General features: G+C 34.4%; 3 protein-coding genes and 1 non-coding gene across 4 annotated transcripts; 1 reads left to right on the top strand and 3 right to left on the bottom strand.

The window, feature by feature from the left end:
- Positions 1–15416: 15416 nt before the first annotated feature.
- On the bottom strand, positions 15417–15523 carry LOC127108688 (small nucleolar RNA R71). Its single transcript, XR_007796211.1, has one exon. It is a non-coding gene; the product is annotated as a small nucleolar RNA R71 (small nucleolar RNA).
- Positions 15524–38427: 22904 nt separating this feature from the next.
- LOC127104845 (uncharacterized) lies at positions 38428–39719 on the bottom strand. The gene is made up of 3 exons (XM_051041992.1): positions 39660–39719; positions 38854–39166; positions 38428–38672 (listed from the first exon to the last, which is right to left on the bottom strand). Exons 1-3 carry the CDS (start codon positions 39717–39719, stop codon positions 38428–38430), a joined length of 618 nt encoding a protein of 205 aa, XP_050897949.1.
- Positions 39720–45436: 5717 nt separating this feature from the next.
- Positions 45437–46603, bottom strand: LOC127104844 (protein FAR1-RELATED SEQUENCE 6-like). Its single transcript, XM_051041991.1, has one exon. It carries the CDS (start codon positions 46601–46603, stop codon positions 45437–45439), a length of 1167 nt encoding a protein of 388 aa, XP_050897948.1.
- An 11039-nt stretch (positions 46604–57642) lies between these two features.
- LOC127107762 (dirigent protein 22) lies at positions 57643–58491 on the top strand. The gene has a single exon (XM_051045085.1). The coding sequence runs from the start codon at positions 57765–57767 to the stop codon at positions 58359–58361; it is 597 nt and encodes a 198-aa protein (XP_050901042.1). The 5' UTR covers positions 57643–57764; the 3' UTR covers positions 58362–58491.
- The last annotated feature ends 1307 nt before the right edge of the window (positions 58492–59798 follow it).

Here is a 59798-nt window from a genome sequence, read left to right as displayed (position 1 = left end):
AAAAAATCTTACAAACAATTAAAACTGATGCAAAACCACTGTGAAGATAAAATGGTGGATAATTTATTTATACCTCTTCTTCACGCACGGTATAATTTCTCATATGTGGAGACTAATCTTCTCGAAATTATTTTGATTATGCGGTGACTTTGTAAAATTACGGTTATATATCCTTTAATATATTCTTTTTCAGATTAGCAACACAATCAATGTCATACTAATAGAATTATTGATTAAAAATTTATGTTGAAGCAAGGTCGTGAGTTTCGTATAAGTATCACATCATAGACCTCAACCAAATCAAACTCACGACTTATTTCATATTATGCTAAAAATCTACATATCCATGATAACAAACTATATGCTTGATTGGTCGAATATAGTTTTATAAAAAAACACTAATGTGGCTATGATAGAGTTTCCTTTTTCATAATAGACAACCATCCGTTCCAGAGAGCATTGAAGTTCCTGACTAGGGCATCATGTGTAAAAAATGTTGACTATAAAGAAAAATTCTATTTGGTTTTCTTTGAAACTCTTTGTTCATTATATCTTTTTGACTTACATGAGATGAATGTTAAAATTGTACTTCGTAATAAAAATATTAATGAAATTATATGGTATAACCACGAGAAACTTTATGCCAATAGAAAAAAAGTATATGGTTTGAAAATTAATAAAATTATTTTGAGTTAATAAAGCTATCTCTTTAGCGATACCACATTGTCATGCAACTTAATTGTCTCACTTGGTTTTGAGATGAATATTATAATATTAATTATCTTATTTATTTTTAAGATAAGTATTTTAAAGTTAGTTGTCTTATTCGATTTTGAGATGAATAAGAGGAAAAATTATGGGTATTATAAAGTATGCGGGAGTAAATTTATGTTTCTTATATAACCCATCGGTTTTATTTTATTAAGTGGAGTTTTTTTTTTCACGTGAAACCAAGAAGTCTCTAATTAAAATTTAGCGCGAAAGATCTTGGGGACACCTCCGTTATTTTGATATCTATTATAATATATTAAATCTAATGCAATAGATTATGTTATGACAAGTAATACGCCACATAAGTTATATTTGTCGCATCAATTAAAATCTGATGTGTCACCTAAGATTCAATCTTTCAACCAATTTACACAATTACACTAACTTCTATTCCAAAAATTATGTTACAAAAATCTTATTATTAAATGTCTCACAAAAGTTAATTACAATTAAACACAATTATCACTCTTTATATAGTTCAAACTTTTCAATTTACATCTAAAAAATAATAATAAATATACAATTTTGTTAATAACTACATTATTATTTGTTTATAGAGTCTAATATCAAAAAAATACAATAACTACACTATTTTGTTAAATTAAAAAACATCAATAAAAAAAATAAAAATACTGTTATAATATTTAAATAAATACAAAATTGATAAAAAGAACTGTTAAATCTTCCGCTCAACGCGCGGGTTACCATCTAGTTTAGTTTAAATATTCAAGAAGTAATCTTTTTCAATTTTTCGCTTCTATGTCATGGGTATCTCTTTGGCATTTCACATGTCACATCTAGTCTTGCTAGGTTGTTGTATCAACTAGATTGAGTAAGAAACTAAGTGTATCTTGGTTAGGTTCAATTTTGTTCTACGTTATTTTCTATCATTCTTTTTAAGAGATAGAGTTGTAATTTTCTTTCATAAAATTTATCACATCCTAATTGCTAAAGACTTACAAACACTTGGGAACTATTTGAATATAAGTTAGGGAATCTCAAATTTATGAGAAGTCCGTGTTGAAATTCACATGTAATATTAGAAAAAAGTTTTGAACCAGGAATAACAGTTATAGTACAAGAAATAAAAATTTATCAAATTAATAACCTCTGTAAATCCAAATCTAAGACAAAAGTTATAGTAAAAGCTAACACAAACACAAATCCTTAAATAAACCTAACATGAAAAACAACAACAATAATTAACAACCAGTAAGTGAAAAACAAAAACATATTCCATTCAACATTAGCATCTCCATATTTGAAATCAAACAAATGAGTTGAACATAGCCTCTGGCAAATCTGAAAAGTCCACTACCACCAACAACAGGTACTATATCTATAGCTTCTATCAAATCAAACTCATCTTTAGTGGCAGATGCATATAACCCTAGAGCTTTTCCAACATGTTTAAAGGGTTTGTTAAAGATGAGTTTTTTTCACCCACTATGTCATGCCAGTAGAATCTAAAATGACTTAACTTTAGCTTTTTGTTTAAGTTGCGGTTCATAGTACGAACAAAATCAAAAGTGTTGTCATCATTTTGTGAGAATGATATGATGATGTTGAAGTGTTGGTGTTGTACTGAGAGATGAAGAAAGTGAGGGAATGTTGGGAAAGCATTGTGGTGGGTGTTGTGACAGGAAATGATAAATATGTGTACTTTGATTTTAGTTTGTTTCTTTGCGTAAACTAAGATACAAAGGACAAAATTAATGGAGTGGGGGCTTATGCATTGTTTCTCTTCTTTAATTTAATATATTTAGCCTTTGAAAAAAATGTAGGAATGCACAAAATTATTGGCTTCAATTTGTCAATTTTATTTCAAATCACATGTAACATATTACAGAGATCCTCTTGTTGGAAATAGGACAAATTAATTAACATGAACCTACAAATGTTTTGGCTAAGTCAGATTTTTTTTAGGTAGAAAATACATAGATTTTTTAATATGTTTATTAAGTTAAAAAAGGCTAAGTGATCTCAGTTAGTCAGGCTATACAAAAAAATCTTTTATTCGTTTTAGATCGATCTATTTAATTAGATATAAATAATTTTTTTATTAACATTTTATTATGTTTTGGACTTTAAATTAAAATACATAAATAAAATTTGGTTATTTTGGAAACTTATGAAAATTTTCATAACATAAAAGCATCTTAAGAACAATATCTAAGTTGTTTTCATAAGTCCCTTTAAACAATAGTCTCACAAAACTTATGTTAATAACTAAGTGTTTCTTTCTTTTTCTCGATATTGATTTTCTCTATTAAAATTGTTTCATCATTCATATATATGTTTCGTCAATGAAGTTTTTCATATTTATCAACATTCTTTTTCCTCTTTATATAGATGATGAATAATATCGTTGGAGGATATAATTGGAAACTTCCTCAAATCAACAATTATAATAGAGGTACGAGGTTCAGCCAAAAATCGTGGATAATGTAGAGAAAATCTCTGATAACTGTTTGGTAGTACAATCCTTGGGAATATCAGTGAATCCGTCCTTTTGATAACTGTTTAGCGGCTGACTTGTTCAGAGTCTGCTTTATCCAACATCTGACTTGTTCGGACTCTACACACTCAACAAATTATTAAAATACAAAATTTCTCATTATACTTTATTATCAAAACTTAAGGATTGTAGATATAGAACCCAACTTGTTACAACAGGATGCTCACGACCAGACTTAGGTTATGTATTGTAATCGCGCGTGAGTTGTGAGCTAAAGCCACTCCAATGCTCACCAACATAAGAACTTCACTTTTTATTTAACCTATCATCATAAATAAACTCAAAAGTCGGCTACAATGACTTAATTAAATAAGTATTATTAATTATAAAAAATGCTACCAATGATGCGTGTAAATAAATACTATCGAATCATGTAAACAAATATACCTTAAAGTCTATCCATATGATTTCTTTGAATTTTAGTGATACCTGGGTCCAATCATCTATCAAAATACTCATTTCTTTGTCGTTAAATTCCTCATAATTGATGGATTCGCACCCTAATCAGTCCAAGTTTTATCATTAAACTCGATCAACAATATATTACTTGAGTTGTGGACTTGTGTTAATCTAGTCATCATTGTATCACCCCTTTGTTTTCTTTTCTTTTTCTTTTTTTCTTCTATAGTAGAACACTCATTTGTATGAGTTTCGCCACTAGATGAATGATCCATCTATGTTCAAAACAACAACAAAAGAAAAACAACACCATAACATTAAACCAATCACAAATAACAACAACAATAACAACAAAAACATAGGTATGCACTAAATATTCATTAACATGCTCACCACCACCAAAAATAAATAAGCCTTTATGGTTTAGAAACTAAGCACATCATCAACAACAACATAATCACAACATATCTCAACAAAACAAATAAATTAACATTCTCACCAATATCAACAAATAAATCTTTAGGGTTTAGGCAGTAAACAACAACAACAACAACATAGACACTAAATATTCAAGAAAACAACATAAATAAAACGGACATTAAACTTTCAACAACAAAAACAATATATATCTCAATACCAAAATATACAATAGCTCAATAACACAAAACCAGCAATACCAAAACCTACAATATATCATTAAGACGATAACAACAACAAGCATAGCTCAACAACAACAACAACAAGCATAGCTCAACAACAACAACAACAACAACAACAATATAAACAAACATATCTCAACAATAATATATATCTCAATATCGAAACCTGCAATATCTCAATAACACAACCACAACAACAACATAAACAAACATATCTCAACAACATTTTACTATTACATGCATGGTGAGATATTTTAGGTACAAGAAACATGATAAATAAGTATATTCATTTGAGTTAAATCGTGTGAGTTCCATCCTTCCTTCTTACAAGTCGTTCTTCTTGCATTTTTTCGTTGCTTTGTACGTTTAATCAAGAATGATAATAATGTCATTTGTCCACGTTTACGGAAGAACGATATTGATGGTAAAGAAATTATGTGGAACGAGTTAGAGATGAAATGATATGATGGTTCTTTTCGTTAATGGAAATAAATAAAAAATTGTTAAGGTTCAAATGGGTTCTCACGGTTGAATGTGTGCTTCGTTTTCGTAAGGCAGTGACAATAGAATAGACATGAGAAACTAAAATATGTTTTTTAAATAAGAATATAACATTTCACCACAGTTGGTTAAATCCATTATGGTGATATTTCATTTATTTAATTTAATTTCATAAAAAATGTCATTTTTTAATCATAAAAAAATTAAAACCCTCATCTAATATTTCAGTATTTCAGATTGTCGGTCTCACACAATGAATTAACATTGTATGTGACATATTATCTTGAATCAAACATAATTTTATTATAACATTTTACATGTCAATGGTTGTCATACATGATTAAGGAAATATTGAGAGATTTTCGAAATTCTAAGAGCAGAACCCAAAGATTACATATTTCCTATGCCGTTGACAAAATTAAGTTTGAGAATAACTAATGTTTTTAAAAAGGAGAAACATATGTGAGTTTGTTAGTATTTCTCTCTTTTTCGTTGTTATTTTTATCACTTGACTTACTAGCTGTTTTCAATTCAACTTAGTTTTGTTGAAAAAACCACATTACCGCAAATCCAAATATATCGATTAAATACAAGAACTACAAATTTATCAAATTAATAACCTCTGTAAATTCAAATCTAAGACCAAAGATATAGTAAAAGCTAACACAAACACAAATGCTTAAATAAACATAACATGAAAAACAACAACAGTAATTAACAATAATAATTAAAAAACATAAACATTGTATTCAACATTAGCATCTCCAAAATTTGAGATCAAACACATGAGTACTAGCTTGAACATAGCCTCTGGCAAATCTGAAAAGACCACTACCACCAACAACAGGAATCTCTCTAGGCTCTAGAGTCTACTATCATAATCAAACCCATCTTTAGTGGCAGATGCATATAACCATAGAGCTTTTGAAACATGCTTAAAGGGTTGTTAAAAATGGTTTTTTTTTCAGTCACTATGTCATGCCAGTAGAATCTAAAAATGACTTAACTTTAACTTTTTGTTAAAGTTGCGGTTCATAGTACGAACAGAATCAAAAGTGATATCATGATTTTGAAGTGATGATGTTGTACGAGAGAAGAAGAAAGTGAGGAATTGTTGGGAAAGCATTGTGGTGGGTTTTGTGACAGTAAAGGATATGTGAACTGTGATTGTAGTTTGTTTGTTTCCGGAAAGTGAGAGACAAAGGACAAAATTAATGGAGTGGGAATGTAGAAAATTATTGCCTTCAATTTGTGAATTTTATTTCAAATCACATATGACATATTACATACATTCTTAAATACAATTTCTGAGTTTCATATTTTTAAATATATATTATTTCACTATCCAGATGGTTTTGGATTGGTCATTTGTCCACATAGATCGATTCAATTCACATAGGTTCAATTTTCTTCTTGAACTCGCCACGATAATGCACAAGTAAACCTAGATCACGTAGTGAAAGCACATAAACATATCTTTCATTCTATTAGTATTATTATAAAAAAGGGTTTTCACGATGGTTGAAAAAGAGATATCATCATGATTGATCAACCCTGATAAGTTATGATTTTGTAGTAAGATGACGTTTGAAAGGGATATCACCACGGTTGAAGAACCGTGATAACGTATGCTATGGTAGTAAGTATGCTATTTTCCACCACATGCGTGTGACAGTGGTGGAAAACTAGGTAGCGCACCACATATCAGCACAATCATCTTAATCAATCTTTGTGAAATATAAAAATGGTCATGGATTCGATCCTCAATCATACCATGATATATAATATTTGACGTGCCACTTCACCATAATTCAATGTTGTAACCGTGGTTAAATACTTTGATTTTTTTAACTAGTCTATTTTAATATTCTATATATGCCCCATTTCTTTTACTACATGTATTATATAGACCACATTTTCTACCACTACAGAATAGGAATCAGCTAGCAAATACACAATTTTTTAAAATCAAATATGACTTAGAGCTTTTATATATATATATATATATATATATATATATATATATATATATATATATATATATATATATATTATATGTAAGCATCAAAATACATACGGCTTCAATATAATATCAAAATTTTAAACAAATTTAAATATATTAATTCAGAAAGAGGAATTTACATCTATTTTTTTATATATTTAACAATCAATGTTAGAGGGTGTAAATTCAAAGAGTGAGAAATGTCTGACGAATTTACACTTATTTTAAAACGGGTGTAAGTATATGGTATATTACACCCTATTTTATAGAAAACGGTTGTAAATATATGATATATTACTCATTATTTTATAAAAAATATGTGTAAATTATTACATATATACATTTAAATCAAACGAATTTATACCATATTTGATAAAAAAAATGAGTGTAAAATGTATAATGTTTACTCTGAATATTAATAAATTTATACCCTAATTTCTTTAAATAGGGTGTAAAAATATGGTATATTACACCCTATTTTAGTTATCACTGGTGTAAAATATTTTATAATTATATTAAATTTAATTTCATATACACCATATTTCATTTAACGAAATATTTTTGTATACTGCTGAACATTCAGTAAGCAAATACTTTATAACTTGTGTAAAAGAAATCGATTTATTTTCTAATGTTATTTTTAAAAAATCATAAAACCTTATTTTATATAACATTCATTCAGTAAACAAAAAACACAAGCAAAACAAACATATTATAACATCATCATATATAAGTCTTATATCAAAATCATATTATCTAATACTGAAAAGTCATATACATCAAAAGCATATTATCTCGTATTAAAAAATCCTAATATTTATTATGTAACGACAACAAAATATTCAATCAGAAGTCATAATATTTCTTCATGCAACAATAACAAAATATTCCATCACTTTCTTCATATAACAACTACAAAATATTAATGGAACAAAATTTATCTATATATACTTTTTCTTCCTTTGCTTTGGTTTTGGAAATGTTTATATGTCTCTTTGGTGCTCATGCTCTTCAACCATTTGCATTTGGTCTTGTTGTAGATTTTGCTCTTCAACCATTTGAAATAAACATTGAGTCAAACATTGTCAAATATGATCAATTGTCTCTTTTTCATACAATGAGGTGTCTGCGAATATCTACAAGTTCAATAGATAATAAATTCAAAAACTACATATTAAAACAATAATTGATATGTTTTTCAAAAAATACATGCAATACAAAAATATTTTAAATTATACTACCTCATTGAATCTTTAAACAATAGAAGGATCAATAATTTCAAACATATTCTTCATGACATCATATCCACATGCCCGTCTGTTATCTTAATGATGTGCCTACATATAAAATCTTAGTTACAATAAGATATCAAAAACAATATTATAATATTTCAAGAGAGAGAGAAAATTTGTATGATAATTGTTATGACAAGAATACACTACTACAAATAATACATTTCATGACAAAACTTTCACCTCACCCAACAAAAAACTGAGATATAATGCTCATGTGCGCAATATTTTATTTATTTTTGAATAAATACCGCATATTATCTCGATTTCTTATTATAATCGAGAAGAAAAATAATTCAGGATATGCTTTGAATCCCAACAACAACAATTTATATTTTTATTTCTTTAAAACTGGTGTCTTTCTTTTTATTTTATTTTTTATATTTAAAATAATAATCTATTCATTCAGTTATATTTAATAACTGAAGTATTAAATTATCAGATTTTACTATAAAAACACTCGTTCATCAGATTTTATCCTAAACATAACTTATATCTAGAAACTCCAAACTTGTACGCATCATATTTTGGGATGCATTGGAAGACATAAAAAATCTTCAATGTTCTTCTATCTTGAACAAAACATGTTTTTTTGCTCTTGCAATTCATTCCAACATAATGGTGTTGATGTTGTTGTTGTATTTTTGGAATAACCTTCTTATGTTGTCAATCGAAGGAAGAAAACATTTCTTTAATTTATTACTTTCCTCGATTGAAAATATTGAGATTTTTTATTCCTAAACATATTGTAAATTGCAAACACATGAACCACTAGAAAAACATTTATTAGTGTCAGCCAATTGAATACGCTAAAGATGAAAAAACTAACACTAATATGTCACTACTACGGAAAACACTTATCACAACTGTTGGAAAAGGGATACCACCATATTGGACCAACCGTTGTGAGGTAAGGTATAGTTGTATGTACGATGCTTTCCATATAATCTTTCAACCTGATCTAGAATATTATAATATGACAAATTAAGTTATATTAGAAGAACAAGTTCACGTTCAATGCTTGACAAGTGTTCTTCAACTCCTTAGCCGCATTTTGCTCATTAACAGTTAGAGCTTTCTTTAATGATCTTAGTTCTTCAACCACCCCTTCCTTCACCTCTAGTTCATTTTCAAAATGTTATTTACTTTGCAAACAAAATTAGAGGTGGAGAGAGGAGAAGTTGAAGACCTAAAATCACTAAAAAAAATTCTAACGGTTAAAGAACAATATGCAGATAACAGACTAAAGAATTCTTGTCAAGAATTGAACGTGTACTTGTTTTCAAATATAATTTTATCTATCATATCATGATTTTCTAATGCAATATGAAAAGTTATATATTCAGTAAGGGATTGGAAAAACACTCAAACCACGTAATATATGCTAAACTCATCTTTTAAACAAACATTAACAATAACATTCATCAATAACAAACAATAAACAACATACACGATATAACAAACATATCAACTCATTGAATATTTCAGAAACTTACGTGTCCCATAATGGCATAACCAATGAAATAAGGATGAAATTGAAGTTAGAGCTGCAAACTTGTGTCTATTTTGAATGGATGTCATTCTGGGTGTTTTACACAAGTTTGCAACGCTCACTTTATCTTCGTCCTCGTTATTGAAACAAGCATCCCTACCTACATAATGAAACAAGCAGAAAGTTCAAACATGATGAAACAAGTTATTGAAACATAAACAATAATAGATAAACAGATTTTGAAGTATAAATTATAGTGACGACGAATCAATAAAGTAGCCATTTGCTAAGATTTGATAAGAGAAAGGAAACCTTCAAAGAAGACGAGTTGGCTGGATAAGATTGGGGTTTCAATATGAGAGAGGAGTGATAGAGATGTTGAGGTTTAGTTTTGAGAGAGACAAGTGAAATAGATGTTAGGGTTTTGTTTTTAGAAAGACGACTGTAATGAATTAAAAAGAGACATAATTTCGCTTATATATAAATAAGTAACATATTTCACTATGATTGACAATACAAACCATGATGAAATTATTGCTACTTACACTATGTTTGATTATAAAAATTCTGGTGATATACAAGGTCAATCATATTATGTAACGATCAGTGGAAAATTGTTGGTGCTAGAATTTGAACTATTTCAATCCAGGTACTTTTCACTATAGTTGGTACCTATGACCATTGTGAAATGTCCTTTCTTAAATACCCAAAAAACATCCAAAAAGAACTATTACAACAGTTAACAGGAAGACCGTTATAAAATTGGTGTTGTGAAAGGTCTACTTTATAATAGTGTATGTTTAGCGTTGGTTTCGGGCCTTGGATAAAGCCTGTGAAGCTACTGGGTAGCATTGGCTATAGAGAAGCCAAAGCTGACTAACCTCGACTAAATCGATGCTAAGAGAATGCTAAATGCTCTGATGCTACTTTTTCCAAAAACATGGAAAATCAACAATTATGCTTAGTGTTGCTCAAGCCGACTCTAAAGTCAACATTTTCTCCTAGCAACGGTCGGCCGATGTTATGGTCAACTTATAAAAGTAAAAAAAAAAATAACTTTATCATCGGCTAGGCCAACCCTAAATTCAACATAGAAAAGTCAACAATTATGTTTAGCATTCCTTAGACCGATTCTAAAGTCAACAAAAAAAGTGAAAAAGTTCTCCTAGCGTCGGTTTGATCGATGTTAAAATTAACCTACAAAATTAATAAATATGTTTAGCATCAGATGGCCGACTCTATAGTCAACACATAAAAAGTCAATAATTACTCTTAGTGTCGGTCACCCCGACTCTATAGTCAACCAAGAAAAGTCAATGGAACCTATTAGCATCAGCGCAGCGCAGTTGATTCTATAATCAACCTAGGAAAGTCAATTATACTTTTTAGCATCGGTCTAACCGACCCTAAAGTCAAAGTCAATCAAGAAAATGCAAAGAAAGATAACATTAAGAACATATCTATATCACACAGCATAAACAATGCTATGATAGTAAACCAAAAATTACAACATATCAGTCACTAAAACATATGGACAATACTATTACTACAAACCACGCCAACACTGATACAAGGCAGCAACATCAACAAACTGAAAGAACATAAACAATACTCCACCAAATTCAACAACCAAGTGCACATAAACAACACCAAAGTTAACCTGCAAAAATACAACAAATTTAGCCAAAGTCCGTCTAGACAAACTTGACATTATGAGCATTGATCAAAACACTAAAAACCTGATTGGAATTGCGCACCAAACCGGTAGAAAAGCTGAAGAGAGAACAAAGTTCTATGCTCATCCCAAACCTGCCAAACCAATTCCTAATTCTATAAAAAGATAAAGCAATATACTCAAATGTTGTGCCACTATGCAATGAGGAAATTGCAATGTCGGTGTTGAGAAAATGGGAATGAAAGTATGAGAAAACTAAACATACTTATTTTACCTTCAACTTTGAAAATAGTAGCTGTGAAGCAATTCTAGAAGCTTCTTTTTATTTTGGCTGGTCACAAAAACTTTTTCACATACACCTTCCCCAATCACTTTTGCCTCAACTGAAAATGTTTTAGCATGTTTTGATGTCAGAAGCTGCAATTCCAAATTATGAGATTTGCAAAGTTCTTTCAAATCCCCAATAGGACTAAGTTGCAAACTTTATGAGAATTTCATGATTGGGCCCAAGAACGAAATCATAATCTTCCAAACATTGTTCAAATTAAATCCTGCATCAAAAAGAACGACACTAATACATGATTCAACCAAATCACCTAGGGCCTGAAACAATCCATAATGTCAATTTCGACGCCATATGATTTTTTTGCAAAATTACATAGCAATAAGATATGAATGATTTCAGCATTTGCAAGTTCCATTTTTCTGCTCAATAAAAAAACATGGTTAGTAAGCAAGCACACGTGCTACAGAAAACCTAAACCTTAATTGGCCTTAGTAATCATACCTTCGCTTGTAGAAGGGATCATTGTTATCAACCTCGTCATTTGTTATAGTCGATGCAAATCCAGCACCGTCTAGACTAAGATCATTTGTTGCCACAAGCGATTGCTCTAGACTATTGGATGCTTTGTCTACCCTATTATATCGGACCTTGTGTATATATAACAGAACCAACAGAGTATCGGTTGCTTGGTTGAGGTTTAGGATGATCATGTGTCCCCTTATAAATAATCTCGGTGATTTGACAATCATGAGAGTGTTCGAAAAGTTTTTTCACTTCACAGTTCGGATGTGTACATTTGTGAAACTGCATGGAAATTCACTCCCTTTAACATGTTTTTGTCCATACTTTCTCCAATTGTATCCATCGTTAGACGATTGAGGGCCATTAGTTGCGTTGCCTTTGAGGTTAAGTTCATTCGAATTGACATCAACGGAGCACACGTGCCGGAACTAACCTACTTCCATTGAATTCCTTGCAACAATTTTAACAAATGATTGTCAAGTATGCGAGATGTGTCAACAAATGTGAAGACCTCCATTCCTTATCTCATAGAAAATACTTTGTCGACTTCCCACTTGGTTGACCGCCCTTATGTAGGATGGACATTGTAGGTAGAATGTCATCATGTTCGAACGAGGATTGTTACTAAGATTTATGGTTGACAACAAATGGAAAGAGTTGAAATAATGAATATAATCAGTGCATATGGAACTTGTAACTCTAGTTTATGATAAACATGCAATCACTTAATAAAATCAACCACAAAAATTACCTTTCGAATAGATACATCCATCGGTGTTGTACTGGACCATCTAGAATTTCTTCTTTGGCAAGATGGATTGGAAAATTCTCCATTGAGTCAAAGAAATCTGGTGGAAAATCATTTCTAACTCGCATATTATAATTGGAATATTCTCATCCAACTTAATTAATTAAGTCGTCCATCTTTGATAACATGAAATAGTATCACATTCTAGGACTCAATTTAATTAAATTATATTATTATTTACTTCAATTTATTTCATTTTATTAGATATTACGCGGTATTTTCTTTCTATTTATCTCAGGTGGTTTATTTGAAGCACAAGTAAAAAAGGAAGAAAAGGAGGTGCAAAAAGGAATGAAAAGAAGCAAATATCAAAAGCCAAAGCCCAACCCAAAAAGCACAGGCGTTGTGCCTGTGACGAGCGTCACAAAGGCTGTGACGAGCGTCACGCTTTACACACTTGTGTGACGAGCGTCACACATGGTGTGACGGACGTCACACCATTCTCCTATATTTTTGGCTTCAGAGACGTTGAGTCCTATTTGCACGCCTGACCATTTGCCACGTGAAGACCTTTGACACGGAATACCATTGGAAACAGTTACAACAAGTGACCAATATAAATAGTAACCTTACGGAAAACCCTAGAGGTTCCACGCTTCTTCGTCGTTTTCTCTTTTTCGCATTTTTTCTCTTCCAGCAGTACAAGCACATTTTTACAGCATTACTTTTACGATTTTTATATTGTTTCCTTTGCAATTTCTATTTTTTTTCAGCAATTAATTAATTTTTCGCACAGTAGTTTCTACACCGGAAACTATTGTGTACCTTTCACCGGATCTAACCTTACGTTAGAATCTAGTTTTTTTATTCCTTCGCTTTTATTTTTCTGTTTGATTGAAGAATTCAAGAACAAATCCAACCGGCCTGTGGTGGAGTGTTCAAGACTGCTATTTAATTTCTCAGGTTCTTTAATTATTGTTTGAATTTATATATGCCCTGCTTTACTGTTTATTTATATTATTTGCCCGAGATGAATTTGTTTATGCATGATAATTATTTATGTCTGTTTAGCATGTCTGGCTAATTTATTTAGGTATCGGTATGTAAAGTAAGCGGAATGAAGGAATCAAAACCAAATTGGTTTAATTAAGTTTAAAATTAAAATCACTCTTTTTACGGTCTCAATTTACAGGTTTAATGACAAGGTTTTTGTACGAAAGTAAAAGACATAAAGAAGTTAAAAGCAATAGAACGAGAGTTTGAGTTTTTGACTGGACAGTGTAAATTGGACATTAATTCTAGATCAGGGCGAGAGCAATTTTTAGAGTTAATTAAATTCTAATCTTTTTCAAAAAGTATTTTTAAAGGTTGAATGTGAGGACGAGAGTTAAGCATTTGAATTTAATTATATAACCTAAGTCAACAGAGCGAGAGTTTGAGATAAGGGTGTTTAAACGATTAGTGTTTTCTTAAAAAGAGTTTCTACGGATTCTATTGTTTTCGAAAAGTGGTTTTTGACTTAACTAATAAGTGACAGCTACGTTAATATAAAATCATAGTTTATTCAACAGAGCGAGAGTTTGAGATAAGACTTTTAATCAATAGTGTCAACTGAAAGGATTTATTTTAAAACCAAGAAACCAACGAAGAATTGTTTCCCTAATTACGACGAACTACATACCGATATCCGCTTATTAGATATTTAATTTAGATCATATTTTTAGTTTTAGCTTTTCCCCCAAACAATCAAAGTATTACCTGCCTTAGCTTTACGAAGTAACCTTAGAAAACGGTATATCGATTCATTAAGTCCCTGTGGGATCGATATCTTTTAAAACTACGCGATAGAACTGTGCACTTGCAGTTTGTACCCCAAATTCGACTCATAAAGTCGCGATCAAGTTTTTGGCGCCGTTGCCGGGGACTTTATATTTAGTCGATATCGTAACTCTTCTGTTACGCTGTAGAGACTAAGGCTTTTCTTTTTCTTTTCTTTCTTTCGTTGATTTGTATGCCACACACTCGCTCACAAGGAGAGTCGTTCTACTTACGAATCAACGATATCGAGCTATATCTCCGAGTCTTACGACGAATTCGGGAATATCGTGCTGCAAACAATCTCCCTCCTGTTGAACTTCCTGATTTCAAAAATATTTTCCCTTCGATACCCGAGATGGCAGAACCAGCTCGTGCTCTTCGAGATTACGCCGCTCCATCGCAAGATGAGCCGCATTCGAGTATTGCTCCACCCGCAATCGAAGCAAACAACTTTAAACTTAAACCTTCACTGTTGCAGGCAGTGCAACAGAACCAATTCTCTGGAAATCCTACCGAGGATCCAAACCTTCATTTATCCGTATTTGTCCAATACGGTGATACTGTTAAGGCTAATGGTGTCACTTCAGAGGCAATTCGACTTCGTCTTTTTCCTTTCTCGTTAAGAGATAGCGCTAGAAGATGGCTTCAATCTCTTCCTTCCAACTCAGTCACCACATGGAACGAGTTGAAGAAAGTTTTTCTTGCCCGATATTTTCCGCCAAGCAAAACAGCTATGTTAAGAGCCCAGATAAATGGATTTAAACAGAAAGATAACGAGTCTCTCTTCGAAGCATGGGAAAGATATAAAGACATGATGAGACTTTGTCCACACCATGGTTTAGAGGACTGGTTAGTAATTCATACCTTCTATAATGGTCTCCTGTACAACACGAGGTTAACAATAGACGCCGCCGCAGGCGGTGCACTAATGAACAAACCTTATGCTGATGCTTACCAACTTATCGAAAGCATGGCTCAAAACCACTATCAGTGGGGAAGCGAACGAACAATGGTAGAAAAACCTCAAACGAAAACTGACATGTACGAGATAAGTAACCTTGATCATGTTAATGCAAAAGTGGATGCTCTGGTCCAGAAAATTGAAAGTTTAAACGTATCACCTCCAGCCACCGTGGTTGCCATAACTCAGAATTGCGAAGTCTGTGGAATCCAAAGTCACACTCCTGGAGATTGTCAACTCCTAACAGGAATCCAAGCGGAGCAAGTAAACTATGCTCAAGGAAGCCCCTACTCACATACCTATAACTCAAATTGGAAGAATCATCCCAATTTTTCATATAAGAGTAATAATGCTTTATACGCACCTGGACAATCTCCAAATCAAGCCCCAGCTATACCTCCGGGATATCAGAAGCCGATCCCATCTACACCTAACAATAACGCCCCTAGGAAATCCAACTTGGAAATCATGATGGAAAACTTTATAGCTTCTCAACAGCAAACCAATAAAGATTTCTTAAACCAGAATGTACACACTGGCGAACAAATTAAACAACTAGCAAGTAAAGTAGATGCCCTGGCTACCCATAACAAAATGCTGGAAACGCAAATTTCACAAGTAGCTCAACAACAAGCGCCTACTGCTGCCCCAACTGGTACATTTCCTGGCCAACCCCAACCTAACCCGAGAAGCCACGCTCATGCAATTATACTGAGAAGTGGAACGGAAGTGGAAGGACCGTCTGACCCAAGGATAGAAAACCATAACTCTAAAAAGTCAACTGAGGAAGAAAGTGAACCTAAGGAAAAGGAAGAGAGTAATAAGGAAACCGTAGAAAAGAAGGAACCTTATGTACCTCCACCACCTTATAAACCACCTATCCCTTACCCTCAAAGGCTTATTAAAACCAAAGATGCGGGCCAATTCAAAAAATTTGTTGACCTACTAAAACAATTAAACGTCACAATTCCGTTTACAGAAGCTATTACGCAGATGCCATCATATGCCAAGTTTTTAAAAGAAATTCTTTCTAATAAAAGGAAACTTGAAGATAGCGAAACCGTTACACTCACCGCTGAATGTAGCGCTATAATCCAGAATATGCCTCCTAAACTTAACGACCCAGGTAGTTTCTCTATACCCTGTCACATAGGAAAAAATTTCATTGACAAAGCCTTATGCGATTTAGGAGCCGATATTAGTGTTATGCCTTTATCCATATGCAAGAGACTTGAAATGGGAGAATTAAGACCAACTAAAATGTCGGTGCAACTAGCAGATCGTTCCGTTAAATATCCTGTAGGAATTCTTGAAAACGTTCCAGTGCGCATAGGTCAATTCTACATTCCAACTGATTTTATAATTATGGATATTAGAGAAGATGAAGTTACACCCATTATACTGGGAAGACCGTTCTTAGCAACTGCCGGTGCAATCATAGGCGTAAAACGAGGACGACTCACTTTCGAAGTAGGAGAAGAGAAAATTGAGTTCATTCTTTCCCAATTTTTGAAAGCACCTGCAATAGAAGATACATGTTACTTCATGGATATCATCGATGAATGCATAAAAGAAACGGAGTTAGAAAAAGACAAATGATCTGACTATCTTGTAGAAGACAAACTTAACCAATGTTTAGCAATAACACCGGACCCTACGCAATGCCTTAAGAAACCAACCCTAGACCTGAAAACACTTCCCAAAAATCTGAGATATGAATTCCTAGACTTAGAACTTGAACGACCAGTGATAGTTAATGCTGACCTAGGAAGACTCGAAACAGAAAAACTCCTACATATCTTAAGAAAATATCCAACCGCACTAGGATACAACATCACCGATCTTAAAGGAATAAGTCCTTCTATTTGTATGCACCGCATCATGCTAGAAGAAGACTGTAAAACTTCTAGGGAACACCAGAGGAGACTAAACCCAATCCTGAGTGAGGTAGTAAAGAAGGAAATAACCAAGTTATTAGAGGCAGGTATCATATATCCTATATCTGATAGCAAATGGGTTAGTCCTGTACACATAGTACCAAAGAAAGGAGGTGTAACAGTCATTGAAAATGAAAAAGGAGAAACTATAACCAAACGAATCGAATCGGGATGGAGAATATGCATTGACTATAGGAAACTAAACAAAGCAACCCGAAAAGATCATTTCCCTTTACCATTCATTGACCAGATGTTAGAACGATTAGCAAAACATTCTCATTTCTGCTATCTAGACGGTTACTCAGGTTTCTTTCAAATACCGATTCACCCTGATGACCAAGAAAAGACAACGTTCACGTGTCCTTTTGGTACCTTCGCTTATAGACGAATGCCGTTTGGCTTGTGTAATGCTCCTGCAACCTTCCAAAGGTGCATGATGGCAATATTCGCCGATTTTCTAGAAAACATCATGGAAGTATTTATGGATGACTTTTCCGTATGCGGACAAAGCTTTGAAGAATGCCTTGAAAACCTAGAAAGAGTTCTAGAGCGATGTATAAAAGTAAACCTAGTACTTAATTGGGAAAAATGTCACTTTATGGTACAAGAAGGAATTTTTTAGGACACATCATCTCGAACAGAGGAATTGAAGTAAACAAAGCCAAAATAGAGGTAATCGAAAATCTTCAACCCCCGAAAACTGTGAGAGAAGTACGAAGCTTCTTAGGACATGCCGGTTTTTACCGACGATTCATTAAAGACTTCTCTAAAATAACTAAACCTTTAACCGGGCTATTAATGAAAGATGCTGAATTCATATTCGATAATAGATGTTTAGAAGCATTTCAAACGCTTAAACAAACACTGATCTCCGCGCCCATAATGCAGACACCAGATTGGAATGAACCATTCGAAATAATGTGTGATGCCAGTGATTACGCTGTAGGTGCTGTTTTAGGACAACGAAAGGATAAAAAGCTTCATGTTATATATTATGCAAGTAGAACTCTAGATGAAGCACAAATGAATTACGCCACAACCGAGAAAGAACTTCTAGCAGTAGTGTTTGCGCTAGATAAATTTCGTTCTTACTTGGTCGGAGCCAAAATAATCATCTACACTGACCACGCTGCTATCAAATACCTCTTAACAAAAAAGGATGCTAAACCTAGACTCCTAAGGTGGATCATGTTGCTACAAGAGTTCGATTTGGAAATCAAAGACAAGAAAGGAACTGAAAACGTAGTAGCAGATCACCTCTCGAGACTTGAGAACCTTGAACCGGAAAGAACATCAATTAACGATGATTTCTCGTACGATAAACTTATAGATACTTTGGAAGAAAATAACGCTGATAAATAGGTAGAAACCACCTTAGCTATATCTGTTACACCGTGGTACGCTGACCTCGTCAATTATTTAGCTTCCGGAATAGTTCCACCTACCTTATCCTACCAGCAGAAGAAACGATTCTTCTATGACATAAAACAATATTACTGGGTTGACCCCTTACTTTTCAAAAGAGGCCCCGACGGTATTTTCCGTCGGTGTATACCCGAGGAAGAGGTAGAAAATATAATCCAACACTGTCACTCCGCTCCTTATGGTAGACATGCAAGTACATCCAAGACCTGCTCTAAAATCCTACAAGCCGGTTTTTATTGGCCAAATATATGGAAGGATGTACATGCAGCTATTAAGAAATGTGACAGATGTCAACGCACAGGAAACATATCTAGACGTGACGAGATGCCACAAAAGGGCGTTTTGGAAGTAGAGATTTTCGACGTGTGGGGAATAGACTTCATGGGACCGTTTCCATCCTCTTTCGGTAACAAGTACATACTCGTGGCAGTTGACTACGTATCGAAATGGATTGAAGCTATAGCTTCTCCAACATACGACACACGAGTAGTAACTAGACTCTTTAAGAATATAATATTTCCAAGGTTTGGTGTTCCAAGAATAGTAGTCAGTGATGGTGGATCACATTTCATATCCAAGGTACTCGAAAAACTACTGCTTAAGTATGGCGTAAGACATAGAGTTGCGACACCTTACCACCCTCAAACCAGTGGGCAAGTGGAAGTGTCTAACAGAGAAATTAAACAGATACTAGAGAAAACAGTCGCCACTTCAAGGAAAGACTGGTCATTGAAATTACCAGAAGCTTTATGGGCTTACCGAACTGCTTACAAAACTCCCATAGGGACAACCCCATTTAAGCTCATTTATGGAAAATCCTGTCACCTACCGGTAGAATTAGAACATAAGGCCTATTGGGCTATTAAAAATCTAAATTTAAACTATAAAGCCGCCGGCGAAAAGAGAATCCTTGACATAAGCGAATTAGAGGAACTCAGAAGAGACGCTTACGAAAATGCCAGAATCTACAAAGAAAGAACAAAACAATGGCATGACAAGCGCATATCAAGGAAAATCTTCAAACAAGGCGATACAGTCCTTTTATTTAACTCTAGGCTAAAGTTATTTCCGGGAAAACTACGATCTAGATGGTCAGGTCCTTTTCAAATCACCAATGTTTTTCCCAGTGGAGCAGTAGAAATTAAAGGCAAATCTATGGAACCATTTACCGTAAACGGGCAACGTCTAAAACATTATCACTATGCAGAAAACAATGAAGATTCGCAAGTCTTGCACTTAGACGAAATGCCTCCAAAACTTATAGATTATAATTGATAGTTTTTATGTCGAGCTTGCGACATTAAACAAAGCGCTTAGTGGGAGACAACCCAAAAATATTTATATTATTTTTTATTTCTTCCTTAATTATTCTTTTAAATTTTATTTAGTATTCTTTCTTAATTTATTTTAATTTACTAAAAAGCCTTTTTCTTCTTCTTTCGGCATTTGGCCAAATCCTGACTAAAACTCTTGTTTTTCTTTTCTCTAGCTAACACTAACCTGATGGGACAAATTGATCGTATGGGTATCAAATTCAGAGGAACAGCTCAGAAACAAAAGTTTGAGGAACTAGCCACGAGAGAGATGCTACCTAGCCTGTATGCTGATGACTGGGCAATGACTGCCCTTGGACTAAGACAAAGTGTCTTGTATTTGTTGAATCAGATAGGGTGGGAAACCGCTCCTATTCGAAGACAATTTGTCACTTACCGGAGACTAACACTAGAATTCCTTAGCTCCCTGATCTATCTACCCAACCATGGGAAAGGAATAAGCAGAGGTTTCATCCAGTTCAGAATGTTTAACATGGAGTACCAATTTAATATTCAAGACTTTACCAACCTTTTAGGTTTCCCTACCTCCTTTGACACATTCACAGTGAGCCAAGAAGAACTTTTTGAATATAGAGAACTTGAACACTTTTGGGGTAACTTGACTGGAAACGACGATCCCGAGGAACATGAGTTTCTCTCTGGAAACATACATAACCCGGCCTTTCGCTATTTCCATAAGATCCTGACCCACACCTTATTTGGGAAGAAGCCAAACAGTACCACAGTTTCACGTGATGAACTCTTCATCATATTTTGTGCTTCCCATAACCGTCCAGTAAACGGTGCCACTTTTATGTTCGCAAATTTAGACCACCTTATCCAAGATGAACGAGCACCAATTCGAATAGGCGGTTTGATAACCATGATTGGTAATGTTATCGGATTACGTCAGCCTATGCTTGACTTAAGCCCTTTTTGTGACATTACTATTATGAGTATACCCTTCCTCTTCAACACTATGTTTATAGCAAACCTAGGGTCTGACGAGTTTGAACTTATAATTAATAACCAAGTTCTTTGCCTATTCACCATGCCCGATCCTAGGACTAGTGTTCATAACCGCAATAACTGGCTCTACAATCTGAATGAAACCCCCTCTCCTGCTAGATCCACTGAATCCATCCAGAACTATGAGATTTGTGATGACCAGATTCCTTATGCTGAATCTGAACCCCAGACACCATCTGGTTATTATGATATTGATCCTCCTCCTCAACCTGTTCAGACCGAAGAATCGGCAATACCCGACCTTAGACATCATATGCCCGGAACTGATTATAACACCGCCATTGAAGCTTTGATGTCAGAACAAGACGCCCTCAGAGAAGAGTTCGCTAACATGAGACACGAATTTCTGGGATACATGAACGGTATGACAAATCAGTTTCACGAGTTGCTAAACCGTGTTAACTCCTTTGCTCCTCCGGCCAGAGATCATGCAGATGGATAGAAGTTGTTTTTCTTAGTTATTTAGTTTTAAGTTAGATTATTCATTAATGTTATTTCAAATTATGTTCGTATTTGTTTCTTTTTCGCATTTTTGTTTTTTACTTCCAATGTTACATTATGATTATTTTATGAAGCTATTGATTTATTTTACTTTATTATGAATTATGCAATATCTATCAATAATGCTCTCTACTGTTGCTGCCTACATAATTTATTAAAGAAAAATATAATTATGCACTATTATACAAAGTAGAATAGCATGCAGGGAAATTTAAATAGCAGAATAAAATAATCTGAAGCAAAACAAAATAAATAATAAAAATAAATTACCAAAATCATTATGAAGAACGCAAGCAGAAACCATGCCAATATGACTGTGTGAGGAGCGTCACACTATCTATCACGGACGTCACGCCAAGTGCTTGTGACGCCCGTCATGCCCCTGTAACGAGCGTAACACCCTTCTGATTAGGTGAACGTTACAAAGACGTTGGAGACGACCGTTACATCTCTTCACCTTTTTACCTTCCCCATTTATTCACATTTACCCACATTTATTTACTTTTCAACCACTCCCTTTCCAACTTCAAAATTTTTCCTATAAATACCCACCATACCTTTCTTCCTACATCACAACTATTCTATACAATCAAATATATTTCTTTTCTTTCCTAATTACTTCTTCCAACTCATTCATCAGTATGGCGGGAAATCAAAATTTCGGAAACATCATCTTCCGATCTGAAGATGATAACTATCAAAAGGAGCAGTTCAAGCGTTTCCAACAACGAGGTGTCACCTCTACCAGGTATCCTGATTCAACTTGTTTACAACAATTAGGATTACTTCAAGGTATCGAGTGGATGCTCCGCCTTGCCGATCTAACCTTTCTATGTGTAACACCCCGATAAAATATGATAATTATTTAATTTAAGTTAATAGTATATTTATTAATTTAATTAAATAATTGGAATATTATTGGATTATTATTATTGGAATATAAAGTTGGAATCAGAAAAGAGTCCCATTTAGAAAAAGGGTTTTACACGTGAAAACAGAGAACACGTAAGGATTGGGAGAAAAGAGAAGAAACTGAGAAAGGGAGAAGAAGAGGCTAGGGCTCAAGAGGAGGATTCACGATTGTTGAAGGTCAAAGAAGATTTGCCGGATTAACTCAGGTAAGGGGGGTTTATCGTCGTTTAATGGGTATTATGGATTAACATGTAATGGGTAGTAATAAGCCATTGAATCGACTCTAATTAGGTTTTGAGAAATACCTTTGAATTGTGATGAATGAATTGCGTTAAAACTGTGAATGAACCTATATTTGGATGAGTCGTAATTTCCTGGACGTGTAGCTTTTTACGGAATCGAAATCGGAGGTCCGGAAGGCCTCCAACGGCGAAAAATGCGGGTAATCCTGCATTCTGTTCGTGTTAGCGCAGGAACAGCTTTCTGTCTTGCGTTAACCGGTTAACCCAGGGTGTTAACCGGTTAACACTGTTATGATAATTAAAATAATTAATTTCTGTCTTGCGTTAACCGGTTAACCCAGGGTGTTAACCGGTTAACACTGTTAAAAATTGCCAGGAAGCGCGTTCTGTTTTGCGTTAACCGGTTAACCCAGGGCGTTAACTGGTTAACACTGTTTGAAAAGTGAAAAATTGATGATTGACCTATATTGGTGTATGATATAGTAGGGACCTTTTCCCGTTGTTTTGAACAGTATAGGTGTTAGTAGAGTGTGCTAATACGGTGATTTATTATTTGACATGATATGATATGATTCTGTGATAAATATGTTGATGATGTATGATGGTATGCATAATGCTGTGAATATATCTATTGTGGATTGGAGTGTGATGTACGTATGATGTATGATGGACTGTTTATGGCTTAGAGTGTGAGCATATGTCCATTGTGGATTGTTGTTGATGGTTGCATGCTAGGTGATTTAGCGTGCATAGCGTAGCCTTTATGGTGGTAGCTAATTCCCATGGTGAGGAATTAGTGAGTGAGTTATTGTGGATTGTTGTTGATGTTTGCATGCTAGGTGATTTAGCGTGCATAGCATAGCCTTTATGGTGGTAGCTAATTCCCATGGTGAGGAATTAGTGAGTGAGTCACTAGGTCTCAAATGAGTGGGACTAGTGAGCTTGGTAGCCGTATCTGGGTTTGATCGGTGAGGTTGAACTATGTGTTCACGAATAGTCGGTACCGCATGCATGGAGTCTCATTGCATAATGTATGTATGGCGTATAATATGAATGGATGTATTCCAATATTATACGTGTGTTTTGTGTTTGTGTTGAGTATGATTTTGAGTTGATGTTGCCGTTGCTGAATGTGTGATCTGATTAGGGTGATGAATGTGTTAATTTACTTAGCATTACATGATATTTTATAATGCTTATTATATCGATTGAGGAACTCACCCTTACAACTATGTTTCAGGTAACGAGCAGTGATTGAGTAGAAGCTAGTGCTTGGAGTCTAGTGTAGTTCCTTAGTGGGTCATGCTCTGGTATATGTAACATCGGGACGGGATGTTTACTTTGTTTTCATTTGTGGTTGTTGAACAACTTTACATGTAATGTGTTACATGGTTTGCATGTTGTTGGATTTCTATCCGCTGCGAATTGTGCAATGTTTTATTTTGATTAATAAATGAGCATGACAAGTTATTTTGGTGAATGGTGTGAAGTGTCAAGTGTGACACCCTGAAATTTGCATATCTACTCTGATTTATATTATGTTGTTTTAATTAATTATTGGGGTATTTTTAGAAGGGTGTTACATTAGTGGTATCAGAGCATAGTCGGTCGAGTCGAGTCGTAATTATTCTGTTTCCCTGTATGTGATAGGTGTTGTGTAACCCTATCAATACTTATTGTTTTAGCTTGTTGGATTAACTCAGAATAGAGATGGCTGGAAGAGGTAGAGACGATGCTGCGATTGCTGAGGCTCTGGGTATGCTAGCTGGAGTACTTGGAGGGAATCCGAATGTTGTGGGATTGGGAGCTGCTCGTCAACTGAGTGAGTTCCAGAAGAACAATCCTCCAATGTTCAAGGGAGCATACGATCCAGATGGTGCTCAGAAGTGGTTGAAGGAGATCGAGAGGATCTTCCGAGTGACTGAGTGTGCCGATAACCAGAAGGTCAGGTTCGGTACGCATATGTTGTCAGAGGAAGCAGATGATTGGTGGGGTGCTGCCCGCACTGAGTTGGAAGCTGCTGGAAGTGCTGAGATCACTTGGGCGGTGTTCAGAGAGAGATTCCTGAGGAAGTACTTTCCAGAGGATGTCAGAGGAAAGAAAGAGATAGAGTTCTTAGAATTGAAGCAGGGCAACCGGTCTGTTACTGAGTATGCTGCTAAGTTCACAGAGCTGTCGAAGTATTACACTCCCTATGATGAGGCTACTGGGGAATTTTCGAAATGTGTGAAGTTTGAGAACGGGTTACGTCCCGAGATCAAGCAAGCTATTGGGTATCAGCGGATTAGAGTGTTTTCTGACTTGGTTGACTGTTGCAGGATTTTTGAACAGGATACCAAGGCCAGAGCGGAGAGCTATCAGCAGAGGGTTGATAGGAAAGGCAAGAATCAGAATGATCGTGGGAAACCGTATGCAGCTGGCAAAGGTTTCCAGAGACAGAGTGGGATGAGGAGACCTAGTGGGGGAGACTCCAGTGCCCCTGCTAAGTGTTACAGATGTGGTCAGGCTGGACATCGTATCCATGAGTGTACCAGTACTGAGAAGAAGTGTTTCAAGTGTGGCAAAGGTGGTCACTTGGCTGCAGAGTGCCGGTTGAAGACAATGACTTGTTTCAACTGCGGAGAGGTGGGTCATATTAGCCCACAGTGTCCTAAGCCGAAGAAAGAGAACCAGTCGGGAGGCAAGGTCTTTGCTTTATCGGGTTCTGAGACTTCTGCAGATGATCGTTTGATCCGAGGTACGTGTTATATTAATGGCTTTCCTCTTGTAGCTATTATTGACACAGGTGCGACTCATTCCTTTATATCTTTGGATTGTGCTGTGAAACTTAAATTAGAGATATCTGAGATGCATGGGAGTATGGTGATTGATACTCCTGCAAAGGGTTCAGTGACTACTACTTCAGTTTGTTTAGATTTCCCTTTGAGTATTTTTGGTAGAGACTTTGGGATGGACCTCGTGTGTCTTCCACTAGTGCAGATTGATGTTATCCTGGGTATGAACTGGTTGGTGTTTAACCGAGTTTATATCAACTGTTTTGATAAGACTGTGATCTTTCCTGAGATTAAGGAAGGAAAGAGTTTGTTTCTATCAGCAAGGCAGGTGAATGAGGCAGTAGTAGATGGGGCAGAGTTGTTTATGTTGTTAGCGACTTTGGAGGCTAAAGATAAACTGGTGATTTGCGATCTAGCCGTGGTGTGTGATTTTCCTGATGTGTTTCCTGAAGAAGTGAATGAATTACCGCCAGAGCGTGAAGTTGAGTTCTCGATTGATTTGGTACCTGGTACTAGGCCGATATCGATGGCTCCGTACCGTATGTCTGTTGTTGAGTTAACTGAATTGAAGAGTCAGCTGGAAGATCTGTTGGATAAGAAATTTATTCGTCCGAATGTGTCACCGTGGGGCGCACCAGTGTTATTGGTTAAGAAGAAAGAAGGTACTATGAGGTTGTGTGTGGACTACGGGCAACTGAATAAAGTGACGATCAAGAATCGGTATCCTTTGCCGAGGATTGATGATTTGATGGATCAGTTGGTTGGTGCGAGTGTGTTCAGCAAAATAGATTTGAGATCGGGGTATCATCAAATACGTGTGAAAACTGAGGATATTCAGAAGACTGCTTTCAGAACAAGGTATGGACATTATGAGTATTCTGTAATGCCTTTTGGTGTAACTAATGCGCTTGGGGTATTTATGGAGTATATGAATAGGATTTTCCATCCGTACCTAGACAAGTTTGTTGTGGTGTTTATTGACGATATTTTGGTGTATTCGAAATCTGAAGAAGAGCATGATGAACATTTGAGAGTGGTTTTAGGAGTTCTACGAGAAAAGAAGTTATTTGCTAAACTGTCCAAGTGTGAATTTTGGTTAGAAGAGGTTAGTTTTCTTGGTCATGTGGTTTCAGGAGGTGGTGTTACTGTTGATCCTTCTAAGATAGAAGCGGTATCTAAGTGGGAAACTCCGAAGTCAGTTTCTGAGATAAGGAGTTTTCTTGGACTTGCAGGTTATTATAGGAAATTCATTGAGGGATTTTCTAAGTTGGTGTTACCATTGACGATGTTGACTAGAAAGGGGCAAGCGTTTGTTTGGGACTCAAAATGTGAAGAAGGTTTCCAAGAGTTAAAGAGAAGGTTAACTACTGCTCCTATTCTGATATTACCAAGTCCGTCGGAACCATTTGAGGTTTACTGTGATGCTTCATTGTTGGGTTTGGGTGGTGTTTTGATGCAGAATAAGCAGGTTGTCGCTTATGCTTCGAGACAACTGAAGGTTCATGAGAGGAACTATCCGACACACGATTTAGAGTTGGCAGCTGTGGTATTTGTTCTGAAGTTATGGAGGCATTACTTGTACGGGTCAAGATTTGAGGTTTTCAGTGACCATAAAAGTTTAAAGTATTTGTTTGATCAGAAAGAGCTGAATATGAGACAGAGGAGATGGTTAGAGTTTCTGAAGGATTATGACTTTGGTTTGAATTACCATCCGGGTAAAGCAAACGTAGTGGCTGATGCATTGAGTCGGAAATCATTGCATATGTCTATGTTAATGGTTAAGGAATTGGATTTAATTGAACAGTTTAGAGACTTGAGTTTGGTGTGTGAGAGTACTCACAATAGTGTTAAATTGGGAATGTTGAAGTTAACGAGTGGTATTCTGGATGAGATTAGAGAGGGTCAGAAATCCGATGTGCTTTTGGTTGATAAGTTGACTCTAGTGAATCAAGGTCAAGGTGGTGAATTCATAGTTGATGAGAATGGTGTTTTGAAATTTGGTAATCGGGTGTGTATTCCGGATGTTACCGAACTTAAGAAGAGTATTCTTGAGGAAGGACATCGTAGTGGCCTGAGTATTCATCCTGGGGCTACGAAGATGTATCATGATTTGAAAAAGTTATTTTGGTGGCCGGGAATGAAAAGAGAAATTGCGAGTTTTGTTTATTCTTGTTTGACTTGTCAGAAGTCAAAGATTGAGCATCAGAAGCCGTCTGGGCTAATGCAACCGTTGGCTATTCCAGAGTGGAAGTGGGATAGTATCAGTATGGATTTTGTTTCTGGTTTACCGAGGACAATTAAGAATTTTGAGGCTATTTGGGTGATTGTTGACAGATTGACAAAATCGGCTCATTTCATTCCGATCAGAATGGATTATTCGTTAGAGAGATTAGTTGATTTGTATATTGAGAAAATTGTAAGTTTGCATGGTATTCCGTCGAGTATTGTTTCGGACAGAGATCCTAGATTTACATCGAAGTTCTGGGAAGGTTTGCAGAGGGCTTTGGGAACTAAGCTGAGATTGAGTTCTGCATATCATCCGCAGACTGATGGTCAGACTGAGAGGACGATTCAGTCGCTGGAGGATCTTTTGAGGGCTTGTGTTTTGGAAAAGGGAGGTGTTTGGGATTGTTATTTACCTTTGATTGAGTTTACCTACAACAATAGTTTTCATTCGAGCATTGGTATGGCACCGTTTGAAGCTTTGTATGGTAGGAGATGTCGGACACCTTTATGTTGGTATGAGTCCGGTGAGAGTGTTGTGGTTGGACCGGAGATTGTTCAACAAACTACGGAAAAGATTAAGATGATTCAGGATAAGATGAGGATTGCTCAGAGTCGTCAGAAGAGTTATCACGACAAGAGGAGGAAGTCACTTGAGTTTCAAGAGGGAGATCATGTGTTTCTTCGTGTTACTCCGATAACTGGGGTTGGTCGAGCTTTGAAGTCGAAGAAGTTGACACCTCGATTTATTGGTCCTTATCAGATTTTGGAGAGGATAGGGGAGGTAGCCTATCGTATCGCTTTACCGCCGTCACTTGCGAATTTGCATGAGGTTTTTCATGTGTCTCAGTTGAGGAGGTACATTCCTGATCTGTCGCATGTGGTCCAAGTAGATGACGTACAGGTGAGAGATAACCTGACTGTTGAAACATCACCTATGAGGATCGAGGATCGAGAGTTGAAGCGGTTGCGGGGTAAAGAGATTGCTTTGGTAAAGGTAGCTTGGGGAGGACCAGCAGGTGGCAATGTGACTTGGGAACTTGAGAGTCAGATGAAGGAGTCTTATCCAGAGTTATTCGCTTGAGGTATGTTTTCGAGGACGAAAACTCTTTTAGTGGGGGAGAGTTGTAACACCCCGATAAAATATGATAATTATTTAATTTAAGTTAATAGTATATTTATTAATTTAATTAAATAATTGGAATATTATTGGATTATTATTATTGGAATATAAAGTTGGAATCAGAAAAGAGTCCCATTTAGAAAAAGGGTTTTACACGTGAAAATAGAGAACACGTAAGGATTGGGAGAAAAGAGAAGAAATTGAGAAAGGGAGAAGAAGAGGCTAGGGCTCAAGAGGAGAATTCACGATTGTTGAAGGTCAAAGAAGATTTGCCGGATTAACTCAGGTAAGGGGGGTTTATCGTCGTTTAATGGGTATTATGGATTAACATGTAATGGGTAGTAATAAGCCATTGAATCGACTCTAATTAGGTTTTGAGAAATACCTTTGAATTGTGATGAATGAATTGCGTTAAAACTGTGAATGAACCTATATTTGGATGAGTCGTAATTTCCTGGACGTGTAGCTTTTTACGGAATCGAAATCGGAGGTCCGGAAGGCCTCCAACGGCGAAAAATGCGGGTAATCCTGCATTCTGTTCGTGTTAGCGCAGGAACAGCTTTCTGTCTTGCGTTAACCGGTTAACCCAGGGTGTTAACCGGTTAACACTGTTATGATAATTAAAATAATTAATTTCTGTCTTGCGTTAACCGGTTAACCCAGGGTGTTAACCGGTTAACACTGTTAAAAATTTCCAGGAAGCGCGTTCTGTTTTGCGTTAACCGGTTAACCCAGGGCGTTAACCGGTTAACACTGTTTGAAAAGTGAAAAATTGATGATTGGCCTATATTGGTGTATGATATAGTAGGGACCTTTTCCCGTTGTTTTGAACAGTATAGGTGTTAGTAGAGTGTGCTAATACGGTGATTTATTATTTGACATGACATGATATGATTCTGTGATAAATATGCTGATGATGTATGATGGTATGCATAATGCTGTGAATATATCTATTGTGGATTGGAGTGTGATGTATGTATGATGTATGATGGACTGTTTATGGCTTAGAGTGTGAGCATATGTCCATTGTGGATTATTGTTGATGGTTGCATGCTAGGTGATTTAGCGTGCATAGCGTAGCCTTTATGGTGGTAGCTAATTCCCATGGTGAGGAATTAGTGAGTGAGTTATTGTGGATTGTTGTTGATGTTTGCATGCTAGGTGATTTAGCGTGCATAGCATAGCCTTTATGGTGGTAGCTAATTCCCATGGTGAGGAATTAGTGAGTGAGTCACTAGGTCTCAAATGAGTGGGACTAGTGAGCTTGGTAGCTGTATCTGGGTTTGATCGGTGAGGTTGAACTATGTGTTCACGAATAGTCGGTACCGCATGCATGGAGTCTCATTGCATAATGTATGTATGGCGTATAATATGAATGGATGTATTCCAATATTATACGTGTGTTTTGTGTTTGTGTTGAGTATGATTTTGAGTTGATGTTGCCGTTGCTGAATGTGTGATCTGATTAGGGTGATGAATGTGTTAATTTACTTAGCATTACATGATATTTTATAATGCTTATTATATCGATTGAGGAACTCACCCTTACAACTATGTTTCAGGTAACGAGCAGTGATTGAGTAGAAGCTAGTGCTTGGAGTCTAGTGTAGTTCCTTAGTGGGTCATGCTCTGGTATATGTAACATCGGGACGGGATGTTTACTTTGTTTTCATTTGTGGTTGTTGAACAACTTTACATGTAATGTGTTACATGGTTTGCATGTTGTTGGATTTCTATCCGCTGCGAATTGTGCAATGTTTTATTTTGATTAATAAATGAGCATGACAAGTTATTTTGGTGAATGGTGTGAAGTGTCAAGTGTGACACCCTGAAATTTGCATATCTACTCTGATTTATATTATGTTGTTTTAATTAATTATTGGGGTATTTTTAGAAGGGTGTTACACTATGCACTCATAATCAACCTACCTACCCCTCCCTAACCTTAGAATTTTTAAGTTCATATGCGTACAACACTCCCACCGGTGAAGACGAATTCTTAACCGGTACCGCAACCTTCCGTATGTTCAACACCGAGTACTCCTTATCCCAAAACCATTTGAGCACCATGCTACCGTTCCCTGTAGAAGGTCAAGTCTACCCCAGAATCCCTCCAAACTTAAACTGGAACACAGTTGCCGCTTTCGACCTCTTTAGGAAAATATCCGGTGTAGATGCCAACAACTGGGAAGAGCTCCTTGTTTCCCATATACATAACCCAACTATCCGGTACTTCATCCGCATCCTACAAAACACAGTTTTGGGAAGACCGAACAACAGCAAGGTCAACGCAAAGGAACTATTCTTCCTCGAATGCGTCTTCGAACCGAATGCTAAGGTAAACGCCGCCTCCTTCCTATTTCATCATATCCACACCTTATGTGCTAGAGGCCGTCAACCTTTTGTAATTGGTGGATTAATCACCACCATAGCACTTGGCTTAAACCTAGGGGACCGACTCCAAACTTTAGAATCTTTACCTCCCCTATTTATGGACATAGGCTACTGTCGGTCCAGCCGCCTAATAAAGAATAGAGTAGGCGGAAAGTATTACCTTATGGTGAATAACCAGGCAGTCCCAAGCGTTGTTCTACCCAACATTGCCCTAACAGATGTCACCAACCCCAACCGCCACCTCTATGATCTGACTGCTCCCGAAGCCACCGAGCCTTCACAAGCAAACCCGTCCACCGACGAGTTTGAAGAAATGGAGCACGGTGATCAGATTCCTGCACAACAGTCAGTCCCGCTCAACCCTTCCGATAATGCAGCTGGCCCATCCTCACGACGTCGTCGACGAAGAAGGCCTGCAACCAACGACGACATCATGGATGCTATTGATGGTATGCAAGCACAGAATCTCGAAATGATGCAAATGATGCGCCAAATGCAACAACAACAGGAAGCGAGGAATGCCATAACCGACCAGCGATTCACTGATTTGCTTAGCAGGTTTGACAACTTAGAAGTACATCAACGATCACCAGGTCCAAGAACAAGAGGCGGCAGGCAGCCTTAACTTTAGTTTCCTTTTCCTTTCTTTTTGTAATTCATTTCTTTTCCTTAAAACATTGGGGACAATGTTTCATTCAAGTATTGGGGGGAAAACCGTGTTCTTTCTATCCTCCTTTTTCTTTTTCAAGTATGTATCTTTCTTTTCATTGTTATTTCCCTAATAAAAAAAAATAAAAAAAAATAAAAAAAATAAAAAAAATATATTTCTTATAATATAGATTTATTTTAAGTTAAGTCCCAAGTGTGAAAAATTCCTATTATCTATTCCCTCAAAATTTCCATGAGCCATAACAAAAATTCAACACACTCAGTAAGTATAAAGGTTGCTCATTTTATCGAACTTGAGACAAATTAAAAACTATTATCGCCAAACGCTCTAAGAACCTCAACATGTTAGATCAGGATAAGTACCTATTATACCAATCCCTTGAACTTTTAGTTTTATATTAACCCCGAGTAGTTTATACGAGAAGTCAGCACCATCTTAATAGCAAACTACGTGGAGAGCCGATGAATATAAGTGAATGATTCCCAAGGTAACATAAAATATATATATATATATATATATATATATATATATATCAGGAAATGCACTAATTAAGTTAGGTGATCCTTACCAGATCATTTAATCTAAAGGTTGCAGATCATACAAAAGCATAATATGAAAGATCCATTATGAGTTGGTTGAGCAGGTATCTGGTGCTGAACTTGGTAGGGCGGACTACGGTCCGATCCCCCGCAATTTGCAATGGACTGAATAATGAAGTTATCCGACTTATGTACCAGAACTTCTAGCAAAAAGGGGATCAGAATCACTAACCGGTTACTCCACTATGTGCGCGAAAAGATAAAGGGCTTAATGTGATTTCGCTAGAATGAAAACGGGTGAAATAAGAGTAAAGGAACTAGGATAGCTATAATGGCATTACTCGAACTGGTTTGCATAAGGTGGGGTTATCTGAGATTGTGACGGTGGTTGTTAATGTCGAGATTAAACTCAAGTTACCTCTAAACAAGGTTTACATGCAACCTAGTACGAATTGATGTGTGTTTTGAAATTTCATCTGGCTAAATTTTAAAAAAAAACAAGTTCTATACTGTATTTTGCTTGAGGACAAGCAAAGATCTAAGTATGGGGGAGTTTGATAACATGAAATAGTATCACATTCTAGGACTCAATTTAATTAAATTATATTATTATTTACTTCAATTTATTTCATTTTATTAGATATTACGCGGTATTTTCTTTCTATTTATCTCAGGTGGTTTATTTGAAGCACGAGTAAAAAAGGAAGAAAAGGAGGTGCAAAAAGGAATGAAAAGAAGCAAATATCAAAAGCCAAAGCCCAACCCAAAAAGCACAGGCGCTGTGCCTGTGACGAGCGTCACAAAGGCTGTGACGAGCGTCACGCTTTACACACTTGTGTGACGAGCGTCACACATGGTGTGACGGACGTCACACCATTCTCCTATATTTTTGGCTTCAGAGACGTTGAGTCCTATTTGCACGCCTGACCATTTGCCACGTGAAGACCTTTGACGCGGAATACCATTGGAAACAGTTACAACAAGTGACCAATATAAATAGTAACCTTACGGAAAACCCTAGAGGTTCCACGCTTCTTCGCCGTTTTCTCTTTTTCGTATTTTTTCTCTTCCAGCAGTACAAGCACATTTTTACAGCATTACTTTTACGATTTTTATATTGTTTCCTTTGCAATTTCTATTTTTTTCCAGCAATTAATTAATTTTTCGCACAGTAGTTTCTACACCGGAAACTATTGTGTACCTTTCACCGGATCTAACCTTACGTTAGAATCTAGTTTTTTTATTCCTTCGCTTTTATTTTTCTGTTTGATTGAAGAATTCAAGAACAAATCCAACCGGCCTGTGGTGGAGTGTTCAAGACTGCTATTTAATTTCTCAGGTTCTTTAATTATTGTTTGAATTTATATATGCCCTGTTTTACTGTTTATTTATATTATTTGCCCGAGATGAATTTGTTTATGCATGATAATTATTTAAGTCTGTTTAGCATGTCTGGCTAATTTATTTAGGTATCGGTATGTAAAGTAAGCGGAATGAAGGAATCAAAACCAAATTGGTTTAATTAAGTTTAAAATTAAAATCACTCTTTTTACGGTCTCAATTTACAGGTTTAATGACAAGGTTTTTGTACGAAAGTAAAAGACATAAAGAAGTTAAAAGCAATAGAACGAGAGTTTGAGTTTTTGACTGGACAGTGTAAATTGGACATTAATTCTAGATCAGGACGAGAGCAATTTTTAGAGTTAATTAAATTCTAATCTTTTTCAAAAAGTATTTTTAAAGGTTGAATGTGAGGACGAGAGTTAAGCATTTGAATTTAATTATATAACCTAAGTCAACAGAGCGAGAGTTTGAGATAAGGGTGTTTAAACGATTAGTGTTTTCTTAAAAAGAGTTTCTACGGATTCTATTGTTTTCAAAAAGTGGTTTTTGACTTAACTAATAAGTGAAAGCTACGTTAATATAAAATCATAGTTTATTCAACAGAGCGAGAGTTTGAGATAAGACTTTTAATCAATAGTGTCAACTGAAAGGATTTATTTTAAAACCAAGAAACCAACGAAGAATTGATTCCCTAATTACGACGAACTACATACCGATATCCGCTTATTAGATATTTAATTTAGATCATATTTTTAGTTTTAGCTTTTCCCCCAAACAATCAAAGTATTACCTGCCTTAGCTTTACGAAGTAACCTTAGAAAACGGTATATCGATTCATTAATTCCCTGTGGGATCGATATCTTTTAAAACTACGCGATAGAACTGTGCACTTGCAGTTTGTACCCCAAATTCGACTCATAAAGTCGCGATCAATCTTCAATGTATTGCAACAAAGATCTTTAAAGAATCTATTTAGCTAAGTTAATAGTTTGCAAATCAAATCCAGCAAAGAATGGAATGCAATTAGGAGTAAGCATTCCATGAAAACATGAGAGTCATGGCTCTTCATACCATGCACCGTACCCTTTTCAACATTGGCACACCTAGTGAGGTTTGAAGCATAATCATCTTGAATTCGCAATTCCTTAAGCCATTTACAAACTAAATATGCTTCAGATTTGTTCAGAGTGTAGCTAGCCTTTAGTTTATCATTGTTTATGTTATCTAAGGGTTAGAGCTCCAAGTCGCATAATTTGGCCAACTTCTCTCTCGCCTTTTCGTTATCCTTTGTTTTGTCCTTAACATTCATGATAATGTTAAATATATTATTGAAGACATTTTTTTCTATGTGCATCACATCGAGGTTATGCCTTAACAAGTTATCCTTCCAATATGGGAGATCCCAAAAAATACTTCGCTTTTTTCAATTGTGAACCACTCCATACCCTTCGATTTATTTCCATTTCTCCTCCCACCCAATTTCAGTCACTTTTGGAAAATTACTTATTACCGCCCATTTATCTTGCCCTTTGGAAATGGGAGGTGGTTTGTCTGTCACAACCCTATTTTCTTGGAAACTTATTTTACTCCTTCTGAAGGAGTGATTAGATGGCAAGAGACGACAATGACAATCAAACCAGGAATTCTTATGGTCACTTTTCAAGGTGAAAGTATCGATGTGTTCTATACAACAAGGGCATGATAATTTACCTTGTGTTCCCCATCCACATAACATAGCATAGGCTGAAAAATCATTAATTGTCCCTATCAAGCAGGCTTTCATGATGAATTTTTGTTTTGTAGATATATCATAAGTCCATATTCCATTGGACCACAATTGACGTAGATCATCAATCAATGGTTGCAAAATTTAGGGTTTTTAGGTACGGGTTAAGACAAGCCAAAAACAAGTATGGTTTGGTCATGAACGTTTTAGGGGAAGATTGTATGAAGTAACTATTATTGGCCAACATGAGTATGGAGAAGTAAACGCTTGAATGTAAGGAGTAAATCCATATGACCACATACCCAAACTTACATTTTTGGGTTCCCTAACAAAGTCAGGATATACACCATCAAAGTGTTTCCATACTTTTCCATCTGAAGGGTTACAAAGGATGTTGGAACTATTTTTGTTCATGTGATGCCATCTGATTTCAGTTGTCGACTCAGTTAATGCATACAATCTTTGTAATCTAAGAATGATTGGGAAGTAGAATATTCTCTTCATTGGGATACCTTTCTACTTTCCCATGTCAGCCTTGCGAGGAATGAACCTAGGAGCTTTACAAAATATGCACTCTGATAACTTGATATCATCCTTATAATATAATATACAACAATTCTTACAACAATCGATCTTCTCAACCTTTATCCCTGACTTAGATATCAATTGTGTTGCTTGGTAATAGTTCTCAGAATAGCATTTTTGAACTAGACATACACTTTTAAGCATTTGTGCAAAAAAATATAAATATTTTATTTCAAACATGACAATTACACCAAATTTCAAGAAGTTAAGTAGATATTGATAATATTGCTTGGGTATCTCCCTCATAAATGGGCTTGTTGAAAGATATCAACTTGTTAGAAAACTGTTTAGCATCTTCGTTGGGAAACTCATCCTCCGTAAATTCCTCATCTTCCGTGTTATCGTTCACATGAGAGAATCCTCCTTAAGGCCTAAAAGTATATACACCATCTGATTCATTGCCTTAAATTGGTCATCATGATGCACATGCTCACTACTATTTGTATCAACATTGAGCTCTACTTCTCCATGTTGAGTCCAAACCCAATAGTCTAGTTGAAATCCATCTCGATACTAGTGAAGTCTAACATTAGTTGGTGTTCTTATCTTGAGAAACTTGCAGTTTATACACGGACACCTTATCCCTCCCTCAGATTTACAAATGGGTTGTTTCAAAGCCCTCTTCACCAAGTATTTAACCTCACGAACATACTCTTCTTGTAATCCGTGCCTATTGGAATATACTATATCGTACATAACTTGTCAAGCTACATAACTATATTTTCGTGCTATCGGAGTTTTTGGCAGGACTAAATTGGTCCACCGAACTATTACGATAGTTTAGTTCAGTTCATAGCAAAATTGATGGACAAATTCACAAATCTTGTGTAGGTTTATAACTCAAAAGACAAAAAGAGCATAACAAGATCAAAATCAAGTGATAAATAGCCTAGCAAGGGTCATGTATCAGTTATATGGACAAATAAAATATCAAAATCAAAATCAAGTACACACATAGCTATTATAAATTTTAACAAGACAATAACAGTTATGTGGACAAGTCATTATACATTGTGTTTTAAACCATGTCAAATTAAGTGATGGCAATATCAATGAAGTAATTTAATATCATCTAGAGACCACTACACTCAGGGACGGATCCAAATTTTTTGAGTAGTGGGGTCAATATAGATATAACATTTCATTTTCAAAAATATAAATATAAATTATAATTGTTCTCTATGATTTTTCATGTTCTGAAAATGTTGAATGATTTTCTCATTTTCAACATCAACAAAAATATCTCTCTCAATGTAAGTAAGTAAGCAATCATTTAATCGATCATCACCCATGCGATTTTGCATTCGATTCTTGATAATATCCATAGCAAGGAAAGCTCTTTCAGCTGTTGTAGTTGCACCGGTAATATCATAGATAACTTTAAAATAAAATATACCAACGGGTACACAACATGCTTTTTTGGTCTCTATGGGCTTGATAGAAAGATCATCAATCCCCTATAATTCTGAAAATTCACTTTTAGAGCATACGTCTAAGAAATAGTTTTCCAATTGACAATCTAGTGTCAATAATTCAACTTGAGAAAACTCTGAAGGATAAAATTGAGCTAAACGAATCAACCTCTACTTATCAAAGGCAGAAAATGAATCTCTTAGACTTAAACAAGCTACATAAAGGAGCAACTCAGTATTCACTTCTGTAAAACGATTGTTCAACTCTTGAAGTTGTCGATCAATTACTACATAAAACAATTCAACTTGAAAATGGTGTAAATTAAATACTTTCTCCATTTTTCTCTTTGACTTTTTTTGTGCCGGTTGAAAAGTGTCATCCATATCTGAAATGTCAATATCATTATGCTCACAAAATAATGAAACATCATTCAACAAAGAATCTTAATCATTATCTCTTATAGCTTGTAGCCTTATTTTGTATACTTTTACTAACTTCATAGCATTTACAATATCTTAATCACTTCTTTGTAATGCTTGAGATAAATCATGTATAATTCCTAAAACTATTTTCATCAAGTGCAAGACGAAAATAAATTCAAAAGATTGCATATAATTCATCAGCATTAGCGCTTCACCTTTTTTTATCTAAATTTGTTCTATCTTCCTCAACCATTTCTAGCACATCAATCATAGAATAGAATAGAGAAACTATACTAATTAATGTACCATAATGTGAGCTCAATCTTGTTTCCCCCGTCTTCTTAATTATCATTTCTTGATTCAAGCCACGCCCACTAGAGATTTCTCCATGTTCCAATGCTTGTTTCACCTTTGTAGCTTGACTTTCACGAAAAGTATCTCGACGCTTACATGATGCTCCAACAATATTATACAAATTAGCAACCAAATTAAAAAATAAAGCAATTTTAGAATGTTTTTTTTACTAATGTCACAAGAGCTAATTGGAGTTAATGGGCAAAACAATGAATAAAAAATGCAGAATAATTCTCTTTTAAAATTAAGCTTTTTAGACCATTGTATTCACCCTGCATATTACTTGCTTCATCATAGCCTTGTCCACGTATCCTTGACAAACTTAATCCATATTTTGCAAATAATGACTCCAAAGCCGATTTCAATGTTAGAGCAATAGTATTTGAAACATGAACAACACCAAGAAAACGCTCAATAACTTTTCCTTCATTATTTACATAACATATAACCACAATCATTTGCTCCTTCACTGAGATATCATGAGATTTATCAATTAAAATAGCAAATAAATCATCTCCAAGACCATCCAATATAACTTGAGTAGTGACCGTTATAGAAGCTTTAACAATATCCTTTTGAATATCAGGAGATGTTAACTTAAGATTTCCACACAAAAAATCCAAACTTTATAAATATCTTCATTATGGTTAACAAGAAAATTTATAAGTTCAAGAAAATCCCCCTTATTTCTTGATGAAATTGACTCATCATTACCACGAAAAGCTAAGCCTTGTGCTAATAAATATCGAATGCAATCAATTATATCTATCAAATGAATTCGATAGTCCTCTTTAACTTGATTGGATTGTTTACAAAAGACACCTTCAATGTGTTGCTTTTGTTTCATTAGAGCTTGACAATTTCTCAATGCTTGATTCTGAGAGCTATTTACATCTCCAAGGTGAACTTGAAACCTTTCACTTTTTTTTCAATTTGTAATGCCTTCTGTTATAAATGCATCACCGCAACCTTTATGTTCTTCAAGATGTGACCTCATAAGATAACAACATAAACAATATGAAGCATCCTCACTTTGACTATATTCCAACCAACTACCATATTTTAAATACCAATCTGAATTAAACTTACGAAAGGTATCTCCAAATTTTCTTTGTGGAAAAATAATTTCTTTTGATTGACAAGGACCATTTTGTAAATAATATCTTCTAATTTCATCTCTATCACTTGGATGATAATCTGACATTTTTGGCCTTAAACCGGGATCGTTAAGAATTTTTTCCAATTCAAACTCCAAATGTTTTTTTTTCATGGGAGGACCCAGTTTGGGACTTCGACGTTCATTAGGTGTTTGAAGATTAAGAATTGATAATTGCTCTATTGATTTTATTTTGAAATATTTTTTCATTTGCTTATTACTAAAAACAAAACAAAAAATCACAATTAAAATCATATTCAGAAAATTCATAATAATACTATAAAATTGATACAAACACAACAATTTCAAACAAACACTACAAAACTCTAAAAAAAATTGTCATTAACACAATTTCAAACTCAATAAGATAATAATATATTTTTTACTTTTATTATAATAATTTAAAATAAATTATAAATTCATAAAAATTAAAATTAAAAAATTTACCTTTTAAAAGATTAACAATGGAGAATAATCTAGTAACAAAGAGACACTTTGTTGTGAGAGAAAATGGAGTGAGAGAAAGAAGAATACGAAAAGTGATTTATTTGTATCTAGAAAGAATAAAAAAGAATTAATAGGAATATGAAAAGAAAGAGAAATTAAATTTTTTAATTTTATTTAAAAAAATTATTTTATTATAAATACAGATAAGTGTATGTGATACTCCGTATCATTTTATTAAATGAGGGTGATTATTAAGTTTTCTTCATAATTTTTAATATATTAAATATATTAATATATTACTTATAATATTAAATCTTAATCAATGATGAATGTGATGGGAATGGACTCATCCTTTATTACTAATAACTTTGGGAAATGGGTCCACATTTCTTACTAATAGCTCCGTCCCCAACTACACTACACTTAAAAGGGGTTGAATATAATTACATATATTCTCTTGTAGATGTGTCTTGGAGAGACCACCACACTACACTTTTAAGGTGGTTGAGTATAAAAAATAACTGAAATGATATCCTTACATTTTTTTATACACCTACACCGTATAAACATACTGGTCTTTTTGTAATCCATTAATTTAATAGGGGTAAGTTGGTCATTTGTACTTTAGGTTTTAGGGTAACTCAAAAGCACACACATCATTGTAGAGTGTACGCTGAATATTGAAGTTGCTCTCTCAAAAACCAGTTGCGCTCTCCATCTCCATCTCCATCTCGTCACTGCCGCGCGCCGCGTCTCCATCTCATCACCACCGCGCGCCTCGTCTCCATCACGTTACCGCGGCGACTCCATCTCCGTCACCGCTGCGTCTCCGTCACCGCCGCGTCTCCATCTCCATCTCCGTCACTGCCACCGCGTCCTTCTGTCTTCATCTTCTACGTGTCATCTTGTTTGTCTTCATCATCTCCGTCTCAAGGTTAGATGGTTACACTTCCACCATATTAGCACTGGAAATTTAGGGTTAACGCCTTTTAGGATGACATTTACATTGGAACCAGAAACCATGTACAAGATTCCTTTGAAATTTAGGGTTTAGGTTGAGTGATTTATGTGTTTCTTTGGTTTTTAATTCCATAGTTGTAGTACTGATTATGTGTTTTTTTGGTTCTGTTTTGTTATTAGGTGATTTATTGTCGAAACTATGACATCATCAAAAAATGGCGACGAAACTGAAGTAAGTAATAGGCATAGGTTTAAACTTTTATTTTTTTATATATTACTTGCATAGCTGTATCCCGGTGAATTTGAGCAGCATCAATGAAAAGTTAAGAAAAACTCAATGTGTTCACATCGAATGCACCCCATTCAAATGGGCGATGGATATTTCTAACAACTTCTCAATCTCAGGTGGTTTATTATGGGAGTTGGTAAGTAGATGAGATGCACGTAGTAGGGGATTTAAGGTTAGGGATAGAATAGTTCCCTTTACTCCAATTGATGTTTCTTTTGCTCTTGGATTGTCTATTGTTGGTAAGTCTCTAGTAGTAGAAGAAGATCAACAATGTGAAACATTAGATCTATTTAAAGGGGCTGATATAACCATTAACAATATCCGCAAACAACTTCGTTACCATAAGAAAAAATTAGTTAATTTTGTTAGACTTTACGTATTACTTGCATTTGTGGAGTTTTACTTTCCCAAAACAGGGAATAAGGTATTTACGGGATTTGTTAAGCAATTGGATGATTTGGATTCCCTTTATGCCCATAGTTGGGGCATTGTTGTTTATAACTTTGTGGTTTCTAGTTTATGTGAGTCTTCAGTTGTGTTGAAGGAGGGAAAAAACAAGGCACAAAAACATTTAAACGGGTGTGCTGTCATATTGCAGGTAAGTATATTATACTACTTTATAGTTCCATCTTGTGTTTTGAAACTTTAAAACTTTTCAATTTAGAAATTTACAACTCCTAATATTTGTTACAGATTAGGGCATTCAACCACTTATCTTTGGGGAAAGCACCAACTATTTCTAGGTTTAGTTTTCCACGTGTATTGAATTGGCCGGTTATAAGTATGCAGAAGAAAAATATTGAAAAAGCATTTGAAAAAAATATGGTAAGATTTTGTGTGTTTGAATTGAGAAAATTATTTTTTCTATTATTGTGTGTTGATTGACTTTTATTTTGTTAGATAATTGATAGAGTGGTTACAACAGAAGAAGAGTTAAAATATGACATAGTCAATGCTGCTCTGTTTGAACAAGGACAATAGTTTATGGATGTTATTAATTATCATAGATTGGTGGCTGAGAATAAAGATTTTAAAGAGAGGATAGCAGTTCTTGAGTATGAACTGAGGATGATGAAAGAGGCGAGAGTTAACACTCCGTTTGAGGAGGAGGTTGTTCAAGATGATCGACAACTTGTGAACTTTATCACTGAAGATGAAGTAGGAACTTTGGCTGGAGATGTTGGACATAACACTCCATTTAATGATGATGCCAATGTTGCGAAAAATCAATCAAAGTCTAAATCCAACATGGCTACAAGAATGAGGAAGAAACCAAGGAAACGTGGAAAAAGAACCAGACTTAATTTGTAAATCATTAGTGTTGTATTGTAGAATTTGTGTAATATGTATTGTAGAACTTGTACCAATTATGATGTGTTGTAGTGTAATGTTGACAATTTGTGGTTGTATTTTGTTTATGTGCACAATGTCATGATTATGTTATCGTTCATTTTATGGTTAATGTGTTGAGAATGTGTTGAGTATGTTATAGTTCATTATGTTGTTAATATGTTGAGAATGTGTTATAGTGAATATTGTTCCATCAATGTATTAACCAGGTATGATTTAACAATTTCCCTTGTTTTGAAGTCTGGAACTGCATTAACCAACATCATGAAAGGTATTAACCAGGTCTGGGACTGCAATTTCTCTTGTTTTAAAGTCTTAAACTTTCGTTAACCAACTTCATGAAATGTATTAACCAAGTCTAATTTGACAATTTCCCTTGTCTTGAAGTCTGGAACTGCATTAACCAACTTCATGAAAGGTATTAACCAGGTCTGGGTCTGCAATTTCCCTTGTCTTAAAGTCTTGAACATTCATTAACCAACTTCATGAAATGTATTAACCATGTCTGAAAATGCAATTTCCATTGTTTTAAAGTCTGGAACTGCATCAACCGAAGTTAAACTTCCATTAACCAACTTCGTGAAATGTATTAACCAAGTCTGGGACTGCAATTTCCATTGTTTTGAAGTCTGAGACTGCAATTTCCATTGTTTTGAAGTCTGGCACTGCATTAACTGAAATTAAACTTCCATTAACCAACTTTGTGCAATGTATTAACCAAGTCTGGGACTGCAATTTCTCTTATTTTAAAGTCTGGCACTGCACTAACCAAAGTTAAACTTCCATTAACCAACTTAATGCAATGTATTAACCAAGTCTGGGAATGCAATTCTCTTGTTTTAAAGTCTGGCACTACACTAACCGAAGTTAAACTTCCATTAACCAACTTCGTGCAATGTATTAACCAAGTCTGGGACTGCAATTTTTGTTGTTTTAAAGTCTGACACTGCACTAACCGAAGTTAAACTTCCATTAACCAACTTCGTGCAGTGTATTAACCAAGTTTGGGACTGCAATTGCATTAACAAAATATTTTATATATTATATACACCAACAAAGTTCAGTACAATTTGGATTATGACAAAAGTCAATTTACAATACTGCACCATTTACAATTTGGATTAATACAAAATTCAATTTACAAATATTTCAACATCCCACCCGAATATTCCACCTGAATAACCTGCACCACCAAATGTAACTATTGTTAGTGCATGTAATGTTTTGAACTAGATTAAAATAAATGTTTGAACATCATACCATTATGTCAAAAATTTCAAAATAGTATAGATATGTGACAGTCTCCCCAAAATACACATGCCACTAGTCAATAACCAAAAATCCCAAAATCATCATAAATTTGTACAAACTTGAGATGAACCCGTCAAGGTTGTTTCACATGTTGTCAAAAGATCCATGAATGACATACAATTTCCAACCTGTACAATAACATACAAAAATCTAAAATATGACGTACGTAAAATCAAATACATAATAAATTAGTAGTTTAATGAGTACACTTAATTTATCCTCAACATCTACATATGTTTTCCGCAACTCGTACATACGAATCTCTCAAATGGTACATGTGAATTCAAACATTATTTAATACAATCTTATAATGTACCCAAACCACAATACTCGAATCTAAGTAATGCTCTCCATTAACAACCTCAAGAGATGATTCTACACAAATATTACTTCCAAACTGATTTTCCCTTGACCTCTTGGCGATCGTTTCGGCGACAGATGTTTTTCTTTTAGATGGAGGACGACCTTTGCGCTTGACATGTTTTGGACTGTGAATTCTATTACTATTGATTGGATTAAAATCATCATTGAGGTTTTCTTAAATAAGGGAACTATCCTTTGTGGACATATTAGAGCTAAACAAATGTAATGTTTCATGGAGGTCTTCGGTAGTCTCTTCTGACTCAGCAGCTACTTCAGCAACCTCATAAAAATGCTTGCATAATTTGTCAAACTTGTCCATTTGTGGCTTCAACTCTGTTACACCATAACTAGTCTTGATATATGAATGCTTCCTTTTAATGTTTTTCTTCCATCTCGTTAAAACATACTTCTCTGGAAGACTTATAATCCTCTCCTGACTACACACGGATAACACATGCCGACACACAATACCTCTAAACTCAAATAATGAGCATTCACATTTGAAATCGTGGTTTTCCTTATTAAGCACAACTTTTAAGACTCGCTCTTTGCGTATGTCTCCAACTAATATCTCCTCCAACACATGATACGTAGCAAAGCAATCTTCCATGCTATTTAATGAGGCAGAACAATTCATTTTAGATCTGAATTCCACTTGAATTTCCTTGAATTTGGCATTCGTAAACTCACTTTGGAATTGCTTCTCAATGGACGAGTTTGACCCACATGGAATTGTTGTATCCATTGAATTAAAATCAGCTTCAAATTCCTTTTATGCCCGACTTCTAAGAGCATTATCATATTGTTTCACGAATTGATTTAGACTTGTTGTAGAATTGATATATCCATCAAAGAAAGCATGTATACTCTCACTACGTTGCGTAGTTGACATACCAGCCCAAAAATAGACCCTTAACAAAGTTGGTGCCCACCTATGACGCTCAATATATAACCCACCCAACCAATAATTTTCTTGGAGATCAAACTTTTCTATGAACGAACACCATTTTTTTCAAAACTAGTTGTTGTAAATGTATCATAGATGACTTCTTTCATTGCATACTTGATCCTTTTGTATTCACCATATCCACTTAGCTTTTCTGGAATTTTTTTCATTATATGCCATAAACACCACCTATGACGAGTTGTAGGGAAGACTAACTCAATACCATTTTTCATAGCCTTACATTGATCGGTCACAATACCCAAAGGTGCTTTTTCTAGCATACAATGAAGCCATGACTTAAATAACCACACAAAAGAATCCGTGTCTTCACTTGAAAGTAATCCACAACCAAGTAATGTTGATTGACCATGGTGATTCACACCCACGAGTGCAGCAAAAGGCATGTCATACTTGTTTGTCAAGTATGTTGTGTCAAAAGTTACAACATCTCCAAAATATTCGTAAGTGGCTCTACTTCTTGCATCAGCCCAAAATACATTCCTCACATGAAAATCATCATCCAAATCTATGTCATAGAAGAAATCCGTATTTTGTTCCCTCATTTTACAAAAATAATTAATCAAAGCCTTACCATCACCTTCTTTTCCAATTGCACGACACTCTTTGTTAATATAATTCCTCACATCTTTTTCACAAAAGAGAATATTTTCATGTCCTCCTGCATCTTTAACAAGCGATTGAAAAGTCTTGTTGATCCTTACTCCCGCATCATCATTGATTTGGATTGTTCTCCTCACATGTAAGTTCATTTTCTTGTTAGCCTTGAACAATCTTGCTTTTGTAGGGCTAGTCTCATGAGAATGGTTAGATTCAAATTGTGTAATGTACCAAAAACCATCTTGTTTCAATTTAATACAAATCTTGGCAGGACAATTTTTTGCTCTAGATGGTAGTATCTTTAATGTGCATGAAATTTTTGAAATGTTAGACCCCTCTCTTGAACATGAAAGTATTAGATAGTTGACCTCCCCGTCATCTCCTTTTTTCGATGATCTAATCCTCCATCCAAACCCCTTTTTTAAAGCATACTCTTGATAATATGTTTTAACTTTCTCTAGACAAGAAAAACACATCCCGATTGCAGGAACCCAAAATGTATCATCATCATAACCACCACAATCACCGTGATCAACTTCTACATCTTCCCCTTGACTACTACCACATTCTATAAAAATGCTTGAACTGTCCATTCTGACACAAACTGCACAAAAATGTCATTGTTATGTATAATATAAATTTATAACAACGTTGGTTAATAGCATTCACAAGTATGGTTAATGTTGTCTATAACTTGGTTAATAAACTCCCAGACATGTGGATAGGTTTATAACATTGTTTATTACAGAGTTGTTTATTGGTGTGACATAACTTGGTTAATACAGTTCCCAAAGTGGTTAACGAACCAACATGAGTAAATATATGAAATCAAATTGTTTCACAGTAAATAAACATGGTTAACGGTGTGACCAAAGTAGATGAATATTGTTTAGAACATGGTTAATGAGCAAATGTGAATAAACATATGAAATCTATAACAGTAGATTCAAAAGAAGAACATTGATATTATGGAATGAATCTACAAAAATGATATCTAGAAACTTACTGAGTTAAATCTTCATCTTCATCACATAATGATTCTAAATAATTTTCTATTTTTCTTCAAAAACCATGTATGTGATTGGGTAAAGAAAAGAATAGTTGAAGAAGAGATGAGTAGATGGCGCGAAAGAGAAAGAAGAAGAAGAAATGGAAACAGGGACAGCGCAAAAGAGAAAGAAGAAAAAGAAATGGAAACAAAGATGTTGTGTGTATGTGGTTCTAGTTAGGAGAGAGAGTGTCATCATGACTCACATTAAATACCACACATGATATCCTTACAATATGTTATGTTTATTATTTATTATTTTAAATACTATTCTTACACTGTTTATACGGTATAGTGTATGAATCAAGGGTAAGAATAGCAAACCTGAAAAAACAATTATACTACATACGACTTACTCACAACTATTACTATGGCTCCCTTCAAATATTTTTCTTAATTTTGTTGAGTGGTTATTATAATGAAAATTAAGTAAAATGGTGAACAAAAATTTAATTAAAGTGGTTTCATTATTATATTAATTGTGACTAACCGCTCCATTGAGTGTTGTGACTTATACACGTGAATGTGAGATTCATGATTTTTCATGTTTTTCTCTTAAAATTTCATGATGCTCTTAATGCAATTTTGGCTTGGATTTATAAAATTTTATTTAAAGGTGAATCTTTTCACTATAACATATTTGCAGTGACGTCTCTATAACTACTTGGATGCCAAATACAAAATGTTAAACATCAATACTTGGATGCCAAAGTCTAGAAAGCCATATAGAAAAAGAAATAACATTTGTCATGGATGCTTTTACAATAGTATAACTACTAATTATTTATTGCTACAACAGTTCAGCAACAACTCATATGTCATATTTATTTTGATGTAAAACTTTTAGTAGTTGGAGTTCCTTAATGGTGAAACTTTATTGGTTAGACAAAGACATAGTTGAATTTTTAAGGGGGTAAATGTTCATAATTTTCTTCGACAAAATTGTTCATTAGAGAAGTCTTGAAAGTTGTATTCAGATATTGGTGGGAAGTATTTTCCATTGTTGTCTACTTAATCATTACTCTCTCTCTCTCTCTCTCTCTCTCTCTCTCTCTCTCTCTCTCTCTCTCTCTCTCTCTCTCTCTCTCTCTCTCTCTCTCTCTCTTCTCTCTCTCCTCTCTCTCTCTCTCTCTCTCTCTCTCTCTCTCTCTCTCTCCTCTCTCTCTCTCTCTCTCTCTCTCTCTCTCTCCTCTCTCTCTCTCCTCTCTCTCTCTCTCTCTCTCTCTCTCTCTCTCTCTCTCTCTCTCTCTCTCTCTCTCTCTCTCTCTCTCTCTCTCCTCTCTCTCTCTCTCTCTCTCTCTCTCTCTCTCTCTCTCTCTCTCTCTCTCTCTCTCTCTCTCTCTCTCTCTCTTCTCTCTCTCTTCTCTCTCTCTCTCTCTCTCTCTCTCTCTCTCTCTCTCTCTCTCTCTCTCTCTCTCTCTCTCTCTCTCTCTCTCTCTCTCTCTCTCTCTCTCTCTCTCTCTCTCTCTCTCTCTCTCTCTCTCTCTCTCTCTCTCTCTCTCTCTCTCTCTCTCTCTCTCTCTCTCTCTCTCTCTCTCTCTCTCTCTCTCTCTCTCTCTCTCTCTCTCTCTCTCTCTCTCTCTCTCTCTCTCTCTCTCTCTCTCTCTCTCTCTCTCTCTCTCTCTCTCTCTCTCTCTCTCTCTCTCTCTCTCTCTCTCTCTCTCTCTCTCTCTCTCTCTCTCTCTCTCTCTCTCCAAATGAAAGTTCCTGCTCACTCCTATTGAGTATTATACCTTAAATCCCTTTGGATGTGCTTGTTACCTTTGCCTTAAGCCATACAATCAATATAAGTTGGAGTTTCATGCAACTAGATGCGTGTTCTTGGGTTACAGTAACTCACATAAACGATATAAGTGTTTTAACTCACATGAAAGAGTCTTTGTGTAAAGACATTTGGTGTTTAATGAAAATCACTTCCCTTTCAATGATGGATTTCTTGAAACTATAAATCCACTAAAAGCATTAACTTAAGACACTTCTATTTTGGTTCCTTGTATTGCAGGTAATAGTGATCACAACATAATTGAGCCAAATGCTATTGTTGAAAATCCTAATAAAATGGAAGAATGATATTCGTATCAACTTTATGCTATTTTGTTATAAGTAAAGTTAAAATGATAATTGTGATCTACAAGAACTTTAATTATAGTTGAACTTCTGATAGAAACTTCTTAAATTGAAATAAATAATCTGTTCTCATGCTATACAAAAGTCAATTATGATATTAAACAATTATATGGATGTTGCACGAAATGAGAAATAAACAAAAGTATTAGTAACTTTACCTAAATCAAATTGGGTAGGTGCAGTGTAGTCCACAAGTCAACAAAAGACTCCGAAGACTTTGAATTTTTTTTTTTTTTTGTGGCAGGTACTTTTTTCTCTTCAAATAGAAATAATGACTTATAAAAATGAATGTTTTGTTAACTAAATAAATAAATAAACTATTTTTTCTTGTATTTATTGAGTTTTGCTTGTGGTGTGAAAGTAAAGACTTCTATGGCAACTACTAAGGAAGGTTCGATTCGGTGGAACAATAAATCTTAACTACGTGAAGAATAATAAAATAAATAAACGTGATTATGATTAGATTTTTTTCAAAGAAGTTTAGAGAAAGGTGTTGGAAATGATTTTGGGGGAGAAATTATATATTATATTTTTTAATTTTTAAGTATATAAAATAATAAATGTTTTTATTTTTAATATTTATTGCATCTGATCTTGTTAAATCAAAATGAATTTTATTATTAATATTTATTATTTATGTACATCGGATAGGTATTTTATTTTGAATAAGAGTGGAGCTTTAATTTTGCAAACGCTCCCACCGTATAAGTCATGTTAATAGCAACACATTTCAAATAGTGAAGAAGTTTCTGTATAGAGGTATTTGCTTTCGTTGTTTTTATGTTGTCGCCACCGGTCAATTCATCGGAGGGAGGTGAATCTAAGCCTCCAAAACCGTCGTTCTGGAATATTTTAATTGTAGATTAAAGAGCCACTACAGTGAAGGAGATAATGGTTCTGATTGAAAAGGAACTTATAAAAGTCTCTCTTGAAGGAGGAAACTGATTGCTACCAAATGTCACGATGGGTAAGAAGTTTTTTTAGGAATTGTGTAGTCCTTGGAAGTAGGCGCTAGTCATCAAACTCCTTGAATGAAGGATATGTTGAAGAAGACGTGGAAACTTACCGAAGGTTTTGAGATCATGGACGTTGATAATGGTTTCTTTATTGTCATGTGTGAATTGCTCGCTGGTAGGGAGAAAATTGTGTTAGAAGGCCCGTGGATGTTGTTTGACCATTACTTAGTAGTGGCTCGATGGACTCCGGACTTTGCATCTCCTCTCGCAAAGGTAGAGAAGACTCTGGTTTGGATTTTATTTCCATGGCTTAACTTATTGTATTATGATGAAAGTGTCCTTCTTGATTTGACATTTATTGTGGATACTCTTGTTAAGATAGATACTAACACCCTTAATGTAAATAGGGAAAGGATTCCTACAATTTGCATGGAGATTGATCTGACCTTTCCAGTTGTCAGAAAGGTCAATGTTCATGGCCCCTGGTATAACTTGAATTATGAAAGTCTTCATATTATTTGTTCCACTTGTGGCTGTTATGGACATCACACCTTTGATTGCAAGAAAACTATAGATAAAATGACACATTTGGTCGTTCTAACGGTGGCGCAACCAAGATGTCTGTCGAAAAATGATGTTGTCCATGAGCAAAGACTAACAGAACTACATCAGGAAGTGGGCAAAGATAGCTCCAAATTGTAGCAAAAGAATTTTGAGAAATAAATGGAGTTCATGGTGATTGACTGATGGTGCAGAGAAAAAATGCGACAAAATAGTCAGTTATGAACAAGGAAAATCTTTATCCAATAATGTGCCTAAAGATCTGGGGAGTTTTAAAATCAAGGGATTGATGTTCCAAAAAAGGAGTAATCGCTGACAATAAAATTGTTGGATCCAATCAACTTGACGCGGTTTCCAAGAAATAGTGATTTGATAAGAGTGGACCAACCTCAGATATGTATCATCCTGCACACAGAGGAGACCCACACACCAAGGGCAAATATACAATTTTTGAACTGCATATAGTGGGCCTTCTCATAAAATAGCTAACATTTAATTCATTCCTAACACAAAAGAATGTGTCTAGCACTGCTAAATACACATCTATCATTACCATAGTAAATTTGGATTTGGAAACCATCACGTGATACAAAATTCCACCTTTTGAGCTGATAGTAAGTCATGCACTATGGATGAGGGTGATACTCAAGAAGATAAAGTTGTTCATGAAACTCTCATTGAATAGGGTCGGCTACGTAAATTGTCTCATTTTCGAGACTTTCTTTGTCACATCCATCAACTTGACTAGTTATGTTATGTTTCAAAGAAGTCATCGTACTCTCCTGGAATATCCATGAAGCCTTTAACAATAAGGCTAAAAGACACACATTGGTTTTCATAAGACCAAATCTTTCTAGGATAGGGTGGGATATGTGATTAACTACTACGTGGATGTGTGTGGTCAATATGGGGGCATTTGGGTGTTAAAGCGGAATGGTAGTAACATTGTAATCGTCGTGCATGACGTCTTTATGGATACAATTTCTATCAAGCTATCATTGGGAACTTCCTCTTGGTATGTAACTAGAATTTATACTAGTCTCGTATACACTTATCTTCTTAACCTATGCCTCGGCCTCATTGAATGGAAGAACATTATTAATACTCCTTGAACAAAAAGAAGGTAGTTATAATTATTCTATGGCAACTGATTTGTTTAATATCACTGATAAAGGTAATTTAGTTGAAGTAGCAATGATTGATGGAAAATTCACTTGGAATAAGTCTTGTACTAGTAATTGAATGGTTTATCACAAGTTGGATGGACCCTGGTTGACGATGCTTGGCGCATGGCTTTCCCTAATGCATATGTTGAGGTGTTGCATAAATTTAATTTTGATGACAACCTCATAATCTTTAGGTGTGGCATTCCCCTCCAAGACCACGAGCCGCATCATTTTAGGTTTGAGGTAACTTGGATCATTCATCCAGAATACTCTGATGTAGTCTAGACAGGTTGGGGGAAATCCCCATATGGCATTGTAACTTGTCTCCAAAATATGAAGCAAAACATAATATGAGATGATTGACAAGACTGATTTTAAGATAACCACACGACTGTTGATGGATATATATTTATGCTTCTTATTTGACAATATAGTTCTTACTTTATCAATAACTGGTTGCCAAGTCTTCTTTGATATGAGATTTGTGTCTGTCATAATTATAAGAAAATTAACAAAAGTATCTTATATCTTAAAACTTAAAACAATGGTTGCATCTGGAGTCAGTATTGACAAATATTTATCCCAATAGGACAACTCGTCTAAGGTTGACTTTTAAACCTGAAAAATATCTCAAATAAATTTAGATTTGCTATTATGCTCCTAATATTTCCCCACTTTTTTTCTCTAATAACTAAAATATCGTCCACGTATTGGAGATGCAAAATCTCCAATATTAAATCTATATTTAGAGAAAGATGTCTTTTGCTTGTAATGATAAAAGAATCGATATGGACACATATAGGTCAGAACTAGTACCTCTTTACGGGATATATGGCTCTCCATGTTTGGCTGTTACTTTAAATTTCTCAGACATATCATATTGACCCTGTTAACATGTTCGCAGTTCCCTTGCCTTATGGTTCTATAACTTTTGCTTTTCTTCTACTAATGGTGTTACAAATAAGGTATGTGGTCTTAAATTTCAATAATTCTGTAATACTTTTGAGAAAGTCCTTAGTCTTGACGACCAAGCTACACCATAGTAAATTTGAGAAAGATTAAATTAATTGTTTTACGATTCTGTTTATATTTTCCTAACTCTCCTTCCACTTTGAAACTAATTATATGTGTTTCCATATCTCAACTAATATTTTTAACTATTTTTAGACGTAGACACGATACTTGTATCTTATATGACTCTTTTTCGAAATATATTAATTATTTCATCAATCTCTATTTATAAATATTTTTAAAAAATGATAAACTAATTGATGTGTGTAATTTGTGTTATTAGTACAAAATTAACAATGGTGTGGAAACTTATTAAATATCGACTTTTTTATTTAAAGATAAATTGATAATATTAATACAAGCATGTTTGTAAGATTTGTCAAGAGTTTAATATTTAAAAATAAATAAATATTTAAAATTGGTTATGTAATTATAGAGAGAGAAGGGGAATATTTTGTGATAAAGAAATATATATGCATTTGGTAACCTACTAAACTAAAACCGACAAGAGATGTAGAAGGCATGTGTACCACAAAGACTTGAGTGCCTTTTTCCATGTCCGTTCGATTACGGTCCTGCCGGCCTTGGAAAGAAAGAAAGCAATGTCATGCATGCGAGTGAGTCAATGAAATGATTCAACCATGAACCAATAACCACGCCACACCCACTCACCCACTTACAGCCATGGAATCAACTCATATTCTGTGTTTTTTACAGAAAATTATTTAGCATCCTCATTTATGTTATATATATATATATATATATATATATATATATATATATATATATATATATATATATATATATATATATATATATATATATATATATATATATATATATATATATATATATATATATATTATATAATATATATATATATATATATATATATATATATATATATATATATATATATATATATATATATATATATATATATATATATATATATATATATATATATATATATATATATATATATATATATTATTTTGATAAGAAAAAGATTATATTAGATGGAGTACAAGGAGTGCCGAATCCAATAAAAAATAAGAACAAGATAAAACTATAACCAAAATAGTAGTAAAAATAAAAAATTAATCAAAATAAAAATTAGGATTCTCACATCAATCCAATAAAAAATTCACCTTTTTGAAGTTGTTTAGCTACGAAGCTCCCTAACATAATTCACGAGCAACTCCTTCTCTTAATCAATCTCAACACCCAACCACTCACAAGTCCTCCTCCAAATGAGTTTAGATTTCTCATAGTTGAAAAAAAGATGATTAAAATCTTCAATTTCGTGAGAACAAAGCAGACAAAATAAATTATGAATATCTTGAATAACTCCTCGCTTTGCAAGCTCAACCTTAGTCAAGCAAAAGTCTCCACCCAAGAATTAATATCTTGCTAGGAACTTTAGTCTTCCATAAAGACTCTAAATCTCTCTTAAGATCCTCATGAAACACCAAACTCATGTTACACAAATGTTGAATCCGCTGGTAGCTTGATTTAATCGTGAAATAAATTGCATTTTCCCCCAAACAAACTCATCCATTTGTCCCTAAAGTAGATGGAACTTAAACAAAACTTGCAGCATCTTTTGCAATCGCTCTATGTCTGTCAACAACGTCACAAGCAACAACTGTAGTAACTTCCATCGCAAGTGGTATCCGTCCAAACCCTGCAATCCGCCACTTTCCAAACCAGAACTCCAATCACGAACAGAGAATGATATTGCTCATGAAACATAGTCGGATCCAACCAACAGTGGTTCCAAAAGTCTATGTTATTTTCGTCACCAAGTTTAGAGGAAATTGCTAATGAAAACCACAAAACTTGGTCATCCTTTAAAGGTTCTCCCACCAAACAAATGTCTCTCCACCACAATGGCGATGATGAGTGACAATGAGACGAAGAATCACTCAACATCGCTTTGATAAAATATCCATATCTGCAAGAAAGAAAGTTAGTCCAAAACTATTTTTCCTCTGAAAGAATTCTCCACTTCCACTTATTCAGCCAAATTAAAAAGTCCACAATGCTTAACTCCCAGAACTCCTTCTTTTTCTGGCAAACAAATATTCGTCTAACTAACCCAACTTATACGTTTGGTATCTTCAGAACCTCCCCATGAAAAAATTCTTTCTATCCGAATAATCTCTTTAATAATAGAACTTTGAGCTTTGTAGAATGAGAAAAGAAAAATCAACATGTTTGCCAAAATTGCACTCAAAAGAGTCACCCTGCCTCCAATAGATAAGTTTACATTTTGCCACCCCGCAAGCCTCCGTCTCATCTTATGAATCAAGGGCCGCCACATCTTCCTATGCCTCAGATTTACACTTATAGGAATGCCCAAAAACACCAACAAGGAAGTTCCAATATCACAATCCAAAAAAGATGAAGTTGCTTGGACCACTTCCACAAGAAGATTGTAACAATGAATTTTGCTTTTGAACAAATTAACCCTAAGTCCCTAAACAAGCTTGAATCCCCTAAGTAGAGCCTTGATGCTCCAGAAATTATTCCACGAGTCATCCCTTATTAGGACTATATCATCCGTAAATTACAAAAGCTCAAAATGGTTCTCATTGTCAACTCGGAATCCTTGATATTCGCCTATACAATTAGCCTTTGCCATCATCCCTACAAGACCTTGAGCCACTAACAAGAAAAGAAAAGGGGAGAGAGGACCCCATTGACTAAGACCTTTAGGAACCAAGATATCTTTAGTTGGGCTACCATTCACCAAAATAGACAAAGAACAACTAAAGACTAAACCTTTCATCCATCCTAATCACTTTTATATATATATATATATATATATATATATATATATATATATATATATATATATATATATATATATATATATATATATATATATATATATATATATATATATATATATATATATATATATGAGAACTTACTCTAGAGTAAGTTTTTTTAGTTTACTCCAAATCATAGTCTTTAAATTGAATCCAATCTAATGAATTGGTAGGTAATCTATTTTGGATGAAATTGGATGAATTGGTAGGTCGTCTCTTTTAAATTGAACCAAAATTTATGAGTTAGAATTTAGCCTTACACACGAAACAATGGTAAATGAATCCCCTCAAAACAACACATCAACAAAACCTATGAACATTAGTAGAACCAATCGACACAATGAAAATCAACCACGACCTCCAGAATGCAACTGTTCTGAAAGCAACCATATCCAAGCCAACCATTTGATCTAGGAAAAGAATAACACAATCTACCCTAACAAATCAAATTGAGGGAAGATTGGAAGGCATCTAAAAGCCTAAGAGAGGTAGTTGACCACCCAACGAAAAAGCAACAACTTTCTAAGGAGGCTAACTACTCCAAATTTTAGCCATAACATTAATAATCCGATCAAAGAGGATATGAGCTTAAAAGTATATCACATAGAAAAGACTCACTCCATAACAACTTCCCAAACCCAAGCATCCTCTCAACAAAATCAAATTACTCAACAACTTTTCCTCCCAAAATAAAACACAATACCTCCATTTAAAATCCCAAACTCACATCCCATCAACCCCGAAGACCACAATCTACCCAACCATTTGAAATTGCTGCTCTAAAATTAGAAATAACCCCCCTAAAAGACACATAGAGGTGTAGAATCCTTCTACACTTCCTAACAAATACGTGTTTTCCCATCCCCAAGGATCTTCCAACCCCAATAATAAATTTTACTACTTTCAAAGGAGTCCATTAGTTCAACTTTTAGCCATAACATTAATAATTCTATTAGGTCTTGGCCCATCCTCATTGGACAAAGAGGATATGAGCTTTAAAATCATATCACACAGAAAGTGTGTCATCCACAACAACCTTCCAAACCCAAACATCTTCTCGACCTTGGATAAATGAACTAACCAACAACAAAACCAAAATATTCACAGTTATTCCTCCAAAACCAACACACCATGTTTCCATTTAAAATCCCAAACTCACACCCAATCAACCCAATACCCCATTTTCCTAACCATCTAAAACTGCTCCTCTAAAATTGGAAATAACCTCCCAAAAGACACTCATATATTTTCTCCCTCAGACTCCCATTGATCAAGACAGATCGAATATTGCAAATGTGATAGATATAATTAATTTTAAATTTGAATTAATTTTAAAATAATTAAATATAAAAATAAGTTATTAAATAATTAAATAATAAATAACGTACGCTAAACAAAAACTTCGAGACATGGTTGTGTTTTTTTAAAAATTATTTTCTTATAGTTTTAAATAACTTCCTTTTTTTTAAGTAATATATATATATATATATATATATATATATATATATATATATATATATATATATATATATATATATATATATATATATATATATATATATATATATATATATATATATATATATATATATATATATATATATATATATATATATATATATATATATAAATAAAGAAAAATATTTGATTGCATGATTGTACGACATCTCGAATATTCACAATTTTAGCAACTTGATTATTAGACAAACATAATATTTATAAAAAAATTATATGAAGTAAAAGTTTTAAAAAAAAATTACAAACACAAATAACATGGTTAAATATGATTTTCATGATGTTATTTAGATATTTCAAAATGACATAGAAAAAGAAAAATAATACTTTTCCTACATTCTACTCCACTAGTATTTTTTATGTTAACTTTCCCTTTTAATTTCCACATTTGTTGTCTTTATAAACAAGACAAACTTCTCACGATCATTTCACTTCATCATCCACCTTCCATTATTATCATATTCTCTCCTCTCCTCCACTACTTTACCTTCTCCACACTTAACATCACAAAAAATCTCATAAACCCAACCACAATGCATTCCCAACATTTCCTCACTTTCTTCTTCTTCCTTCTCCTCTCCTCCACCACCCTCACTTCTTCAACACCATCATCACAAAACGACGACACTTTCGATTTCGCTCGTCCTATAGATCGCAAGTTGTTAGGCCTAAACAAGAAGGAAAAGCTAAGTCAATTTAGATTCTATTGGCATGACATTTTGAGTGGAAAAAACCCATCTTCAATCACGGTTGTTCCACCACCATTGAAACTAAACACAACCACTGCTTTTGGTTCAGTTCGCATGATTGATAACCCTTTAACATTAGGACCAGAATTGAGTTCCAAACTTGTTGGAAAAGCTCAAGGCTTCTATGCATCTGCTTCACAGGTTGAACTTGGATTTCTTATGGCTATGAATTTAGCTTTCATTGAAGGAAAGTATAATGGAAGTACTATTACTATCTTGGGGAAGAATCCTGCTATGAATAAGGTGAGAGAGATGCCTGTTGTTGGTGGGAGTGGACTCTTCAGATTCGCCAGAGGCTATGCTCAAGCTAATACTCATTGGATTGATTACAAATCTGGAGATGCTTGTGTTGAGTACAATGTTTATGTTTTTCACTATTGAGTTGTTAATTATTGTTGTTGTTCATGTTATGTTTATTTTAGTATTTATGTTTGTTTGTATGTGAACTTTTAATTCAATATTGATATATTCATCTAAGAATCTACCAACTATTCAAAGGTAGAATTATTAACATGTTCTTACATATTTAATGACACAAGTTAAGGTACTCAATATTAAAAAATCTTTTTTTTTATAAGTTTTATATTTTATTTTTTAAAAATTAAAAGTGTTGTTTTCTCACTACAAACATTTTGTTTTAACTAATACCCTTAACACACGTTATCAAAACTCATATTTTATAAATAAGTATGTAAAAATTCTAATAAGTTAGTCATAACTTGGTCTATAAATTATAGTATAAGAGAAAAATGAGTGGTGTATAAGATTTTTGCATACTTATTAAAAAATGTAAATTTTATTTAAAATATTAACATCTTTACTTAATTAAGGTTATTAATGGGTTGGAAGTAACCTATATAGTAATAATAAAAAAACATGTTTGAAAAATATTAATAATTTCTAGTTTGAAAATGAATGATATTTATTTTAAAATAAACTTTATTTGTTCGACATTCGTTTTAAATGGATGGAGTATTAATTTATATATAGTTAATTACATTAAAAAAATCTGTTCCGCTTAGGAATCATAAATAAATACACTTGAATAACGAATGATTTTGAACAATGACTTTGATCTCCTACTATATAGTGGCGCGAGGTGGATCTACATGGTTATCACTCCAACGTCCAAGTCAATTTAAGATTCAAGAGGAGTATATTAAAAATGGAGATCATAAATTGTACTTTTCTCTTAGCCTGTGAACTGATTTTATACCTTGGGTTAAGTGGAGTGGAATTGAGATGAATTGGGCTTCGGTTACATGGGCCTTTAGCCGGTCAAAAACAGTTGTCCCCAAGACTTTGGCGATCATTAAAGAAGTCAGGGGAAACCTTAAATATCATTCATTGGTCTTTACGACGTGGTCCGATATGGAATGGAGTGAAACACTTGGGATCAATTTTGAAAAAAGTAATGGGGAACTGACACATTTAATACGGTTCCATCATTAAAACGCTTTGTCACCATTTTCTAACATGTTCAATGACGGGATCAGCTAGGGTGTGGTGCAATTTATAGAGTACTTGAGTGTATTCAAGTTGGCGTGTATCCATGAGTAGAAATATAGTAGTTGATCTTGTGATTTTTCTCTCTAGTTTGTCTAATCTTTTAAGTTGGTGTGCTTATAAATTGAGCATTTGGAAGTTTTTTTGCAACCTTTAACATTCAAAGTTACACTTACTTTCTCGAAAAGGTCTTTGTTTCTTCTTCACCAGAATTATCACTACAAGTGATTTCACTACTTTTATTAAAGCTTTCATATTTCTTCAATTTCTCTAGCTTCATCAATTGCACATAGCCGTATACCCTTCTAACTT

Source organism: Lathyrus oleraceus, chromosome 7 (assembly GCF_024323335.1).
Source record: "Lathyrus oleraceus cultivar Zhongwan6 chromosome 7, CAAS_Psat_ZW6_1.0, whole genome shotgun sequence".
NCBI classification, from domain to species: Eukaryota; Viridiplantae; Streptophyta; class Magnoliopsida; order Fabales; family Fabaceae; genus Lathyrus; species Lathyrus oleraceus.
This window is presented reverse-complemented; position numbering and strand designations above follow the sequence as displayed.

Excerpts from the sequence above, each read along its gene's own strand:
- LOC127104845 (XM_051041992.1), bottom strand. The coding sequence starts at position 39,719 with ATGGTCCTTGTCAATCAAAAGAAATTATTTTTCCACAAAGAAAATTTG. Across the intron at positions 39,167-39,659 it reads AAAATTTGGAGATACCTTTC|TTAACATCTCCTGATATTCA; the intron begins GTAAGTTTAATT and ends GGAAATCTTAAG. Across the intron at positions 38,673-38,853 it reads ACAAGGCTATGATGAAGCAA|CATCATGTAAGCGTCGAGAT; the intron begins GTAATATGCAGG and ends ATATTGTTGGAG.
- LOC127104844 (XM_051041991.1), bottom strand. The coding sequence starts at position 46,603 with ATGGACAGTTCAAGCATTTTTATAGAATGTGGTAGTAGTCAAGGGGAA.
- LOC127107762 (XM_051045085.1), top strand. The coding sequence starts at position 57,765 with ATGCATTCCCAACATTTCCTCACTTTCTTCTTCTTCCTTCTCCTCTCC.